The following is a 72,089-nucleotide window of genomic DNA, read 5'->3' as shown; positions in this document are numbered from 1 at the left end:
GGCTCGACGACCTCACGTAGAGGCTAGACGAGGTGCGACAACCAGCAGGAAGCCGCCCGCAAGGTGGTCACCCACTGAAAACCGGGGGCATCGCCACAGATGCCCTTCATAGGCTCGGCCGGCTAAGCGCCTTGTCCGCCTCCCAGGCCGACCTCTCAACGTCCAGCGGAAGCGGCCAAAGTGTGTCAGTTGCCGAGGACCCTCTAACCGCCAGCACCCTCCTCGACCAGACAACACCCTTCCACCAGGATGGACGCCTTCACTGCCGCCATCACCTCGGAACCTCTTCCGCCTCATTTCAAACCTCCTGCATTGGAGACTTACGGTGGCACCTCGGACCTAGATGAACACTTGGAGAGCTTCCAGGCACTCATACTCCAGTATGGGTACTCTGACGCATTGAAGTGCCAAGCTTTCCAAACGACCTTAAGGGGGGCAGCTCGATGATGGTTTGCCGGGCTCCCGCACTGTTCCATCAGCTCCTGGGACCAGTTCACTCATCTCTTCCTCACCCACTTCATCAGTAGCTAGCATCACCAGAAGAGCATCGTCTCAGTCATGGCCATCTGAAAGCGACATGGCGAGAGCCTACGGTCCTACATCGACCGTTTCAAGAAAGAAGAAATGGAGGTCTGCGACCTCGACCCCATGGCCTCCGTGCACACAACGATCCAAGGCCTCCTCCTCGGGTCGGCCCTTAAGAAGTTTGTCGCCAAAACGCCGCCCAAAACCAAAGAAGAATTTATGGAGAAGGCATAGAAGTATATCGCCACTGAAAAAGCCTTGACCGACGAACGCCCAGGTGGAGAGGCCAACATTGACATCGACGCCGATATCGACCATGGAGATCACCAATGACCGGACAACCATGACGACGACGATGGGAAGCTACTCAACGTTGTTGACATCGATCTCATCACCATGTCTCAACGGCCGTTGCCGTAGTCAGTCATCGTCATCACCTCGGCCTCGGTTGCATCCGCAGGCCAAACCATGTGACCACAAGAGCTCGACTTCGGCCGACTATGTAAAAACCTTTTTTGTAATAAAGCAAGTCTCTTTTACCTCGTCTCAAATCCTTAGCGCATATGTTCTCGTCTCGATCGAGTACCCTTATGCAGCATACAACCTTTACCAAGGTTACATGCTCGGACTGGATCTCGTTCCAAGGCACACTGCCCCTTGGGTGGCCACCGAAGGGGCAGCCCTCAATTTTTACCTTGGCCTCGGTGAGACCCTCCGAGCGAGCGATTTCTCTTCCAAGTTTGAGTGCTGGCATCGGCCCCCCACTTGAACAAACATGCTAAAGGAAACAACTCCAACACCCTGGCGGTCTCACCTCGGTAGATGCACCTCGGTGGATGCGCCCCAATGGCTTCACCTCGGCGGACGCACCCCGATGGTCTCACCTTGGCGGATGTGCCCCGAAAGCTTCGCATCGGCGGATGCACCCCAACGGTCTCACCTTGGTGATGCGCCTCAACGATCGCACCCCAATGGTCTCACCTCGGCAGATGCGCCCCAATGCCTTTGCCTCGGCGGACGCACCCCGACGGTCTCACCTCGGCAGATGCGCCCCGATAGATTTGCATCGGCGAACGCACCCTGACAGTCACACCTCGGCAGATGCGCCCTGATAGCTTCGCCTTGGCATACGCACCCTGAAATCATGACCAACACCTCCTCACCAGATGACTGCTCTCTTAGGCTTGGCCACAGCCTAGGCCCTCGCCATAGAAGGCCGCTCAGCGCCTCCCAGCAGGAACACTCTCTTCGGACGAAGCCGAGGTCCTAAGCGAAGACCTGCACCATGGCCTTGAGAGTGGGGGGCAAGTGATGTAGGCGCATTTGGTGGGCCTTTGGCACGTCAACACATGGTTGGGCTCGGAGCGAATCAGCACGTCAGATAAGGCAAGGGTCAGCGCCCAGCGCAGGACCAATGGCGCGACCACACGCAGCGAGCTCGGATGGCCACCTGCTCAGGGACAGATCACATCCTGACCGTCCGCAGTGTCCACCATCAGGCGACCTAAAGTATAAATAGGGCATCACTCCTCCAAGGTAAGGGATCTTTTTCTTTGGGATGACATTTTAGGATCTAGACCTAGAGCTTGCACTCTAGCTGCCCAGTTTCCAGGCGACCTCGTCCGAACCCTTCAGACCTCGTCCGCCCTCCCTACTATGCCCTACTAACTTGACCGTCGGAGTCCCCGCCTCGGGTCTTCACCCGGGGCCTCTAACGTTCCTTCCTTCGCAGGTTCTCAGCACTCCACGGAAGTGACATGTGGTAGCTAACAAACCAAAGGACATCACCAAATTTCTTAAGTTAGCAGATCAGTTCATCGGTACCGAGGAGGAGATAAATCAAAAGATCGACAACCCACCGCCAGAAAAGAGGAAGAGAGAGAATGAAGGAACGAGCAACGGTGGGCAGGAAAGGAAGAAAAGCAAGTCCCCGAGCAGGGGATGAAGCATGTCAAGAAGCCGGTCCCCCTCGCGAACTCGCAAGTCAGGTTGGCGCTCCAAGACCCCACCTGTGGAGAGAACGAGCTACACGCCTTTAAACACTAAGAGAGGAGAGATCTTACTGACTATTAAGGACTCCTCCTTCGTCAAATCGCCTCCTAGGCCAAAGGGAGACCCAGCAACAAGAAACCCAAATGTTTACTGCCATTTCCACCGGGATCATGGACACAGCATAGAGAATTGCAGGAATCTCCATGACAAGATCGAGAAACTTATCCGCCATGGATACCTGAAGAACTTCATCTTGCGAGAAGAGAGGGGACAAGTAGATCGGCAAGTAGATCGACAGGGAGTCCAGAGGAGTAGTGGCCCTAAGGTCAACGGGCAGAATGAGCAACCACCGTGACAGTTGCCAGAGGAAAGACCGATCCGCGGGGTAATTAACATGATCACCGACAGGTCCATCATCGTCGGATGTACATCAGCAGCTGGGAGGACCTCGGTCCGCGAGTTAGAGAATGAAGGGGAGAACCCACCAAAGCGACATCGGATCGAAGAACCGATATGCTTCACTGAGGATGATGCGTACGGGATCCAATACCCTCACGATGATGCCCTAGTGGTGAAGCTAAGAATTAATGATTTTGAGGTAAAGCGCATCTTGGTGGACTTAGGCAGCTCAGCAGATATACTCTTCAAGGAGACCTTCAACAAACTACAGTTACAGTAGAGCGACCTGAAACCGGCGGATACGCCTCTGATAGGGTTCAGCGGCGAGGAGGTCAAACCTCTTGGTCGAATTACAATACTTGTGGAAGTCGACACGTGGCCAAATATCGTAAGATTTGAGCACACGTTCCTGGTAGTCGCTACTCCCTCCCCCTACAACGCCATAGTAGGTCGGCCTATCACGCATGTTCTGCGTGCAATAGTATCCACTTACTATTTAGTGATGAAATTTCCAACCGATTATGGAGTGGGAGTAGTGCGAGGTGACCAACTCGAATCTCGCAAGTGCTACGTGGCTGCCTTGAAAGGGAAAGCAAAGCTAGTAGAAGATGTCAAGCTTGAGCGACCAATAGAGTATCCCGACGAATGAGCTTCCTCGAAAGAGGAGATGGTCCATAAACCAATCTCTACCACCGAACCAACCAAGACTCTCCAGATCGATGCCTCGATCAGCGAAATACTCTGAACTCAGCTAGTAAGTTTCTTACTTGAAAATTTAAATATTTTTGCTTGGTCCACGGTAGAAATGCCCGAAATTATAACTCACAAACTTAATACCGACCCTTTAGTCAGGCCAGTAAGGTAGAAGAAGCGCAACCTCACCCCGAAACGTTGGAGGGTAGTCGATGAAGAGGTTGGGAATCTCCTCGCGGCAGACTTCATCAGGGAAGTTCATTACCCGAGCAAGGTGGCTAACCCGGTTCTGGTGAAAAAAGCCAATGGAAAGTGGCGCATGTGCGTCGATTACACCGACTTAAACAGGGCCTGCTCGAAAGATTGCTTCCTGCAACCCAAGATCGACCGCCTACTGGACGCGACCTCTGGGCATGAGTTGCTGAGCTTCCTGGATGCCTATTCCGGTTACAACCAGATTAGGATGGATCCTGCTGACGAAGAGAAGACCACTTTCATAACTGAGCTCGGGTTATATTGTTACAAGGTCATGCCCTTCGGGTTGAAAAATGCTGGGGCAACATTCCAGCGCCTTGTAAATAAGATTTTTGAGCCATTAATCGGCAATAAAGTAGAATACTATGTTGATGACATGGTTATGAAGACCCAATTTTCAATTTTTTTGTTGAATGATTTAAAAGATGTTTTCCAAATTTTACGAAGATATAACATTAAGTTAAATCCAAATAAGTGCATCTTCGGAGTCACTTCGGGTAAATTTCTATGCTATATAGTCAACAGACGTGGCATCGAGGCCAACCCAAACAAAATAAAAGCAATTCTAGACATGAGACCACCCCGGAAAGTAAAAGAGGTTCAGAGGCTAACTGGCCGGATAGCCGCCCTGAGCCGCTTCATGTCCAAATCGGCAAACCGGTACCTACCCTTTTTTAAAGCCATAAAAAAGAGTAAGGACTTCGAATGGACTGAAGAATGCCAGCTCGCTTTTGACGAGCTGAAAAGATACTTAGGAACCACCCCAGTTTTAACTCGACTCGAAGAAGGGGATGTGTTAAAGCTATACCTCTCTGCGAGCGATGAAGTGGTTAGTTCGGTACTGATCAAAGAAGTAGATCGGGTCCAATGAACCATCTATTATGTTAGCAAAATTTTGTAGGATGCAGAAACTAGATATCCGGAGATCGAGAAATTAGCATCCGCACTAATCATAGCAGCCCGTACTTCCAGGCCCACACTATCGTCATTCTCACCAACAAACCCCTGAAGCGGATTCTGCTCAAGCCCGAGGTGTCTGAGAGATTAACAAAGTGGTCCATCGAGCTAAGTGAATATGATATCCCGGTATGAGCCTCGGCTAGCAATCAAAGCTCAAGTCTTGGCCCACGATGAAGGCAGATGCACTCGAGCTTGTCAAAAAGTGTGACAGGTGTCAGAGGCATGCCAACATTCACCATCAACCTGCTACTGATTTGAAATACCTCACTAGCCCATGGCCCTTCGCGCAATGGGGAATAGACATCCTTGGTTCTTTCCCGCCAGCAACAGGGCAGAGGAGGTTCTTGGTTGTAGCAGTAGATTACTTTACAAAGTGGGTGGAAGCCAAACCCTTGGTAACGATCACAACCCGCAACATACAAAATTTCTTCTAGAAAAGCATAGTATGTCGCTTCAGACTACCTCGAGTGCTGATATCCGACAATGGGAAGCAGAAGTGACTAACAGAGTGATATCAAGTGCTGATATTTGGACTACCTCGAGTGCCGAAATGGGGATTCAACAAAGTTTTACCTCGGTGGCACACCCCAGGTGAACGGGCAAGCAGAAGTGACTAACAGAGCGATACTTCACGGATTGAAAGCTCGCTTAGCCCGAGCCAAGGGATTGTGGGTGGACGAACTGCCCAGTGTCCTTTGAGCCTACTAAACTACTATTAAGACCGCGATGGGAGAGAAAACGATTGGAGGCTTATAATGAGAAAACGAACAATGACGAGCTCCATAACAACCTAGACCTGGTAGAGGAGGTACGAGACCTGGCTTACATTGTTATGGTCACACCATCCGGCAAGGCACCGCGGCGCCATCATAGGCAGCAGCACACACAGCAGGCCGCACAGCAGTGGGCACCGCCTGGCAGCACTGCACAGCAGCATGCACCGTCGATAGTGCACAGCACGCACCGCCAGGCAGCAGCGCGCACCACACGCACCGCATGGCAGCACGCACCATGCACACGCCCGGCACCGCACGGCAGCGGCACCATGGCGCGCAGCACGCACCGCCAGGCAGCAGCGCGCACCGCACGCACTGCACGCCAGCACGCACCGCGCACATACCCGGTACCGCACGGTAGCAGCACCATGAGGCGCGCGCACGGCAGCGGCACCCTGAGGCGCGCGTACGCACTGCGCGCACGCACCGCGCGGCAGCCAGTAGCAGCAGTAGAGCGGGGCCCACACGACAGCTCATAGGGGTGGGCCCATCCTTATCTGGACTCATCAAGCCAACTCGCCGCCAGCTTACCTTATCCTTATCTTATCCCTTATCCTTATCTAATCTCATCTTTATCTTATCTTAAGTAAGAGTGAGTTACCAATAGGAGTAGGTAATTAGGAGTTTGAGTTGAAATTGGAGTTTGAGTTTAATTAGGAATTTTCTTCTGTAATCTCCTATTTAAGGAGCTACGAATTGAAATAGAGCATTCAGTTTTCCAGTCAAGAAATGAGTGAGGAGAGTTTGGGTGGTCTCTTGGACAAACACCCTCTTAGGAGAGTTCGGGTGGTCTCTTGGACAAATCACCCATTCAGTTTCCGTAATCGGGTCTGCAAGCAAGGGAAGGCGCAAGGGGAAGCAGGGCTTTCGCACCGTGGACCGACCCGTGACGGGATCCTACGTGCGGGACCATAACAAATTGGTATCAAAGCCAAACGTCATGGGCGATATGGAGAAGTTGTCTTCCAAGGTCCACGAACTGGAACACCAACTTGTAGAAACCAGCATGGAGGTTCGTGAAGTCAGGGAAGACGTCCGGGAGATGCGACGCCTGCAGGAAGCATTCCTCTCCAATAAAGAAATGAGTCTGGAGGGAATCGCCAACACAAACAGACGTCGTCCGGACTGGGCAGAGGCATGCAGCGAACAACAGATCGCTGCCCCTACAGCTGTAGTTAATTCCAAGGATCAGCGCATGGAGGATGAAACTGTAAAGTCTCCTCTTTTGGCCAGGGACGATGACACGAACATTATAGTAGAACCTGCTGAATGCGCTCCTTTGACGAAGGCAGGTGGGCTTGGCAATGTTGCTGGGGCTTTACCGAAGGTCTTGGCTCAGCGTGGACATAAAGTTATGGTTGCGGCACCACCGTATGGTAACTATACAGAAATCCAAGAAATAGGAGTGCGCAAGAGATGTAAGGTGGAGGGGCAGGATATAGAGGTAATTTTCTTCCAAGCTTATATTGATGACATAGATTTTGTGTTCATGGACAGTCCTATGTTTTGTAATATTGAGGAAAGAATATATGGGGAAGGCCGAGAGGATATTTTAAAATGCATGGTCCTCTTTGGTAAGGCCGCTCTGGAGGTCCTCTACTGTAAGCATACCCGGTACAGCATTCTTATGATCCACAATAGTGCACAACGGGGTCGTGGTCCAGTACGTGATTTCTGTTATGTGGACCTTCCATAAAACTACTTCAAACTATATGACCCAGGAGGTAGGGAACACTTCAATGTCCTTGCGGCTGTCCTGAGTGCAGCAGAGCGTGTAGTCACTATAAGCCATGGCTATGCTTGGGAGCGGGAAACAAAAGAAGGTGGCTGGGATCGGCACCAAATAATCCAGCGTGACGCACGGAGAGACGGGGCAGTCCCTGTTGTTCATACTGTTGCTGGACTGAGAAATTGTGTGCAGTCATTGGATCCATTCGTAGAATCCCAAGCCATGTATCCAGAACACGAGCTTGAGGACAAGCTCGTAGTCCGGGAGGGGTGTAATGTTATGATCACACCATCCGGCAAGGCACCGCGGCGCCGTCATAGGCAGCAGCACACACAGCAGGCCGCACAGCAGTGGGCACCGCCTGGCAGCACTGCACAGCAGCATGCACCGTCGATAGTGCGTAGCACGCACCGCCAGGCAGCAGCGCGCACCACACGCACCGCATGGCAGCACGCACCATGCACACGCCCGGCACCGCACGGCAGCGGCACCATGGCGCGCAGCACGCACCGCTAGGCAGCAGTGCGCACCGCACGCACTGCACGCCAGCACGCACCGCGCACACACCCGATACCGCACGGTAGCAGCACCATGAGGCGCGCGCACGGTAGCGGCACCCTGAGGCGCTTACGCACTGCGCACACGCACCGCGCGACAGCCAGCAGCAGCAGTAGAGCGGGGCCCACACGACAGCTCATAGGGGTGGGCCCATCCTTATCTGGACTCATCAAGCCAACTCGCCGCCAGCTTACCTTATCCTTATCTTATCCCTTATCCTTATCTAATCTCATCTTTATCTTATCTTAAGTAAGAGTGAGTTACCAATAGGAGTAGGTAATTAGGAGTTTGAGTTTAATTAGGAATTTTCTTTTGTAATCTCCTATTTAAGGAGCTACGAATTGAAATAGAGCATTCAGTTTTCCAATCAAGAAAAGAGTGAGGAGAGTTTGGGTGGTCTCTTGGACAAACACCCTCTTAGGAGAGTTCGGGTGGTCTCTTGGACAAATCACCCATTCAGTTTCCGTAATCGGGTCTGCAAGCAAGGGAAGAAGCAAGGGGAAGCAGGGCTTTCGCACCGTGGACCGACCCGTGACGGGATCCTACGTGCGGGACCATAACATACATTTGGACCGCAGCTTACCAACAAAGAGTAGCTCGGTACTATAATGCCCGGGTCAGAAAATGACACTTCCGCATCGACGACCTGGTTCTTCGGAAGGTTATGGTACTTGAACCCGGCGTTGGCAAGCTCGGATTGAATTGGGAAGGTCCATACCAAGTAAAGCTGGTATTCGGGGAAGGCACATATGTGCTCGAGACTTTGGAAGGGAAGCATGTACCACGAGCATGGAATATCGATAACCTAAGAAGGTACTACTTATAAACTTGTAACTCAAAGGCAAAATTTCTTCAAGTCTATGTAACCACCGAATTGGTCGAAAAAGACGACTAACTGGAGAGAGGACTGTGATTCACTCCTAGAAGCCTAAGGGCTATGGCACTGAGCTGATAGAAAACCTCGAAACTACAACAAGTCCTAGTCACCTCTTCGGCATAGGCAGACAAGTCCTAGTCGCCTCTTCGGCATAGGCGGACAAGTCATAGTCGCCTCTTCGGCATAGACACACAATTCTTAGTCGCCTATGAGGCATAAACAGCTCGGGTGCAAACCCTACGGTGTCTAATTCATCTCGGCGTACAACAACGTAAGGTTAATTCCACATGGAGTCAAGCTCGTTAGCTCGGCACTTAGGGATAACCAACACTTAGGCAAATAAGTGACCCAGGCATAGAAAGACCGGGTATGTACCCTACAGTGTCTGATCGCCCTAGCATACAATGGCAATTAGATCAATCCTACTAGTGTTGAGCTCACAAGCTCGACAACAACCTATACTTAGAAAAACGTTCACTCCAAGATGGTTTAACTCACCAGCTCGGGAGCAACCCATACTTAGAAGAAAGTTCACTCCTATTTGGTTTAGTTCGCCAGCTCGGGAGTAATCTACACTTAGAAAAATTTGTACACAAAGATTGCAAAACACTTGTATTTCATTGATATGGAACTTCAAGTACACAAAAAAACTACTACAACCGAGCTCGGAGGCCCGGGATATACATTGTATGTAGGGGGTCCAATAAAAGAGGCACGACTAAGCATCAGATCTGCCAGAATCCCCTCCAACAGGTAGGTCGGTTTTCATCTGGTCCTCCTCCACGTCCTCTCGGCCTGCCTCCCCTGATGGCCTCGCCTTGAGAATTTCATCGTCACTTTCCCCTTCGGAGGAGTCAGGTTCCTCGTCAGCCTCCTTCACCATCTTAGGAGTGATGGTGGACATGGAAACATATCCAAAGTCGAGCTCGGGAAACTTTCGCCGCATCAGCCACTTGCAAAGGTGGAAGCCTGACTAGTACGAGTTAGATCCATACTTGACCTGGACTTCGTGAAATTCAGGGGACTCCTTGAACTACTCGACAACGTGATCTCTCTCTTGAACCCGTGCCTCCTGAATGGCGGTGTCGAAGATCTCGGTGCGCTCCTTGATCATTGCCTCGAGGTTCTCGTTCTCCCAAAGGAGAGCCTCCTTCTCCCCTTTGAGTTTCTTCTTCTCCTCTGTCAGTACAAGGATCAGCTCCTCCTGGCTCCGAGTTCCCTTCTTGGCTCGAAGAACCTCACCCCAAGCTAAATCTAGCTCGCGGTAAAGCTTCTGAGCATTTTCTTCTACCTCCTGGGCTCGCTTCAAATGGATCTCAGACTAGTAGACAAGTGAATGGATAGCGGAGTTCACCTAGCAATTAGAAAGTAGGCGTAAGTACCATTAACAGAAGAATAAGAAAGTAAACAAAGGGGCAGGTTACTCACCACCATATAGTAACTAGTCGTTCTTCCTCCAAGCTGACTCGTTGGCATGTCAGCCCATTCCGCGACTTCTATAGGAAACACGGCATCCTTGCACTTAAGAAGCCCGAGCCGCGGAGTCATTATGCTCTCCTTCGGGGGCTGAGGCTCAGGCACCGAAGTACCCTCAAGCTCATGAGGTGGGCCCCCCTCATCCTGGTCCTCGTCCAGGTCAACAACTGGAGGCTGGGGGTGAACCTCCTCCTTCGGAAGCTTGACCGAGATCAACTCTGGCGCAGCGACCTTGGGTTGGGCAAGAACCGAAGGACCAACCTCCTCCCGACGGGACCTCTTTGAGGCCTTTCTCTTCTTTCCCTTCTGAACACTCCGCAAAAGGTTAGCTGCATCAACACCCATCATAGCTTCTAAAAGAGAAAAGGAAAAAAGTTAGTTACGAACTGAAGTAAGTGTAAAAATAAAAAATGAAAAGCAATGTGTGTGCCGAGGTGGAGGCCTACCAGGAGGACTCAGCCCAGCTCGTACAAGCTTCTCCTCAACCAGGAAATCTTTCATTTCAAGGCCGAGGTCCCTCCAAGAATTAATGACTGCCCTAGCCTCAGCATCCAACCTCACCCCGGGGTCCTTGATCGCCACTCGCTAGTGAGTCGGGAATCCCTCAGTATTCCGAACAAAAAAGTACCTCATCTTCCAAGCCGGTACTTTGTTTGGGTTATCGAACAGAACTTTGAACCTAGGGCGAGGGGAAATATAGTAGCTCTGTTGGGTGTCCCCGCACAGTCAAGAAGAGTTCTTCTTGATGGAGCAGATCGAACTAGAAATGTCTAGGGTAAGAGGATGGTTATACTCATGGAAAAGTGAGACCATGCCAACAATGGTTCGGATGGAGTTCCGGTGTAACTGGTCAATGGTGATGTCGAAGAACTTAATGATCTCTATGATGAAAGGGTGGAGCGGGAAGCGCAACCCAGCTACGAGCTGCTCCTCAAAAACCGCGAGCTCGTGGTGACCGTGAACCCAAGGGTATTGACCCAAAGGAATATTGAAGGTAAGGGCATCGGGAAGATGGTAACGGGCTAACAAGGACAACAATCTGTCCGAGGTCATCGTGGAAGGGCTGAAGTCATCCGGATCCCGACCCCGAGAAGAAGATGGGACCCCCTCTCTAGAGGTCGATCGCTCTACCCGAGGTTCAGGTTCCTCGGGCCGAGATGGCCCGACGTCGGGTAAAGGTGTTTCTCCTAAAAGGTGTAAAGAGGAGTTCTCTAGCAAAGAGATGACCCCACCAGCGGGAGCCGAGGACCGCACCTCGGCACCCTCGGGCTCACTAGAATCGCTAAGTAACCTATCTATGCTAGCACTAGATATATTGGACAGGAAAAGGAAAGGGGAACAACTAATGAAAGAAGATGAACTCACCAAAAGGACGACAACGACCTCAGACACAAAGGGAAGAGTGGCTAGCTGAAGGACTCCAACGCGATCTCAGGAGAGCTCAATTACACAATTTATGGCGAAGATAATGGGCCCTTCGGCCCCCTATTTATAGTCCACCACATCCAGCAATCAATGGCTAAGACCTGTACGGTCCGACGTCTCCCATGAAAATCGGGTGTGCGCTACCCGAGGACGAAATCGGTTGAGTGCGCCCCTTGGCGTCCGTGGAATCTATAAATAGTGTGACGTCCATGCGTGCCCGAGACGTGACCTGGGTCATTTCGTGGTTGAGCCAGATGGTTGAACAAGCCCGACCAACGGTTCGCCCTCCAAATTGAGTAGACCTCGCGCCAAATCCACCTGGACTCTTCATGAACTCCCCGCACTAGGTTAGGACCCCTGACATGAGGAGTGGGGGGAAATTGATGAAGGGTGATTTGGCACGACCTAGCAAGAAGGGGACATGTAGGCGCAATCTGATCGAGGGGTGACAACTCAGTTAGGCAAGCCCAGTTCGCAACATTCGGAGTTCGGGTATTCAGCCACCTCAGCCCAAAAAACCACCTCGGTGTAGAGGCACCTTGACACCCAATCCAGCTCGGGACTAAAGAATCAAAGTGCCAGCTCGGAGCTAATGAGCCGAAATGCCACTTAACCAACTCCAAAGGCTTCCCCAACATATCCCGAATTTCTCGAGACCACGATGAGAACTCGTCCTAACTCCGCCTAAATCGGAAATAAAACGATAAACCTTATCAACATACTGCTTTCCTTCAAAAATGAAACAAACCTTATCTGCACAGCCCGGAGATCTTGAAGATCTTTCATATGGCCCATGACTACTCTAGTATATAAAGACATGAAACCTCAAGGCAAAGGTACGCGTGATTATTCTACTCACTAGCACTCAAGTTCTCAAGCATTCAGCTCGCATTTACAGCATAAAGTACTGACTTAAGCATCGGAGTGACCTTGCCGGGTTAGCTACCCCGGGTTCTCTGATCCACTATTTTGTAGAACGGTCCAGCTCGCCGCCCAATTGGTGTTCAAATCGCCTTCCGGCTAGGAGTAGCCAAATCGCGCACCATCAATTAGTCTCCAAATAAAGAACTTATATCTTGGGAGAATAGGAAGATGCTAGATTTTTCGCAACATAGGAAGATGCTTCAGGTTAGGGTCTAGAGTGTGGCCTTTTATGAGGTGTTGAACAACTGACCCCAAGGAGACGACTCTTTTCTTACCTAGGATCCAAAAGAAATGTTCATTTATTGGGAACCAAAAGACATGAGTGTAATTAATTAAATTTAGCCAGGATTCATCAAAATGATTTCTTAGGAAATTAGTATTCCACTATCCTTCGTTATCAATAGCATCAGCCAAGGAAAGTCTAGCCTACTCACAGGTGGGGGTGGGGGGGTCCCATGGGAGCCATAGCACTTAAGGGACCTAAGATCTAAGGGGTTCCCCACAAGGGAACATCTCGAGAGGCCTTGGCCCTACAAATGATCAGGGGGAAAATCTCAACTAGGGTCCTAGCCAAATTCTTTCAAAAAAGGAAGAGTTCTTCTTTATTTTTTGAGGAAATAGACTAGGGTCTTTTAGATACCTGCTTCTAAGCAATGTGACCCACAAGACATCTTTTTTGTTTATAAACGCACAAGCCAACTTCCATTGGAAAGCTTTATTGATTTCCTTAGCTTTTCTTAGGCCCAGACCTCCTAAAGATTTGGGGGTACACATTGTGTCCCAATTAACCCAATGGAAGGGTATGGAGTCCTTACCATGATTCCACCAAAAATATTTTTGAATTTTATCTAGCTTGTCATTGAAAATGTCAGGTAACCTAAAAATAGGCATCACATGATTCAGGACCGATTGCAAAATAGATTTAACAAGGACCAACTTCCCTGCTTGGGACAAAGTTGTTGCCTTCTAGTTATTCAGTTTAGAATTGAACTAGTCTAAGATAAAACTTACAGACTTGGCCTTATTTTTTTCAGGATTAGAGGGATTCCTGAATATTTGGCTTGACAATCTAAATCTCCCATTTTCAACTGTCTTTTGATTAGCTTAACCCCTTTATGACTAACACTTTTACTGAAGAAGATACCTGGCTTCCCACAATTTATTATCTTCCTTGACATTTGTTAAAAATTGTATCCAGTAGGTTTGTGGTTAGGTCTCTCTGATCCCTAACAAAAAGGAAAACATCATCAACAAAAAGGAGGTGGGAAATAGAAGGGGCTTCTCTATAGATTTTAACTCCTTTGATAAGCCCCTAGTTCTCTACCCTTTCCAAAAGCCTAGAGAGCCCTTCCATAGCAAGAATAAACAAGGGGAAAGAGGATCCCCTTGACTCAAGCCTCTCGTAGGTAGAATTCAACTTGAGTGTATGTTAACTGTTAGATTTGAGTGTAGGTTTTGAAAAGTTTAGGTACTGAAGTGTCACATTTAAAAGTTCAAGCCCTTAAAATGTCACTACCCCCAAAGTACAAGATACCTATTTGTAATTTATCTATACTTTTAAGGTCCACTTTAATTTCTAATATGAATAAAAGAGTAATATAATTTGGGTGGGCTCAAGTTGGGGGATTGTTAAAAATTCAATGGGCCGTGGCTCAAAAGCTTGATATGATGCAATGTAAGTATCCCCTAGTCCCTACTAAAGGGTAGGAATGGCAACAAGGTGGGGATGGGGCCGGATTTTGCATGCCCCATCCCCGCCCCGAACTCCATTGGGGGTAGAAATCCCAACTCCATCCCTATCCCCATGGGAAATGGGGATCCTCGAATTTGCTCCACCTGCTCCAATATTTTTTTTTATTTGAAAAAATTAAAAAAAATATATATTTTTTTTATCCCATACTCCACCCCCGCCCCAAACCCCATTGGGGTAAGAAATCCCAACTCCATCCCTATCCCCATACTTGAAAAATTATTATTATTATTTTTTTTTTCAAGCCTACCTAGAACTATATTACATTATGTAGTATAATATATAATATCATAATATAGGGTTTGACTATGATATTGGAAAGATATGATATCTGAAAATTTTTTGGCCAATCAACGGGTATCATAAAGTAGCCAAATAGGTGTTATTTATTAAAATTCATGGGTGGGTTTTGATTGGTCAAAACTCTTTCGACCTGCATTTTCCCATTTAATATATTCTCATATATACATATGTGATCAGGATCAGAAATGTGTGTGTAAAGTAATGTAATATAATTAGGAGTGCAAATGGATCAGGATCAGATCATGATCCAATCCGATCCCATTTTGTGAGATTTGAATCTTCTGATCAGATTGGATTGGACAATAAGATCCGATCAGAAATCATATCAAATTCGGGTCACCCCTATCCAATCTGACATATATGTTATTTATTTATTTATACATAACACATATATATGCTATTTATTTATAAATATATTATTTATGTTACATTTTTTTAATTTGTTATATTATTTATTTTTATAAAAACATGTATGATTTTTTGTTTTTCTTTATTTAAATTGTTGTATTTTATTTTGTCTTTTAATAATTTATTGATTTTTTAAAAAGTTAAATCAGGTTGGATTAGATCGGAATATTCGACTTCCTCATCAGATTTGAATTCAAATCCTTGTTTGTGAGATTCAATCGAATCTTCGGATCGGATTGGATTTAGATATACCATGATTTGAATCCAATCCAATCCGTTTGCATCCCTAAATATAATATAGTCAAGAAATACCATCCCCACCTAATCCTCGATCCCCAGAGTTTTGGGTTTTCCCAAAACCCACCCTGACCTTGATTAGTGGTAAAAAGACCATCCCAACCAAGGTTCAAAATATAGATACAAGTTGATACACTGGTAGGGGCGTATCGGCTTGTATCTTTGCTTGCCTTTTTCTAGTTTTTCTTTGAAATTGGTTTAGAGGGGTCGATTTAAGGCTCATCTACCCCCTAAATTAGGCCAGACCCCGAAACACCCCCTATAAAGGCGTATCGAGAAGCCACTGATACATATCAAAATTTTGAACCTTGACCCCAACCGGGGAAGAGTGAGGCGGGGCCACACGAGGTTGCAATTCAGACTTAAACTAGATATAAATTTTGTGTTTGGTTCAGTTTTGCATTTGTTTGTTTGTAATTATGATATACACTTTCACATGATGCAAAATTTATACTTTTTGTCATATTTTCACTCAATAGCAATATAAATTTTGCATCTAAAAAAGTAATGCAAAATTTGAATCACCTTCCTCCTATCTCATTTTTCTTTCATATAAAGTGGGGATCACATCATTTAGGCTGCTAATGTAACGGTTTTTGGTTACATACCAATTTTTTTGGCTAAGTGCCTCGTCAGCTCGTCTGCTCCCTAGTGGCTTGTGACTCAGGGGCTGAAGTGGAGCTCCCTAGCGTAGCGCAACCCAGCTGCTCCCTACTGGCGATGATTTGCTCATCTTTGTAGGCAGCGGGAGTTGAGGGACCTGCGAGAACTAAATCAGAGAACCCGGGGGTGTTTACCCGGCGAGGTCACTCCGATGGCTAAGTCAACACTTAGTGGCGAGCTGCTTTGCTGTCAAGAGGCTGCACTTGGTTGTCATGAGGTGTCAGGTGTCACAATGTCATTGGAAGGCCAAATCCGTCCTCATCATTTGCCCCTCATTCCCGAGCTGAAAGTAACTCGGCGAAGGGAGTAGATTTCTCCTTTTGGCCCAGAATTCGAGGAGCTCGTAAGCGTTGATTCAATTCCTTAGGCTTTGGGAGCAACTCGCAGTCCACTCCTGAACTTTGTCCATGCCGAAGAGGCGACTGGGTCTTATGCAGTATCGTGGCCCTTAGGCTTTGGGAGCGACTCATAGTCCACTCCTGAACTTTGCCCATGCCAAAGAGGCAACTGGGTCTTGAGTTGTATTGTGGCCCTTAGGCTTTGGGAGCGACTCATAGTCCACTCCTGAACTTTGCCCATGCCGAAGAGGCAATTGGGTCTTGAGCAAAAATGTGGCCCTTACTCTTTGGGAGCAACTCATAGTCCACTCCTGAACTTTGCCCATGCTGAAGAAGCAACTAGGTCTTAAGTGCCCAAGCCAAGGAGGCGACTGGGACTTGGTTGCCCATGCCGAAGAGGCGATTGGGTCTTAAGTGATGAGGAAGTCTTTTATCAGTTCGTCAGTTCGTGCTTGGGCCAGGCCGCCAGGTCGGCGCCCGTGCCAGGTCGTGCCAGGTCGGCACATGTGCCAGGCTGCCAGGCCGCGCCAGGCAGCCAGGTGGGCACCTTAGAGCAATGAAGCAAGAGCTTCAGTTTCTAAAAAGGTGAGGACTTAGCTTTCTGGGAGAAGAGGACTTAGTTTTTTGTAGGATGAAAACTTAGCTTTTTGTAGCGTGTTCCCACAAACGACGCCAATTGATGTAACGGTTTCTGGTCACGTACTAAGTTTTTTGGCTAAGTGCCTCATCAGCTCGTCTGCTCCCCAATGGCCTGTGACTCAGGGGCTGAAGTGGAGCTCCCTAGCATAGCGCAACCCAGTTGCTCCCTGCTGGCGATGACCTGCTCACCTTTGTAGGCGGCGGGAGCTGAGGGACCTACGAGAACTAAATCAGAGAACCCGGTTACCCGGCGAGGTCACTCCGATGGCTAAGTCAGCACTTACTAGCGAGCTGAAAATGATATAAGAGAATGAGAGAGCTAGAGAGCAGGGATTACCTCTCCCCTCACCCCTGGGGGGTGAGGCCTTTATATACTATAGTCCTCGCGGGTTTGGTGGAGCAGTTCCTGGATTCCCGTTGTGACGGGACCTGCTTTCGTGTTAGGTGGGGATAAAGCTACTAACTGGTAAGGCTACCCATCTCTGCCTGAATCGGGGAGTGGGTAAGCTAATATAGTTGTTACAAGTCACAATCCCGTATAACGCAGGGTACGGTGGTTAGTTCCTCAGGGTTGTCAAGTTGGCGCGTGGGTCAGGCCGCCAGGTCACGCTTGGGCCAGGCTACCAGATCGCGCATGTGCCCGGCCGCCAGCTCGCGCCAAGGCCAGGCTGCCAACTCGTGTCAAGGCTAGGTTGCGCCAGGGTCAGGCCACCTGGTCGTGCCTGTGCCGGGCCGCGCCTATGCCAGGCCATGCACGTGCTAGGCCACGCTTGTGCCAGGCTATGCCTAGTGGGACACCATCAACTTTGCAAAGGCAAGTTGTTGCCAAAGTGGTCCCGGGTGTCACCTAGTTGTTCTGAGGTGCTAGGCTACATGAGGGTGAGCTGCATGTGGCGAGTTGCATATGGCGAGCTGCCTGTGGTGAGCTGCCTAGCTATCAAGAGGCTGCACTTAGTTGTCATGAGGTGCCAGGTGTCACAATGTCATTGGAGGGTCAAATCTGCCCTCATCAGCTACATTTGATTGCGGTGTAATTTTATTTGCACTAGTGCAAATGAAAAGAATGCAAATTCTGATTTAATTTTATTTTGGGTTTTAATTTATTCTGCTTCAAGTCTTATTCTATCTCATTTGTACTGTAATCAAACATTATAATGAGGTAAAATTTGAAATAAAAATAAATCAGAATTTACACTCAAATCATTTGCACCACTAATGTGTTGCATCGGTACAAATAAATTTATGCTGCAACTAAACGCAGCCTTAGCATCTTACCTTACTCCCAAACAAATAGCCCTGGCTAATCCCAGTGTTGTGTTACTCAATTGGCCTCTTATAGAAGATTTGGATGCAGCACCAAATACACAAATACCAAAATAAATAAACAAACAAAACAAGGTCAAACAAAAGTCTAGTTGCACAGAAACTGCAACTAGACACAACCCATTTGCATTTAGCCACTTACCAATTTGAACCTTTAAGGTTATATTTGGTTTGATGGAAAACGTAGGGAAAGGAAGGGAAAAATAGGAAAATTTATATACTGTTTGTAAAGGTTTACCTACCTTTCCCTTCTTCTTCCTGCATTTTCCTTCAAACCAAACATAACCTAAGAGACAAATAAAAAAGAAAACAGTTCTCAGGAGTTTCCCAATAAACTGCATTTGTTTTCGTGTGCAATAAAATGTTGTGAAGTTGCATTTTTTGAAATCGAAAGTGGTTTGCATTTGTTTTCTCCATTTTAATCTTTACATATAACCAAACACAGCCTTAAAAGAAGTCGATGCTATTGCTCCAGAAAAAAGTGACACATCAGCGCCATGTAAAAAAAAATGGTGTTCTAGGAAATGCATGTTTGTTTGGAACCATACAGTGCTCCAAGCCACGTCTTGGAAATTGAGAAGACATGGTTTGGAGCAACACCGTATTTGACATTTTCTCGTATTGTAGTTCATTGCTGCCAACAAGGACGTGATGTGGCAATGACGTGGACTTCCTATGATGGATATCAGTGCTAAAAACAAAAATGGAGCACTGGTACCAAATAAAAAGTGTTGTTGTTGCTCCAAAAAACATCATACTTAGCAATAGAAAAAAAAGACATTATTTTCAGAAAATGATGCTTCTAGCCCACACATCACCAAACGGTTTTGGTGATGTATCTATAGCATTGATGCCAAACATATACTTAAGATCAATGTTTTTGAACCGTCGTTGACCCGGATGGTCAGACCATTCGGCCCAAAAACCATCTGGACAACCGGTTTCGTTTCACCCCTAACCCGTTATTGGGTCAAAACCCGTTGACTTTGTCAAAAAACCGCTGACCTAGGCGGTCGAACCATCAACTTGTTTGACCCAGCCAGCGGTTCACAATATAAAATTACAAAGAGGAGAATTCAGATCTAAGATCCAGTCCGAGACACGAACTCATATATGGGATCTAGCACAAAGAGAAGAAGAAGAAGAAGAAGAAGAAGACTTTCTTCTATAAGTGTTTTAGAGAAATCGATCTCAGATCTGAGATCCGAGAACTCAGATATCAGGTCTGAGATCCAAGAACTCAGATCTCAGATCTGCATCTTTTGCTGCAGCCTCACTGTCGCCATCGCCGCTATCGTCGCAGGTGAGCATCCAATCATCCTCTTCTTCCTTATTCTTCCCTCCTTCTCTCCTTTCTTCTTCTTTCTTTTTTTCTTTCTCAGTCGATAACAGTTCTCCTTTCTCCTTCTGCTCTGGCTTTCTCAGCCGACAACATATTTCTTCTTTTTTTATGAGGTTTGCATATTAGGGCAAATCTCATATAAACATTTGCCCTAAATATGCAAATCGTGTGAACCGTTCAACCCGGACGGTTGAACCGCTGATCTGAAAATCAGTAGCTAAAACGGTTCGTTTCCGGGTCGATTTTTAAAACCTTGCTTAAGATAGTTGTCCTCCGTTCGAATTCACATCGGTTCAGTGTCGTTGCAACTTGCAAGCTATTTCTTATTATCTTCGAAGTTCCAACCTTCAAATAGAGAAACACTAGTGAGAAAAGTGAAAAGACGAATCGCGGGTGGAGTGATTGCTGGTGAGGACCGGACATCGACGGACGACGGCGGGAGGGAGTATGGCAACAACACTGTGGAAGCAGCTGCTTCTCAACGCCATCGATTCCAATGCAAACCTAAAACACTCTTCCTTCTTTCAACTCGTATGGTTTCCTTCTTCCCCCAATGTTTTCTCTCTCTCTCTTTTCTTTCCACTTTCTATATGAATTATTGAAGCACCTTCACTTCAATTTTTTAGGCAACTGTTGGATCTAATGGCAGACCTGCTAATCGTACTGTTGTTTTTAGGTCTCTCTCTCTCTCTCTCCAGGGGCTTGGAATTTCTCATATTTTTATCTAATTTCGATTGTTGTTGATGTTTCAGAGGATTCGAAGAAGGCTCCGATAAAATCCAAATCAACACTGATTGCCGAAGTCGCAAGGTCCTCCTTTTTAATCATAACTCCATTGTTTCTATTCGTTTTCTTTTTTCATTCTTTTATAGTGACTTATCAACTATAATACATAATTCTTTGTTTTTCCTCTAAGAGGAGATACAAATATGGGTGTTGAAATTGGTTATCAATTTACAGGAGTTTATTTTGTGGCTTGAAAACTGCAGATTGATGATATTAGGCACTGCCCTTTTTCGGAGGTAAAGATTTCTGAGTATGTGAAATTTGCGGCTGAATAATTTATGTTCTTGAGCAGAAGTTAGCATGCCCAAACCAGGGTTTATTATTCTTACCCGGAAAAAACTTGGCTTTATCATTTGATTGATGTTCAAGTTGTGTTATTTGTAGATATGTTGGTATTTTACCAGCTCTTGGGAGCAGTTTCGATTCAACGGAAGGATCGAAATCATTGATGGATCCAATTTTGATCCTGACAAGGTTCAGGTAATGATAATATTAGAGTTATTAGTACACGTGGCACACAAGTTGTTGAGTTAGTTACACAGGTGGACTCTGGACTCTGTTAACAACTGTTGCTCTGTATTTATAAATATCAATAAAGTGTTTTCTCCGGCGTCTTTTCTCCTTCACTTGGCTCCCGATTTACATGGTATCAGAGCGGCAGGTGCTCACTCGAGTTCCCTTCCTGGTTCTTGATTCGAGTTGTCTTCCGTCAACGGCAAGAATGGCCATGAATGGAAGCGAAAACACTGTGTTCATCGTCACTGATCAGATCTCCTCCTTCGTTGATTAGAATTCACAGTTCTATCTTCATCCTTCTGACAGCCTTGGTACAGTGCTCGTTTCTTGTTTTCTGAATGGAGACAAATATATGACTTGGAGAAGAGATATGACTAATGCTCTCACTGCTAAGAACAAGATTGGCTTCGTGAATGGAATGATTCAGAAGCCAATCCGGCGAAGCAGGCAGAGTTGCTTGCCTAGTTGAAGTGTAATTCCATGGTGGTGTCATGGGTCTTCAATGCTTTAGCCAAAGACCTCCATGAAAACGTAGCCTATGCTGAAAACACCCAAGAAATGTGGAAAGATTTGGAGAAAAGGTTTTTACAAGGAAACGCACCAAGAATTTTTCATCTCAAGTGAGAACTCATGCTACTTAGGCAAGAAAGAAATTCTTCTTGTATCTATTTACTTCTCAAAACTCAAGGCAATTTGGGATGAATTGTTAGGCTACATTCCTGGACCATCATGTACCTATGGACTCTGTACTTGTGGAGTTCAAAAAGATTTTGTTACAAAACGGAAAAGAGATAAAGTGTATTAATTCTTGCTCGGTCTGAATGAGAAATTTAACAACATCAGATCGAGCATTTTAAGTATGGACCCTCTGTCGAGCATTAGTAAGACTTGTGCACTTGTATCACAAGAAGAAAGACATCAATCTTTAATTGCTCAACATGGTCCAATTGCAAAAGCCGTTGCTTTTCATGTGGCAGGTAGGGGTGAGAAAAAAAAACCGAAAAACTGAACCGATCGAAACCGAGCCAAAAAATTAGTTAACTGAATCAGTCGGTTTGGTGTTTTTAAAAAACCGAAGGTACCGGTTCGGTTTCGGTTAACCAATATAGAAAATTGGTGGTTAATCGAATTGACCAGTATCTATATTTTTTATATATACTTATGTATATTATATATATATTTTATATATTATAAATTAATAAATATGCATTATATATAAATATATATTTATAATATATTATAGATTATTTATTATTTAAAATATAATATTTTGTATATATTTATAATTTTTTATTATATATTTATATATTTTTTATAATATATATTGTAAAAATAAAAAACCGAAAAACCGATGAACCAAACCGACGGTTAACCGAAACGGTCAACCGGTTAACCGATTGGTTTCGGTTCGGTTCCGGTTACTAGTTTTCCAAAAACTGGTAGTATCGATTCGGTTCGGTTCCAAGGTTCGCTGTGAGCACTACAAGAAATAGGGCCACTGTAAGGATCACTGCTTTGAATTGTTTGGTTATCCGTCGAATTGGGGAACTCGATCAAAGTCCTCACCCAAGAACGACACTGGCAATCAAGAAAAATCTGCTGTTGGCACAAGCTCAGTCCAAGCAACTTCTTCGATTTCTAGCTTATCCAAAGAGCAGTATCAACAGTTATGAAGCACCATCAACAATCTATCTGATCTATTGAACAATGATAAACACACTTTCTCATCCAACCTTGCAGGTAAGGTTACTGCCTCTTCTTGGCTTTTGGATAGTGGAGCCTTAAATTATATGGTTCCCACTAATTCTGAATTTGCTACTGCATCTATTACATTGGCATCAACACTGAAACCGGTTCAGTTGCCAAATGGAGCATTGTTGTCGGTTCAGTCACAAAGTGACATAACATTGTCTTTGGGTCTGGTATTAAAGGATGTATTGTTCATTCCGGGGTTTTAGTGCAACCTTATATCTGTTGGTAAACTTACCAAAGACTTGAATTGTATTGTGTTGTTCTTTCCTACTTTCTGTGCTTTTCAAGTCCTAACATCCAAGAAGTTGATTGGTGTGGGCTTGGTGTATGATGGACTGTATCACTTCGTTTCCCTTCCACCATCCTTCTCTTTGCATAGTACCCGTACTCATGATCCACATGTGTGGCATTCAAGGTCGGACCATGTTTCTTATGAGAAACTTGCTTTGATTCCTGAATTGCATATTACTATACCTAATAATGATTGTTGTGACATGTATTTTCGAGTAAAACAAACACGTCTTTCCTTTCCCATTAGTCATACCAGATCTGATACACAGCTTACACTCATACATTGTGATATTTGGGGAGGTTATCTCACCCCGTCCCATTCTGGAGCTCATTACTTCTTAACAATTGTAGATGATTGTACTCGAGCTACATGGGTGTATTTGTTGCAATATAAATCAGATACTTGTTCTTTTCTTGTAATGTTTTGTGAAATGGTCAAAACATAGTTCAGTGCTCAAGTTAAGTATATATGTTCAGACAATGGGTCCGAATTTCTTTCTGGACCTGTTCAAGATTACTTAACAGCACATGGGATCTTGCATCAAACATCTTGTGTAGACACCCCTCAACAAAATGGGGTCGTTGAGCGCAAGCACCGACATTTACTTGAGATAGCAAGGGCTTTACGGTTCCAAGCCCACCTACCAATCGAATTCTAAGGAGAATGTGTTTTGATAGTAGCTTACATCATTAATCACTAACTCCAATCCTTGCTGAAAAATCGCCATATGAACTTTTCCACAAGCTTCCTTCATATAGTCATTTTCGTACATTTGGTTGCCTCTGTTATGCAAGCACATCCTGACGCGGGCATGATAAATTTAATGCTCGTGCCACTAGATGTGTGTTTGTTAGATATCCTAATGGTCAAAAGTAATACAAATTATATGATTTGACTACTAGGCGGATATTTGTGTCTAGAGATGTAATTTTCTTTGAACACAAATAACCTTTTGTTAATCACAACATGCCTTTGGATCCATCTACCACCAGTTATACCTTTACCAGTCATTGATGACATGGTGGCTGATGCAATTCCTAATCAAATGCCTAGAACTAAACCAGTTTGTGACAGTTTACAACCCTCTATTAGTTCAGAATTACCTGAACACACTAGTGGAATGGACATTATCATTTCATCAACTCTTGAACCTGTTGTTCCTATCCCATCAACCTCACATAACCATCACCCACTTCGCTCCAAGAGGCCTCCCTCACACATTCCTGATTGCATTTGTCTAACACTTTAGCCCCAAACTGACCCATGCAGCACTCACTACCCAATTTCCAATTTTCTAACTATGGGCTCAATCCCCTTTACACAACCTGAACCTTCTTGTTATGATGAAGCCAACAAACATGACAATTGGAAGCAAGCTATTGTCAGCTGAACTAGTTGCACTTGAGCGCACTCATACCTGAACATTGACTGACTTACCACCCGGAAAGACTCCCATTGGGTGCCATTGGGTCTACAAAGTCAAGTTTAAGCCCGATGGTACTGTTGAGCGTTACAAAGACCTCTTAGTAGCAAAAGGCTACACGCAAACTGAAGGCATTGATTATACAGAGACATGCCCCAGTTGCTAAGCTCGTAACAATACACTGCCTTTTGGCTCTAGTTGTAGCCAGGAATTAGGAACTCCATCAGATGGATGTAGACAATGCTTTCCTCCATGGCACTCTTCATGAAGAAATCTACATGGTTCCTCCACTTGGACTTCTACCTCCTAAGGATCAGTGTGTGTGTTGTTTGAATAGATCCATTTATTGCCTCAAGCAAGCTTCACACAATTGGTTTGAGACTCTAGCTCATGCTCTTCATCAACGGGGTTTTCAACAATCAATTGCTGATAATACCCTTTTTACCTCAGTTCAATCAGGCAGCTTTCTCATTGTACTTGCATATGTTGATGGCTCGGTGATTGCCGAAAATGACCCAACTCATATTTCTGCTCTCAAGGATTACCTCCGACAGTGCTTTCCAACGTCTTGTGTGCTGTCTTCTCTATCTCACTATCACAAGACCAGAAATCACTTATTCATTTCATATCCTAAGTCAGTTTATGAGTGATCCTAGACAACAACATTTAGATGCTGCAATGCATGTACTTTGGTATTTAAAGGCTACACTTGAGCAAGAATACTTCTTCCAACTGATTGTGTTCTCCAATTGCGAACTTATTGTGACTCAAATTGGGTTGGTTGCTCAACCACTCGGAAATCCACCACTGGCTATTTCACAACTCTGGTTCACTCCCCTTTGTCATGGAAGAGTAAGAAGCAAGCAATTGTGGCACGCTCTTCTGCTGAAGCCGAGTATCGTGCGATGGCAACCGCCACTAGTGAACCGTTGTGGCTAAGACAACTCTTCTTTGATCTCGGTTTCTCTCATCCACAACCCATGAACTTATACTATAACAACAAGGCAACACTTCTCATAGCTGCTAATCCTGTGTTTCATGAGCATACCAAACATATTGAAATAGATTGCCACTTCATACGAGAGCACCTTCAGTCTAAAGCTATTACTATTGCTCATCTTCCCACATCAGCTCAACCTGTAGATATTTTCACCAAAGCTGTTGGATGAGATAGGTTTACTTCTTTATTACCCAAGTTGGGCATTTTTAATCCTTATGCTTCAACTTGAAAGGGGGGGGGGGTATTAGAGTTATTAGTACACGTGGCACACAAGTTGTTATTGAGTTAGTTACACAGCTAGACTCTGTTAACAGATGTTGCTCTATATTTATAAATATCAATAAAGTGTTTTTCTCCGGCGTCTTTTCTCCTTCACTTGTCTCCCGATTTACAGATAACTTCACTTCTCAACACACAATGTTCCATAAGATTCGCTAGCTTGGTTCCCCCACTCACAAGGGCTGGAGTGCTGGATGCTTACCGGGCCTTAAACAAGAGATGTTTTTAGCATTTGATATCTGCAACCAGAAGCATCCTCATACGTCTTAGATGCAAAATCTTTATTGGGATTACAAGAAACAATACATCCCAATCTTTATTGGGATTTATTCTCAGATTTTACTGTGGATGATATTTTAAGAAATTGGAGGACTGTTGCATCCTCGTCATCTGCAAAAAAAGAAGGCAGTAAGGAGTTGGGATCCTCCTGAATCTGGTTTCCTCAAGTTAAACTTTGATGGGAGCAGTTTTGGCAACCCGGGCATGGATGGAATTGGTGGGGTTATAAGAGATGACACAGGGGGTGTAGTGGGGCTCTTTTCCGGCCCTATTGGGTGGGGGGACTCCATTACAGCTGAACTAAAAGCAATGGTCTTCAGAATGCAAAAAGCCATGGAAATAGGTGTGAGAATGTTGGTTGTTGAAGGCAACTCCAAAGTTATTATAAGCTGACTAAAACAGGATCAAAAGACTCCATGGATATTTAGAAATGAGATCAAGAAAATTAAGCACATCACAAAGGACATCCAGTTAATAGTTCAGTGGACTCCAAGAGTAGCAAATGGGTTCGTGGATCAGCTAGCAAAGCAAGGGGCTAACAGGGAACAATGTTTCTGGGCTCTATTGTAAGATTGTAAGGCAAATATAGGGTGGAATGTTATTGTACATTAGGGTAGCCGAGGCTACCCAATCTCTGTACTAATTCTCATATCTTTTCATTAATAAAATTACTTTCACTGATAAAAAGAAAAAACAATACATCCACCCAAATTCAATATTAAAGTATTGACTGTCTCCAAAATTCAAATGCAGAGGATCCAGAAAGTCATGAGATGTAAAGTAACTAACATGCTAAGGCACGAGATGCAAAGTAATTTGGGCAGTAGCATCATCATTACCATCCTAATATGTGACAGCTGATGAGCCAGAGCTGTCATACCAAGTGGGTTAAATCCATGCTGATGTGTGGATAAAAAAAATTCGACATCACAAAAAAGTTTAGAATATTATAATACATACTCGAAAGATAGTGTGGATTTTGAAGTGGATTGTTCCCTGAGGTCACAAGCATTTATGGTCATGCTACTCTGGATATCTACAGCTTTTTACTGATCTTATGTTCTTATCAAATAATGCAGTTGCTGTTGGTAGAACAAATATATGGCCAAAATGGAATGGAACATTCAACACAAGATTGTTACAAACTTACAAAAGCATAACATTCAGAATGAATATACTGTAATAACCCAATCCTTAAATTGGTATTATGATTCTTTGGTACCTCATATGGCTACATAAGTGTTATTGGACCCTGGTTAGATATGGTTTAGTTGTACTTGAAACTTTAAATTGAAAATAAAAGTGTCACTTGTTTATGAAATGTTCACTGCACCAAAATAATGGGGTAGGGCATGTTTAACTTAGATCAAAAACTAGGATTGCAGCAACCGATAGGAATTCTAATGCTTCAGTTAGAACAATCAGACCAGGAACCTGAAAATGGTAGAAATCAGCTCGGTAGGGCCAGATTGCCAAATTGAAATAGCCCATTTTCATCTTTATCCATTTCAATTATGAGCGTCCTCATACAATCTTGGTAGCACTGTGACTGGGTATTGAGCATGTTCTCTCTATTTCCTACCAGAATAGTCAAGCTATCAACCAGTCAACTGACTAGGCTTTGAGGACCCTTGCATCCTACTAGTTGTGCATAATATTTGTCTGATATGGTCAATTAGAAACTAAGACCAAGTCATTAAGCCATTGCTTAATTGACTCAACAACCTCTACAATCCTATTTATAACAAACATATACAAGGCACGTTAGTAAAGGACCATCGTTCATGTGACAGAGGGAAAACAAGGATAGGCAGGTGAACCACTTACCTACCTTCATGTTCTCCGTTAGAAGATTCTACAAAACCTCAAACAATATTTATAATTATCAGTGTAAAGCAGGGCTGGGGGGTATGGTGCTGCTCGAGCAGTTTTTTGTAAATCCCTGTGTACAGCTTCTTGTCATACATGGTTTTCTTCTTTAATGAATTTATACTTTACCTGTTTCAAAAAAAATTATAATTATCAGGGGGATAAAACTCTCAAATCTCAGGTGTCTCAGTGTCTTCTCAGTGTGTCTGGTTGTCAGCATCTCTCTGCAGGCCACGCATTTGAATCTGGAGCAGAAGTTGGGCAGCAACAACTAAGATACATGTGACCACACCATCTGAAGGGACTTATCTCTATGACCTTCCTAGCCATCATTGTTCTCACATTGTGCATTTATAAAAGTGACTCCATTGATGCCTTCAGTGTTTCAACTTTCAAGCACCAAGTCCACATCTTCTTGTTCAACTTTCTTGTGCCCCATTTCTTCATCCCTAGCAGCAAAGACCCTGCCACTATCCCTCAAACCTGACTGCGTTCATTTGCCAGTTCCTTCTCCAGCTCTGTATCCTCTCTCAGCACTCAATTGATCCAACCTCTTCAACTGGTCCTGCATTAGATCCTCCACCAAGTTAGAGTGCTTTCTTGAAGGAGTTCAGCCAAGTCAAGGGTAGTATTTCTGGCATGTCATTTGATCTACATTGTGAAAATGAAGGGAAGAATGGATGGGGGGATGGAAGTGAGTCTTCCATTCCTCTTGGTTGCACTTCCATCATGTGAATGTCACTTTTGACTTAAACAATGTGGCACTTAGTGATTGGCCTTATATGTGTTTTATGATGTAGAGGATCCTGAATTCTGGAGAAGAATCTCCCATTACCTATACAAAGGGATCACTTTGGACAAGCTGACCAGTCAATTCATCTGGTTACAACTTGGGCACTAACTAGTCAATGTATGCAATGTGGAGGTGGAGTCTGGGGCATCTTTTCCTCCATTGCAAGTTTAGCTCTGCAGTTTGGAGCTACTTCTTGAAAGCTCTGAATCTGAGTTGGTGCATGCCAGTATCAGTTAAAGCTCTGTTGGAGGAGTGGCAGCCATATCCCATATGGGCTATCCAAGAAAGGGAAACTTTGCTGGGCTTCCAGCCCTCTGGCAGTTCTTTGGACTGTGTGGTCAGAAAGGAACAAATGGATTTTTGAAAACAAAACTACTTCTGAAGCCGAGGTCATTAATTCAGCTATAGATGCTATTAGGAGTTGGAATGTCAATACATTCTGATTTCAAAGACATTACTTCTGATTATACTTTTTTGAGGGTGGCCTTTTTTTGAGGTCCTTTTTTGTACAGCTACTCATTGTACATACGACCTTATATTAATACAATCATACTTTAACTTTTCTCAAAAAAATGTTTGCCTAAGGAGGAGGCCAAAGCAACCAGGTACCCACCTTGAGTATATTGCCTGCTACAAGGAATTGTATCAAGTCCTATGATGATTATGAACCTAATCTTAGTAGCTATACCATGTATTCAACTTGTGTTTTGAAAGGTCTGGTCTGGGTCAGGGTAGACCTGTCATGAACCAATAAATAAATGTGTAGAACCTGTTCCAAACCAGACCCTAGAACTGACCCAATTATTAATCTAAATTATTGGGTTTGACCCAATAAGACCCAATTATAATTGGCAGTTCTACTCCTACATTTAACCTGTAATTAGACAACAAAACTTACTCATTTGTTAAAGTGACACATTTGAACATGATAATACGATAATATTAGAAGTATACCATGAGATAGACAGGTATTAGACTCGGAGTTTCTTTGGAGATCAGTTACTGGCTATTGTTGACATCATACCTGGATCTAGATATATTCCTTACACTTTTCGTGGAAGGCATACCTCAATATGTGAAATCTTCTTAGACCAGACACCTTACATGCCTTTGGATACTGATGATCTTTTTTCATGCTGTCAAATGCATCATGCAGAAGAGAGAGAAAGCTTGGTTTGCTAGTTCTCTGAGATCAAGAGCACAGTACTTGGGGCCTAGCCCTGGTCTTCCATGTATAAATGAAGAATCATCAAAGGAATCTTCCATAGACCCAACTAAAGGCCCAGTTGATGCATTTTGCCTCCTGTTATTGGACCCAGAGCAGGTTTGACAGTTTTTCATGTTTTTTTATGCAGACAGTTTTTAATTTATTCTATTCTTCATAATGTATGTCTTTATGGAGTAATATTCTTTGATCATTTTATTTTCCATATGTGTAACTTCAGGATTCATATCATGTGCAGATTGACTACTTGAATTTGAAGAGTAACAAGAGGCTGATATTCAGATCTGAACAAAGTGATGAGAGAGGGAAGTGTTGGTTGACTGAGGAAATTAATCCATGAACATTGCTTTGATCCAAAAAAAAAAAGTGGGTACGATGAGGTAATTTTTCAGTTCTCTTAATTCCCCCCCTCCCCCCCCCCCCCAAAAAAAAAGAGAAGAAAATATATTACACATGAAGATGCCTTCTGTATCCTATGTCATAAAGAGTATGGAGAGGTGCAATCCATTGGATTCAATGGCATATACAAATTACAAGCTGTAACCTTTCCTTTTCATGTCATACTCATAACTTGTTCAATCTTGGTAGCAACTAGTAACCCTTTAACCATGTTACCACCCTAGTTTCGATGGTTGCCACCTACCATTTATTCATTCCTCAGAGATATCCTATACAGAAATGGCAGACCAAATTTTGTGGATCATTGGCCATTCAAATAGAGATAGAAGATTGATGCTTGTCCAGTTAAGAGTAATCCAGTGTGCAGTGTTTTCCTTTTGATGGGAGAGATCAATTTGCCATTCATGATTCCTGGAACTTAGCTCAACTCAGCTTTAACACGAGCATCTGTTGTCTGTAGCTGAACTTGAAGAGGGTAATGATCTTGGGGCATGGCTTGAAGAAGTTGTCATAAGCTACTTCTCTAAGGTGTATTGGTAGTGGCTGATCATCTAGGTTTTTCTCATAATATTGGTAGTAATAAAATATCACTTAAACATCTCAGTTGTTCATCTATGAAGACTTCAGATCCATGAAGTGTTTGAATTCCATTGATGTTGTAATTTTCAGATCTAATGTTCTTTCCTTTTTCCTTCCATTGGGGCAATTGCTTGGTGCAATGGTAAAAGCTTAGGCTGACAAGCCCGAGAACACAGATTAGAGTCTGAGCGGTCACCTTGTGCAAGGTTAGTTATGTATCCAATCTCCCCCTACCTGATCTCCTAGGACCTGGGATAGTCGGTGTTTATCGACAAATTGGAGATCGGATAATAACCATACTTTTTGAACCACAAATTGGAATCCTTTTCCTTGGTATGAGGTCAGGAGACCGAGTATATTATGTGCATCAGAAATTGGTATATTTCTTGTGTTGTTCCTTTAATTAGCATAAGATATTGTAAACTGAAGTACAAATAAATATATTACAAATAGGGTATCCTGTACTTTGGGATAGTGACAAATAGGTACCCTGAACTTTCAATTGCAACACTTGAGTATCTTGAAATTTTAAAAATAGACAGTCAGGTAACGGAACGTCTCTCCATGATGATGTTCTCATATAGATGGTAAATAACATATTCAAATTTCTCGAATTTTTCAATGATGATATTCTCTGGTCATGATTTTACTCTGTATAATGATCTAAAAAATACACAAAGAATATATTTGACATTATGTAATATTTAACTGATGGAATACTAACGAATGGACCCCAAGTGTCTATTTTCAAGAGTTCAGGATACCCAAGTGTTACAATTGAATGTTCAGTTATCTATCTGTCACTACCCCAAATTACAGAGTACCCATCTGTAATTTACCCATAAAAAATGGTGGATCCTTTTTAAATACACTAATTGTTAATGATAATAGCATTTCATCACGTTTTGTTACAAATTCATGAGTTGATTATGGTAACTCGGTTCTTTGACCTTTGTTCACCTGTTCTTGATTAAGGAATGTTAACGAGTCAAATATGTACAATGAACAACTTTTCAACTTCCCGAAAAGGTATGGCACCCACCTAACAGATTGGTAACCAATCAGCAATCAATCGGTATAGTTCATTTAAAATTTTAAATTCATTTGAGGTTTCGATTGGTTAAAGTGTAAGTGTTTTACTTTTAGTCAGTTGCGGTACCTTTTCGACACCATAAAAGGTTGCCTTGATCCTCTATCTGATGACACTGCATTTGTAAGATATAAATAACGTAATAAAATTAAAAGGAATATGTCTGGTATGCCATTACATTATACCACACCCATTTGGTTTTATTCACAAAATTTCCTTTCCTTTTTCTTTACTTTTTTTTTTTTCTTTTCCTCTTTTTCCAAGTAACCAAGGGACGCATATTAAACACTTGCGAAAAAGAATATTGGTTCTGGTTTCTGAAATCACAACTGTGGCTTGTCATCCCACCACCATGCATCCTTCCGGCATTCAGCACTTCTAGCATTTAGGCAAGTCTGTTGGAGGAGGCGGAAGGGACTCTGTCTCGCCATTCCCATTCTTCACTATAAAAGCCATGGATAAGCCCCAAGAAGCATGTATCTCTAGGTGACAATGCAGGAACCAAACCCCTGCAGCATGCAACGACTCAAGTCAAACGAACAAATTAAGTCTTTCAATTGCAAATCAAAGTTCTCTGGTGGTTAAAAAGAAAAAGAAAAAACATAATTAAGATGATCACCATACCTGGATTGTCTGCAACAAATCGAATTGCAGCCCATCCAGCCACAGGTACACCAATGGTGTTCATGTAAGGTGGGTCAACCAAGTTAAGCTTTGCAGTGCGAGGGTTGTAGTTGCCACTTCCATAGCCCACTACGTAAAAGCTATAGCCATGAAGATGAATTGGGTGGTTCTCAGTGCTGACAGTCCCAGTATCCTGTAAGATAAGTTGCACCCTGGACCCATATTTAAGCACCCTAGTCCTAGTCCCACTTGATGACTGAGTGTCAATAGGGATATTGTTTGGGGCCCCATTCACAAAGTCATACATCTTCAGGGGCACACCAGGGAAATCCTCAGTGAAGTGGCCGTTCATCTTGTTGTAATAAGCCTGCAGAAGTGAAACCTTAGGCATGATAAAACTGATATTGTTGATGGAAGCTGCCAAGACCCCACCGTTGGCTGCTTGACAGTTTTGCTTGGGGTTTGAGGAATGACACTTCTGGACGTTTAGCCCGATGGTGAAGAAAAGGTTTGTGTCAATCTGTAGAGGAACGTTGACGGGTTTCAGGCTCCTGAGACCATCCATGACCGTCTTAACAGCAAGGTTATCGTTGTAACAAGGAAGCTGAGCGGTTAAGGCGAAGCTGGAGAGTGAAGCACCAGTGTATTGGAAGAAGGCTACCGCCGGCACTTTCTGAAACTGAACTTTCCTGGCCGACATGTAGGCACCCATGGCCATGGAGTATTTGCCGATGGGCTGATCGGCTTTAACAAGCACGTTGATCGTCTGGCCGGGTGCGATCATCAGGCGGTCGACGGTGAAGGGCTTCGTGTACTCGGCATCAGCTTCCACGATGGTTAACTTGTGGTTAGCAATGGCGAAGAAGTGCTCCACGTTTAGGGCTGCATTAATAATCCTCAGCAAGTACCTCTTCCCTGGGATTACGTCCATCTTATACACATCTGAAATTGAAAAGGATAAGGTAATCACCAATTAATATTACGATAACATGGAAAAATAATATAATTTCCACTCCACCCTAATTAAACGCCATGGTCTTATTCTTTGAAATGACAAATGGCCCGATACCAGATTTAAAACAAAAACGCGGAAAGAATTTAAAGCGAAAACAATAATAATAATAATCAAGTGGGTTGTCCATCTCGCTCTTAATAGTCATAATGGAGTGTTAAAAAAAGAAGAAAATAAACGGTAGAAATGATGGGTGTCCCCTTAGGAAGTTCGTAAATTAATTCTCTTTACCATTTGCAGAGCATTTGTAGTTGGGACCAGGGTATCCATTGATGAGATAAGCATCTGTCGGTGGAGGCACTCCACCGCTTGCTAGAACATCCCGCTCGAGTTGTAAGACATCCTTGAGCCAATATTCGCCTGACATCATCAGAAAATGTTTAGTTAGTTCAGTTAATGTTTGATCAAAGTGATTATTGGCAGCAGGTAATCTAATTGATGGACTTGACGTACCCAAGATGATAATTTGTTCTCCGTCAGGATGTTTAAAAGGATAAGGGACTCCTCTCTTGGGATAGACGACAATGGCACCATAGACTGTCCCCCGGAGCCAAGAGACGTGAGCATGCCAAAGGAATGTACCCTTCTGTTGCACCAGAGTGAACTGATAGGTGAAAGACTGCCCACCTTGGATGGGGCACTGAGTAATGTAAGAGGGCCCATCAAACCAGCACGAGAGCTTCTGCCGGACACCATGCCTGAAAATGCTCCACATTGATAACCATTAATGAGGTTCTGAATAAGGGTCTACACTGGTGCAATAATGTAATTAAGCTTACTCGATCTGCTTACCAATGGATGGTAGTGTTGAAGGGTGTCTCGTTGGTAACTTTGACAATCACTTTATCACCTTCTTGGGCGTATACTACTGGTCCTGGAAACATCCCATTTATTGTAACGATGTCTTTGCTCGTACACAATTTGGTGATTCTCTTGGTTTGGACCTAACATTGATCACCAAAACCGGCATTAATTAACAGTATTCGATACATTTAGAGTGTGTGTGTGTGAGAGAGAGAGAGAGAGAGAAAGAGAGAGACCTTGAAATCATAGAACTTTGTAGATCCTCCCAGTTCCACTGCAGGCCACTGTTTTGCTGTGACATGAACGATGCAGGCATAGTATACGAACCAAAGGAGAAATGGAGAGAGGAAATTCGCCATCTCGATCTCTTTGAAAGGTTGGGGGAGTTGGATGAGATCGAGTTCGAGGTTAGAGACTCAGAATGGGTGGGAAAGGACCATTTTAATAAGAGGAGAGAAGTGTTGTTTTCGAGTTTTAGGATGAGCCAGAACCCCCCCCCCCCCCCCAAAAAAAAAAATAAAAATAAAAAAATAAGAAGGCAGGGGCTGGGTTTGCCCGGGCAGTATTGTCTATTGTGTGATAATGTGTGTCAGCTTTCATGATTAATCTAACATGGATTCCCCTTGGTGATAATAAGTTGTTGGGGCGTGATTACTCAAGATGATCAATGTGGGGAAGGTTGAGCTCTCTCTCCTTTTCCCCCCTTCAAATGGAGAGTCATAACTTATAACCCTTCAACACTTACACAGCATGAAATCATATCTTTTGACCAAGACTTAGACCCACCTGCTCTCTAATAAGCTTCCCCCCATGCCTCCCCACGACAAAGCTAGCTAAGCTGCAGTTATGTACCCTGACTTGAAAGAGACATGTAGCAGTAATTATAAGAAGAAAGAGGTGAATCCCACGTCTTTTTGAGTGTTCTATGGAAGCTCTCGAAGGAAACCTAGCGTTAACACTCACAGAGAAATTAAAAACACTAGTACAGAACATAGACATAGACAGCATAAAAGATAACCAGGAGAAAGGTCTATCGATCTCTGCTTTGCTTTGCTTTGCTTTGCTTTCCTTTCCTTAGACACACTCTTCAACTCAATCATAAGAAGGTCGGTGCACGCCTTTCCAGCCCCACCCTTTTCTTTTTTCTAGGAAAAAAAAAGCCTTAAAATCAGCTTCAAACATTACATAGTAACAAATTCTTCTGGGTAAGGATGCTGGTAATCTCAAATTTTACTACTGTTAATTCCGCTACGCGTGCTACCAGCTAATTAGCCACGTGGACAAAAGATACTGCTACTAGGTAGAACCAATAAAACTTCAAAGTGCATGCGAGAGAGTTCAACTTCTTTTTTGCTATTAAATGGTGAGATCGAGACTCTGGGTTGTTTCTTATTTGATAGCCGAGAAGGCTTTCTCTAACTCTACCACTTCACCAAACCGGACTGACACGATCCGTCGCCGTTCTAAGAAACACCCTTAACAAGACAAGAAGTTGGAAATCGATGATGGAGCATGATATGATAGAGTTGGCTCAGTTTCAGTAGTTGCACACATGGTTGAATTTGAGCAGCCTGCATATTTCCAACCATTGGATGATGGACCCACTATGGAGTCATGATACCACATGAGCTGGATGGCTAAATTATGATGACCACCGCGACGATAGCATCAGGGCCCAGCATCCTTGGAGTAACCGTAAAGTTGTGTATCGTACCTTTGTAGTTGCTCAGCCGTCAAGGATCTTTATGCAGTTGCAGTGCAGCCCAAAAGAAAGAGAGCTAGCCGGATCACTACTGATAACCCAAAATGAAGATCAAAACATGCAAAATAAGTTGTTTTTGTCTTTTAATTAAACATTTTCTTCTTCTTCTTGATTATTAGTCATGAATCATGAATAGGGAGTGCCCCTTTATCAAATATTAATGGGTTTTCCCTCTCTGTAAATGTTTTCGTGGAAATTAATTAATATAGCTTCACATCTAGGTTTTATATATCTAGCGCCTAAATCCTACCAAGTCTTTTGAGTTACCCATTCAAAGTGAACAAGATATAATAAACAGTGCTCGATCAGTTCACAGAGAATGGACAAAAGAAGAGAAAGCTACTGTCAATGTCGAGAGATTGGTCTGGCTGCTGCTGTACATGCATGCTCAGTTTCCGTATTTGGGAAAAGGGTTCAACTCTATAATTCCATTTAATTGGTAAGGGTGTACTTTTGCATATTCCTAGCTCTAGCTATGCCAACCTTCCTTCCTGCAATTGGATCACCCAAGTCCAATAATCCGATTAAAGAGGCCTTCTCAGTTTTTTATTTTTTCTTCTGTTTTCAGGGTACGAGGGCTCTCCAATCTCCATGACAACGAGTCGGAGAGTCGCATGTTATTCCCTATTGTATATACATTTCATCTTAGAACCCGGCCGATTAACAAAAAATATGAACGATGATAGTCAGGGAAAATTAAGCATTTTAATTGAAAGTAGCAGATGATCTCTAAGCAATATTGTCATCTAGCTATCAGATGGATCAGGAAAGATGATAAAACCGACAACCGAAACCGTTTTTTGTTTTTGTATTTTTTTTTTTTTTTCGCTTGGTTTTTGTGTGTTCTGTTTTTTCATGGGGCTACACAATCGAAACCGGATTCCTCACAGAATGGTCCTCGATGCACAGCTGCAACTGGTGTGAGGTGAGTGTGAGTGGGTGCAAGGACCATTCTGTCAGGATGAAATCCGGATTCTATTGGGGTTTCAGATTTCCTCACCATTCAGAGAATGATCCTCAGAACGGCATCTCTTTCTTGTATGTTTTTTTTCACGAGGAAATGTTTCCAATACATTGCTGAAAGTGCAGTTAGGTGGGTGTAAGGACAAGAAATCTGGATTCCAGAATATGGTCCTCGCACACATATCATACTTGTATTGTTTTCATTCCATTGGAGTTCGGAAATCCAAATTCTGCACAACAGGGCAAGGGTAGCCCATCCCCCATCCCCTTCAGGCCTAGACCCTCTACCCCAATGTAAGGGTAATCCAAAATCAATTTAGATGAATTGGATGGACCAATAAGACATATTGGATTGGATTAATCTAGCCCAAAATATTTATTAGATTGGATTGGATCTGATCCATCCGTAATAAATTTATATTGGACTCGGTTTGGTTAAGCCAATATCTGGTCCATTGATATAAGATAAAAATATAGGCGTCAATGGACTGAATTTGGATTGAAACCAATCTAAATCAAAACGAATTTGAACAAATTTGATGGTCCAAACATTTAATTAGACCAGTCCAAAATATTTATTGGATTGGATTGGACCTGGTCCATTTATAATGGACTCACATTGGACTGGATTGGATTGAACCAAATCCAGTTCAATTGACACCCCTACCCCAATGGAGTGGTAGCAAGATTTGAATTGGGATTAGCTGAACGTTTTAGCTGTTCAGCGGGCTGTGGAACCAATGATGAGGTTCCACACCAATAATAAATTCATGGGCCCCATAACCTTATCATTGGTTCCACAGCTCACTGAACAGCTAAAGCGTTCAGCTAAACCTTGCTCGCGAGATTTGATCCCAAGTTAACAATTGAGCCACCATTAGTTAGACTGCCTGGGTCTTAGAAGTGTTGATTTGGTTAAACAAACTTAACCCATATCTGCCCCAAAATGGGGCAGGTTTTGTAAATTCTAGACTCTACCCACCTCCCTAACCTCACAACCCGTATCTGCCCCAAAGTCCACAGCGAGTTGGATTTTGAGAATCAAAACCCTTCCTCTTACATGAAAATGCAAAACCATCCCCACATTCAAGGGTAAGGTGGATTGTAATTTTCTATTATTTTTATTATATATAAGCAATAAATAAATAAAATAACTCAAACAAATAACAAAATTTTCAATTATTTGATTAAGCCATATAAAAAAACACAAACTACTAATTATTCTTTACATAAAAATCAAAATATTATTAAACTCAACACCTAATATATAAAATTTATATGCTTTTTATTAACCTAATACTACTCTACCTGTATCCATACAGATTGTAGAATCTTAAACCTGTCCTTCAAACAAAAAAAAAAAAACCTCCCCGTTAGGATGAGTAGGGGCAGATACCCACCGGATAGAGTAGAAATTACCGTCCCTAAAAATAAATGTATTAAACTATTAATAATAAATATAAATTCTAGAAAAAAGAATCTATGCGGCTGTAAGGACATAATACTGGAAGGTAAACTGTGAACTGTTTGAGAGCTACCTGCACTTGATGAAACGCTAACATGGATGTGGGATTAAAAAAAAGTCATTGCCATGCTCCCATGTCCCAACTCCCAAACAGCCAAAGTTTAGTGCAACGTTTGCTTTAAGTTTATTTTGACGAAAAGTAACTTTAAAAGATCATCTGTAACAATTTTCTAATTTTTATTATGCTTAAAATTTTTTAATTGGACCAAATTGAGTGGTCGAACAGGACAGTAACCACTCAACCCGTGATCCAGTAACAAAAAACGGTTTTCCGTCAATTGGACCAAATTGACGAAAAGTAACCACTCAACAAGCTGTCAATTCCCTCTTTTTTTCATTGATAAATTAATAAATAAATAAGTCCAAAACATGACAATCATACGACTGTCTAATGTCATGAGACTCATGACTCGAACAAAAGAACTGACCAAAATATCAACATCAATTAGCTTCAGAACAATAAACTATCTGTACTTGGCTTTTACATCACATTTCCACACATTGAACAGCCATCAACAGAGAACATTACACCTAGAAGGGCCACAGATCACCCCAAAGAGACCTACGAGCCTGTCGATGTAGGGTAGGATTCTTACTCTGTGTGATGACCACACGCTCAAAGGACCCCTCTGAGCCATCACGTTTGGTCGATCGACAGACATCCATTGCCACTTGTCTGCCCCTCCGAACAGGAGTGAAAATAATCCGGCCCCAACCACTCCCTAGATCAGCATGAGCTGCTTCCTCTTCTTCTTCATGCTCATCTATCGCATCAGTCTCTGTAATATCTGAGTCATAAGAAACTGGGTCTTCTTCGTATGGAATATCCTCATCCTCTGACTCGAATTGGTACTCTGTCATGACATGAATAGTATGCAGGGTTAGCATGCATCCATACTTCATTCACTCATTTTGACAATCCAAAGAGAGAGAGAGAGAGAGAGAGAGAGAGAGAGAGAGAGAGAGCTTTGATAACCTGAAGAGTGAAGAGAAGTCTAGCAATTGACATAAAACAGGCACATACCAAAGTCAATCTCAAGATCTTCAGGATTACGTTTAGCGTGTTGTTCCTTTAAAGTATCAAATTTCATGCCATCAAGTGGCCAAGGCTCCCTGTTACAAAATGATCAACCGAAACCAAAATATAAATAGAGTCAGCTTTCAACAGCCAAGCTTTGTTTTTTGGATCAGCAACAGAAAAATCTTTTATTAATTAGAAGAAAGATTTACAATAATATGAGTAGCCTCAGCTACCCTATGAACAGCCAAGCTTTTTTCTCCTCTTTCCCCTTTTTATGACTAAGCAAAGAAGACATTGATACTTCAGCTAAAAAGTTAATGGAATTTTACATCGATATAATACTTGTTATAATCATCTTTCTTTTTTATTTTTAAATATGCTCAAGTAGGATAACCTAATCAATCTCTATATATGTTTTGTTAATGTCTATGGTAGTGATCCATGTTATGATCATGGACTGACAACCGGAGCATATCCTTGGATCAACGGTAGTTGATGAACAAGCATGGTCTGAGGAGCTAATATCAATTTATAAATTAGGAAGAAATCAACAGGTTATGTTGAGCTACAACAATTGGCAGGTCCTTAATTAAGTAAAAAGTAAAACAGGGGAAAAGAAACTTGAATAACACTCAAGTCTAAAATACAGTCATGCATGAAATAAGTTGGCCAAGATGACTCATTGAAGTCCCTGAGCAGGGACATCATTCTTCCAGTTCCGGTGTATCACATGACCAACTCAGCTAAAGAAGGAAAATACATCTGTTTTAAACCTAAGCAACAAGAAAAAAATCACTCTTACCAAAGGGATGATAAAAATGTGAAGATAAATTGTTGTTTTCAGGCATCCAGATAAATGGAAGCCAGTTTTTGATCGTTCAGGGCATGCTTGACATGCAAGGTGGCAACTGGTTGGTTGATCAGGTCTGTGGCTGGTTGTAGCAGAAACTTGGGATCGAATTCTGCCTGCACCAGGGTGGAGGTTATGGGTTTGAGGATCAGTCTAGCCCCCATTGTTTGGCCCCATAGAGCAAAAAACAGACATGCTTGACATATTAAGTAGTAATTATATTTCTGAACAAGGCTGATTTGCAATATCTGCATTATGTATCCGTGTCAAACTACCAACCTTTATACAAGGAGATAAAAATTCTGACCATTTTCCTTTTTCACCAGATATATCATTAGTATTAGAAAGCTGGGAACATGATTGAGGAAACAATTCTCCATCTAGACATAAGTTGGAACTTCCACAACCAGATTCCACCTTATATTTCTTGAATATTAAGGCAATGCCTTGTATTCTCATGCAATCAATTAGCCATTTGGCATACTAGGCATGTATATCTCTCAGTGAATCATGTTATAGTACAGGATACACTAATACACGAATTTTATTGAAAGAGATGAAGACATTCAATTCTAGGTTAAGTCCAAAATTACTTACTGTGGCCGTTGTCCTCGTCTTAAAGCAACAAAACAATTTCTCATCTTCAAAGCCACGCAAAGGTTCACCCTTGGACTGCTGGACATCAAACATAGACAAGAGAGAAGGTAATTAGATTGATTGTTTTTCTTATATCTAGAGGAGGAAGGTAAAAATGATACTATCACAAGGTTTATTCCATGTACTGAAAACAGATAGAAAATAGATAAAACAAATTAAGGTAAACCAACATGCAATTTGCAAATTGAAACTCTCAACTCAATCACGGTCAAATCAATTTTCAATTACCTATTTTAGAGTTAGACTAGTCTCTTTGTTTTTTTTTAAAAAAGGTGATAAAATATGTCATTAAACTCCCGCCCGTTATCAAGCTTTGCTCTAAGCTGGACAGGTTCCTACTTTCAAATGATCTGGAAGAACATTGAGGGAATCTGAACTCTAGAGAACTCCCGAGAGTGACTTCTGATAACTAGCCTATTGTACTTTGTAAGGAGGAGGTGCAAAATGCGGGTCCAGCTCCATTTAGATTCAAGAATATGTGGTTAGAGCACCTGGGGTTCATTAAGAAAGTTGAAGAGTGGTGGGTAGAGAGCAATCCAGCAGTTGTGTGGTATGGGATGAGGTTTCACAAGAAGCTCCAATATCTGAAAGGGAGAATAAATGAATGGAATCTACTGGAATTTGGGAGATTGGAGGAAAGAAAAAAGAATGTGATCACATAGATTGAGGACTTGGACAGAAAAGAAGGGAGAGAAGGCCTAACTGAAGAGGATAAAGAACAAAGATGGAGATTGCGGAAACAGTTAGAAGATTATATTTTTCAGGAGGAAATAAGCTGGAGGCAGAAGTCAAGATGCAAGTGGTTAGAAGAGGGGGACAGGAACACTAAGTTCTTTCATGCTTTGGCTTGTGGTAGAAGGAGGAAAAATTTTATTACTAGATTGGAGATTGAAGGGGAAACAGTCACAAGTCAGAGAGAAATTGCGGAAGCATTTGCAAGTCATTTTAGGAATATATATAGAAGGCCATTGAATAATAGGGTATGGTTGGAAGGTTTGGAATGGCCAACACTGAAGAGAGAATATAGGGTTGGTTGGAGAAGAAATTTGAGTTGGAAGAAATAAAAGAGGTGGTATTTTCAATGGATAGATCAAAGGCACCGGGCCCATATGGTTTTATGATGGCTTTCTACCAGGATTGTTGGGAGATTCTAAAGGAGGATATATTGTTGGTATTCAATGGAGTGATTAACCCTGGGCTAAATTCCACATTCATTGCTTTAGTTCCCAAGAAAAGTGATGCAAGCCATCCAAAGGACTACAGGCCGAACAGTCTAGTTAACAACCTCTATAAGATCATCACTAAGGTGTTGTCAATTAGAATCAGAAAGGTGCTACCAACATTTCGAACAATCAAGGAGCTTTTGTGAGGGGGAGACAAATAACAGATCAGATACTTGTAGCAAATGAGAGTTTAGAGGACTACAAGAGATCCAGGAGAAGAGGTGTGATCTGCAAACTAGATCTGGAAAAGGCTTATAATTTGGTTGATTGGTCTTTCTTATTAGAGGTGATGATTAACTTTGGGTTTGGAGACATCTGGTGCAAATGGGAGATGGGATGCATTAGGGATTGTCATTATTCCATCTTGGTGAACGGACAGTGGTGGACTATTTCCCAGCTTTGAGGGGGATTAGACAAGGAGACCCCCTATCCCTCTTCTTGTTTACATTGGTAGCTGAAGTATTGGGGGGATTGATATCCAAAGCAGATTCCAGGGAGCTCATAAGAGGGTGGAGAGTTGGAAGGGATAATGTACCACTTACACATCTACAATTTGCAGATGATACGATTTTGTTTTGTGAAGGAGGGGATATCAATTGGATTAAAAATTTGAAACTCACTATACAACTCTTTGAACATATGTCAAATCTTAGGGTGAACTTTGAAAAAAGTTGTATAGTTGGAGCCAATATGGGGGAAGGGGAGATTGGTGAGTATGCAGATATTTTGGGATGTGTAGTGTCTAATTGGCCATTAAACTACCTGGGCTTACCTCTGGGGGATAATCCACAAAGAGGTGATTTCTAGGCCCCTGTTGTGGAGAGATTCGAAAAGAGACTTGCCAACTGGAAGAGAAACTATTTGTCTCTTGGAGGGAGAATCACCTTAATCAGGTCTACTTTGGCTAACCTTCCTGTATATTTTTTATCAGTTTTTAGGATACAGGTTAAGGTGGCTAATAGGTTGGAAAAGCAAATGAGGGGTTTTCTGTAGGAGCCAGGGGAGGAGAAGAGGGACCATAGGGTCAAGTGGGAGGTGGTCTGTAGAGGTAAAGAGGGAGGGTTAGGAATTGATAATATTAGGACTAGAAATCTAGCATTACTAGGGAAATAGTTATGGAAATTCTCATTGGAGAAAGAAAGGTTGTGGGTTAAGGTGGTGGGAAGTATACATGCACTGGCAGATAATGGATGGGATTCAAGACTTCTAGCAAGGACTAGAAGAGCTTCCCCTTGGAGAGCTATTCAAGCCATCTTGCCTTTATTCTCTCCATGGATCAGGTATTATTTGCATTCTAGTAACCTTATCAAATTCTGGGAACATGTTTGGGTTGGGGATTCCCGTTTGAAAGATCAATTTCCAGGCCTTTTTTTTATCAATAACCACAGAATTCATTAATGATGGAAAAAAGTTACAGGGAAGAGGAGCTAAAAAACTCCCCAGAAAAGAAAAACATCTGACTTAAACACACAGAAACTTACAACTAAGCCCAAAACCCAGAATTTCTAAAATCTCCTTGCCTAGCTAATCCATCAGCAAAAGAATTAGCATTTCTTTTAACCAAAGTACATTGGACTTCCATATCCTTAATCAGCCATTTGAATTTTCTTTTCTCATTGTTGTAGCTCCACATCTTGGAAGTGTCTTCTTTTAACCAATCCACAACAACCGCAGAATCTCCTTCTATAATCAGTTTCTTAGCATTAATTTCTTTGGCCCTTTGCGCCCCTTCCAACGCTACTAATACCTCAGCCCTCAAGGAGTCTCCCACTCCAATTGGGCTAGAAAACAAAGCTATTACATGACCTCTCTCATCTCTTAGAACCCCCCCAATACCCGAAGGCCCTGGATTCCCCATGCTATTGCCATCAAAATTTAATTTGATAAAACCAAGAGGTGAAGGGTTCCAATTGAGATTCAAAGCCTTCTTTTTTTTTTTATCAATAACACCATCTTCATTAAATTAAAAGAAAAGAGGGAATATGGATACAAAAGGAGAGATAAAATAACTTAGCTCCCCAACAACAGAAAACAAAGGGAATGCAAAGAAGAAAGATTAAAAACTAGCCCAAAAAACACTCCCTATTCACTCCTTGCTTGGCCAACCCATCTGCAAATGAGTTGGCACTCCTCTTCACCCAACTGTACTGAATCTCAATGTCCCTACCCAGCCATAAGAACTGTTTTTTTTTTCATTGTTAGAGTTCCACAAAACACTGTCCTCTGTAACTAACCACCACCTTCGAATCACCTTCCAGGATCAAACGACTAATATTTAATTCCTTTGCTCTTTGAATTCCTTCAAGCGCTACAAGGATCTCAACCCTAAGAGAGTCACCTTCTCCAATAGGGCCAGAGAATAAAGCAGTAACAATCCCTTGCTCATTCCTGAAGACTCCTCCAATCCCAAAGGGCCCTGGATTCCTTACACTGTTGCCATCAAAATTCAGCTTTATAAAGCCCGAGGGGGGAGGGGACCAAAACGGACAAAGAGTCCTCTTGCATCTAGCAATGGAAGCAATCTCTTTCCAATTTCTTAGCAAGTCATCCACAGGAAAATCTGAAAACAACTCCATAGATTTTAGCCAGTGGACAGCCCTTAAAAGAATTCGATCTAACAATTCTTCCAATGTTCTTGTTGGAAAAAATGCGTGAGTTTCTTTCTTCCCACAATGACCAGCATACCGCTGCCCTAATACACCTCCACATAGTCTTCCCTCGCTTCCTAAGCCAACTGAAAAAAGAAGGAGAAAACAAACCTTGGGCAGTCTCCGGAGGATACCAAAAACACCCAAAACGGGAGAAAACCCACTCCCAAACAGTTTTAGCAGCCTTACAAGAGACCATGAGGTGGTAGCCAGATTCCCCATCAGCTTTACAAAGAGCACATCTATTAGGAAGTAAACAATAGTTGGGTCTCTTTCTCAGAAGTAAGTCTAAAGTGTTGATTCTTTCCAAGAAAATTTCCCAACAAAAAAAAAACAACCCGAGGAGGAATAGGCCTGCTCCAAACTTCCTTAACTGGAAAGGACCACCCAAAGGGGATAGGAGGCTGAGTTAAGGTTTCAAAGAAAGAAGCACAAGAAAAGGTATCAGAGCTAGAAAGGGTCCAAAATCTGGTGTCTTCCTTAGTAGGGTTTAGGAAGACAATCTCAAGGGAGGCTAGCAAAGTTACCAAGCTATCCATGTCTGTATCCCTAATTGCCCTACGCAAGCCAAGGTTCCATCCAAAGCCAGAAGTGGAGGCTGAAGGGACCAAGAAAGAAGATATGGGTTCATTTTTCAAGTTTGATAGAGCATACAAGGAAGGAACTGGTCCTTCAAAGGAGAATCCCCGACCCAAAGTTGTTCCCAGAATTTTATTCGGTTACCAGAGTTTAGACCATACCTGATCCAAGGGGAGAAAACTGGAAGCAGATTGTGAATGGATTTCCAAGGAGAAGCAGCTGAAGCCCTTGCCAAGATTCCAGAATCCCAGTCATTGTCTTCCAGCCCATGAATGCTAGCCACAATCTTAGTCCACAATTTATCCCTTTCCAATGAAAACCTCCACAACCACTTCCCCAGTAGAGCCATATTCCTTTTCTTGAAATTACCAATCCCAAGACCTCCTAGTTTTTTACACCTAGTGACCACCTCCCAACTCACCCTATGATCTCTCTTCTCCTCTCCAGGCTCCCAGAGAAAGTTCCTTATTAATTTTTCCAAAAGATTTGAAACCTTTGAGGGGATCTTAAACAATGACAGATAGTAGACAGGTAGGTTAGCTAGGGTAGACCTAATGAGAGTGACTCTCCCACCTAAAGAAAGATAATTTCTCTTCCAGGCCGCCAGCCTCTTCTCAAACCTCTCCACTACCAGAGCCCAAAAGCTAACGCTCTTAGGATTATCTCCTAAAGGGAGGCCCAAATATGTCAGGGGCCAGTCCGAAGTTGCACAACCTAGCTCACCTGCAAATTCCCTTAGGTCCCTTTCGTTCACATTCACTCCCGCTACACAACTCTTATCAAAATTTACCTTGAGGTTAGATATCTGCTCAAAGAGTTGTATTGTCAACTTTAGATTCCGGATCCAATTGAAGTTCCCTCCTTCACAGAAAAGGATAATATCATCTGCATTTTGTAGAAGAGTTAAGGGAACCTCCTCCCTTCCTACTCTCCACCCTCTTATCAAATTCCTCGAGTCTGCTCTATGGATCAATCTCCCAAGCACATCAACAATCAGGGTGAAAAGAAATGGGGAAAGAGGATCTCCTTGTCTTAGACCTCTCAACGCAGGAAAGAAGTCAACCATAGTCCCGTTCACCAGGATAGAATAATGACAAGTCCTAACACAGCCCTAGATTCACTTACACCACCTGTCTCCAAAACCAAAACTCCTCAACACCTTCATCAAGAAAGACCAATCAACCAAGTCATAAGCCTTCTCCAAATCCAATTTGCAAACCACTCCCTTCTTCTTTGACTTCCTAAAGCTCTCCAAGCTCTCATTTGCAATGAGAATCTGATCGGTGATCTGTCTTCCCTCCACAAAAGCACCTTGGTTGGGTGCAATAATAGAGGGGAGCACCTTCTTTATCCTGAGAGACAACACCTTTGCAATGATTTTGTACAAGCTAGTCACCAGACTAATAGGTCTAAAATCCTTTGGTTGAAAAGCATCTTTCTTCTTTGAGACTAAAACAATGAAAGTTGAGTTCAAGCCCGGGTTTATTACACCCCTCCTGTGGAACTCCTCAAAAACTGATCTAAGATCATTCTCCAAAATATCCCAACAATCCTAGTAAAAGACCATTGTGAACCCATCTGGACCCGAAGCTTTTGTCCTATCCATTGAGAATATTGCTCCCTTTACCTCCTCCATATCAAACCCTTTTTCTAACCACTCTCTCTTCTCTGCACTTAGAGTCGGCCTATCCAAATTAGAGATGAAATTCTTCTTTCTCCTCCCATTTGCCACTAAATGGAAAAACCTTGTGTTTCTGTCTCCCTCCTTTAGCCACTTACACCTGGATTTTTGCCTCCAACTGGTTTCCTCCTTAACCAAGATGTCCTCCATTTGCCTCCTCAAAACCCATCTCAACTTCCTTTCTTCCTCTCCAAAGAAACCTCTCTCTTCCTTCAGGTCCAAATCCTCGATTTGCTCCACCAGAACTTGTTTTCTCTCTTCTAATCTTCCAAACTCCAGCCTATTCCACTCCTTTAATTGTGATTTTAAGTATTGGAGTTTCTTGTGGAACCTCATTCCCTCCCAATCAACTACCGGATTAGCTTGCTCCCACCACTCTCTAATCTTCTCAATGAAACCTGGATGAGTCAACCACATGTTTTCAAACTTGAAAGGGGTAGGCCCAACTCCTCTTAATTCCTCCTTGACCAACACTATAGGCCAATGGTCTGAAGTAATTCTTGGGAGAGCCCTAGAGGTAATATTGCCCCAATGTCTCCCTTCGAATTCAAAGCCTTCTTCCTTGAGACCGAGCTAGCAACTTCTTTCCACTTTCTTAGTAAATCATTTGTTGAAAAATCTGTGAACTCATTCATTGTCTTCAGCCAATGTATTACCCTTATATGAATCAACTCTACCATATTTTCCAAGCTTCTCTCATTTTCCGAGAAGATCCTTGCATTTCTTTCCCCCCATAATATCCAACAAACAACAGCTCTCATGCATCTCCACATAATTCTTGATCTTTTAGTTGAGCATTCAATAGAAGAAGAGGAAAACAAGCTTTGTAGACTAGTTGGATATGTCCACCTGCACCCAAATAAAGAAGCAAACCAATCCCAAATATTTTTTGCCAAAACACAAGATATTAATAAGTGGTACCCAGACTCACTAGCAGCTTTGCATAAAACACACCAATGTGGAGATAAACAGCTATTGGGCCTTTTTCTTTGAAGTAGATCACCTGTGTTGATTCTTTTAAGGAAAACTTCCCAACAGAAGCTCCCAACCTTCGGAGGTAGAGGTTTACACCACACTTCCTTGACAGGAAATGACAATCCAATAGGAATTTCTAGATGTATCAGGGCTTTAAAGAAGGATGCACAAGTAAAGGATCCGAAGGGAGACAAAGTCTAGATCCTACTATTTGTCTTTGTAGGCTCTAGAAAAATCCCATCAAGAATGGACAAAAGAGTTGAAATATTATCCAGTTCTGTGTCCCTGAGTGCTCTTCTCAAACCCAAGTTCCATGCAAACCCGGAATTTGAATTTGAGGAAACGAGGAAACTGGTAATTGGTTCATTTTTTAGGGTGGAGATTGCAAATAAAGCCGGAAATTGATCTTTCAAAGGGGTCTCCCCAACCCAAACATGTTCCCAGAACTTTATGAGATTACCCGAGTGCAAATCATACCCGATCCAAGGAGAGAAAAGAGGCAAAATATCTTGGATGCATTTCCATGGTGATGCTCTTGTAGCCATAGCCAGAATCCTAGAGTCTCAACCATTCTCTGCAAGCCCATGAATACTACAAATTATCTTAGTCAAACCTCCACAGCCATTTCCTTAGCAAAGCCAAATTCCTCTTCCTTATATTCCCAATGCCTAGCCCTTCATCCTACTTACTCCTACACACCATCTCCCATCTAACCCTATGATCTTTTTTTTCCTCCCCTGGCTCCCACAGGAAGTCCCTTATTAATTTTTCCAATTTGCTAGCCACCCCTACAGGCACCTTAAAGACTGAAAGGTAATAAATGGGCAAATTAGCTAGGATAGACCTGTTAAGGCGATTCTTCCTCCAAGAGATAGGTAGTTTTTCTTCCAAGAAGCAAGTCTCTTTTCAAACCTCTCCACTACTGGAATCCAAAAGCTTCTTTTTTAAGGATTATCTCCTAGAGGAAGACCAAGATAAATCAAAGGCCAACTCAATACTCCACAACCCAAAATATTTGCACACTCAAGGATCTCACTTTCCCCCATATTCACACCTACAACACAACTAAATTCCAGGCCTTTTTGCTATTTCTTCCCTCAAGAATGAACCAGTCTCATCCTTCCTTGTTCGTTCCATTTCACCTTTTAGGTTTGGTTGGAATTTAAGTTTGAGAAGAGGTGTTAGGGACACAGAATTCGCCTGTACTATAGGCTTACTATCTATCCTTGAAGGGGTATTCATTGAGCCTTCTAAAACAAATAGCAGAATCTAGACACTCACTCCCTCGAGTTCCTACACCTGTGCCTCCTTTTTCAAAGCATTGTTACCCTCTCATCCTGTTGGTTCTTCTTTCCCTGTTAAAGAAGTGTGGTGTTGACCTATACTTCCTAAGCTTGGGAGGTTTTGTTGGAAAGCCTTCCTAGGAAGAGTTAATACAGGGAATCTACTCCAAAGGAAAAAACCCAACAGCTACTTGTCTCCTCACTGGTGTGTTCTCTATAAGTCCGATGGTGAGTCTGGGTACCATTTACTAATATCTTGCCAGTTCGTTAAAGCTATTTGGGTATGGTTTACTTCTCTGTTTGGATGCAGGTTGATCCCCCCTTTGAATGTTCCAAGCTTGTTTTCTTCCATGCCTAATTGGCCAACTAAAAGGGCTAAAATCATGTGGAGGTGTGGTAGAGCTGCAATTTGTTGGATAGTGTGGGAGGAGAGGAATTTAAGGATTTTCTCAAATAGAGAGAGAAGTGGAAGAAATCATGGAGATCATCCACATTAGGATGATGCAATGGTTGAAAACATTGGAACTGTTCAAAGTGTTCTCAGTTGATGAGTTGTTAAGGAATTGGAGGGAGATTGCAGATTCAGGCTTAAGTAGAAAGATCTTAAAAGCTTGCTGGACTCCTCCACCTCTTGGATTCACCAAACTGAACTTTGATGGCAGCGGCATAGGCAACCCAGGGCCTTCCAAAATTGGGGGTGTGGTAAGGGGTGAAACAGGGAACTTGTTAGCCATGTACTCTGGGCTGATTGGGGTGGGAGACTCATTGAGGGCTGAGATTTTAGGAGCTATTGAAGGGATACAAAGGTTAAAGGAAATGAATATCAAAAAGGTGATTATAGAAGGTGATTCTGAAATTGTGGTGAAATGGCTAAAAAAGGACAGTGCTGTGATGTGGAAATACAGCAATGAAAAGAGGAAGTATAAGTGGCTAACCAAGGACATGGAAATTCAATGTACATGGATAAAGAGAAGTGCAAATGCATTGGTTGATGGTCTAGCTAGGCAAGGGGTAAATAGAGACACATTATTTTGGGCTGTTTTGTAATCACTGCATGGTCAGAAAGTTTCTTGGGTAGCTGGAGTTAAAGACTTTTTAGCTCCCTCCCTTTGTAATCCTGATTTTATATCATTAATAAAATTTCACTGTTACTGATCAAAAAAAAATCTGAAGAAAAGGGAGAGGTTCCCTAGATACAGCCACAATATCATAAATACTCGTTTAGTAAATCATGGATCTCACATTTTTCTCTCTTTTTTTTTAATCTTTTCCTTTTAATTTTAACTGGTTAAAATAATTCATTAATCCATTAAGCTGGAACCAAATAATATGTATAAAAATCAGACAAAATGGACTTGAGCTACAAACTTGCCTAATTATATTAGAGCTTTTGTGAACTTAGACAAGAAAGTTCTAACAATGTTTATAACCATCTTGGGGGGTTCTAGAACAGGCTTTTAACATTCATAGTTTCACCAATGGTCATAGCTTTATCTAGACTCGGCTCTTATGTATGGATCAGATACAAAGACCCCAAATCCCAAAATACCAGCATCACTAGAATAGGTTAGAGAAGCTTAGCAACAGAACAAACAATGACCCCAGTATTATAATAGCTGCTGCAAGTTGAGGCCATTATGCAAGACACCTATAAAAACTAATGATGAAGCACTTTTCCAGGCCAAAGTTTGAAACAAGAACTCACCTTGCATATTTACCATAGGATAGTTCTAAACAAGATCTCACCTTATATGCACGTTGTGAAGATGTCCTCTCTAAACGCTGAACAAAATGACAATATTTGCTGCTATTCTCCAATGGACAAGGTCCATCATGTGGGCACTGCAATTGGAACACTGTTAAAACAAGGCAGCTCACCAAAGGCATAACTAAAAGTATAAATAAATAAACAAGAAGAAAACATTAAGATAATGTTGATATGAAACTCACAGGAGCTACTACAAATGCACCACTTTTGAGACCCACCAAGTCCTTTGAAGCCTCATTACATGCATCATCAGATTTGTGGCATTTCTTATGAGCCATAAACAAATAATTAATACATCAGATAAAAGATCCTTGTGAAGCATAACAATTCAAGTTACAGGAGCAGGTTGCAAAAAGTTTAGCAGTCCTATCACATATTTAGATTAATCCTAAACAATGATTGTACCCTAAGAATAATTAGAGGGGAATAATCAACTTACCCTCTTTGTCATCCATAAGATATGAGATCGCATTTGAGATATGATGTTAAATCCATGTGGTGTTCCTGGTCAATCAAGACCTAGCCAAGATTTGGCACTTATTAAAGAAAACAAGTAAACAAGGAAATATCATCCAATGCAAAAGTTTAACAATAATCCACCATTACTAATAGTAAGTCATCTCATCCAAAAGGAACGTAGACCAACTTCTAAAATATTTGTACAATGTTTATTCCTCCGCAGTCCACATTCCTTCCACACCAGGTATCACGTCAACAAAATCTTACACATGCTTCCAAAGTTCAAAGAGTTAAATTACATGTACCATGGACATGTAAGGAATATGGGTGATCTTTCAAACAAGTTATAATTAAAGATTTTTTTATTGGAAACGGTAACTTTCATTAAGGATATCAATTAATTATATACACTGTCAACCACTCAAACAATGAGTTTTGACCCCAAAACAACTTCAAGAGTTACGGTACAGCCCAAAAAAAGTTTTCCCTGAAGGTCCCCTGCTTTGCCACTGCCACAGAGTTGGCTGACCTCTTTACTCATTTGAAAGCTACTCCAGCTTCCCTTGCCAAGCATATCATTTCCCTTATTTGCTGTCTAACATTCCATACCCCCACCATCATTGTTTGCAGCCACCCTATTAACAGTTTAGAATCCCCCAACTCTCAAAGAGTCTCCCACTCCTATGGGGACGTATAGCGTCACCATTCTGCCCTCCCCATCCCTGAAGACTCCCCCAACTCCGGAGGGTCCCGGATTACCCGTGGAGCTTCCATCGGAGTTTAATTTTACCCTTTGTTTGCAAAGTCTGAATACTTTATTTGCAAAATTCTGTCATTTAAAATGTTATTTAGTAATCAAAAGCAATAATATGCTTATGCAAAATATTATCAATATTTTCATAATATCTTCCTTTCTATGAAGTTGGAAAATTAAGGATGGCCTCCATTTCAAAGCAAGGAATTTCAAAGTCCTTAAATTTAGCTAGCAGTGCATGGGTAGAGATATTCACTTCGAGCACCTAAACAAGATGAAAACGTAGCAATAGAATTTTTTCAACCCCCACACCAGTTCTAAAAAGAAATTAGATCCTTTATTGTGCTTTGGGACGCAAAGAAGCATTGCACTTGAAGATTATATAACAATGTAAGTTCAGACAATAAAATGCAATAAAAATAAACAATCCAGGTGGAGCAGCGTAAGGACACATCATATACTTGGATAGTTGGATAGCATGGTACAGAAAAAGTGAAACAATAAAATAAATATTAATTAATTCAGGGCTTGAAATACTTTTAAGCTTGAAGATTATACCAGCACATCTCATGTAAGATCCCAAAGTTGGCGAACCATAGTAATTCTGTCCTTCAGCGATGGCACCTCCCCAAGCACATAGGACTTCAGCAAAATCAAGAAAAAAGGGAAGGATGCAAGATTTTATTGGTTGTAAAGAAAAGGTAATAGTGAATTGAAATTTAAAACCACCTATGAACCAAAATTTATTTTTAATATAAAAACATAACAGAATTTGTAGCAAAAAAAGAGCACAATTTAGAAACAAACCAGAAAATAGCCTCCCTTTCTCCAATACAATCAGAAGCTCCACAGCATCTCTAACGTAGTCCAAAATGAATCCCCAAATTCATTTCTTTGAATGTTAGCAATCTCCGAATGAACTTTGACATAATTCATGATCACTATTCCAATCATTGAGCATAATTCTTCTCAACTTTCCCTAGAATCTTCAAAATTCTTCTGATCATGTCCTTCCAAATGTGCCAACAACAACAAATGGCATATGGAACACAACTCCAGAAAAAACTTTGCTTTCTTGCTACCTTGAATGGAAAGTTTGATGCAGCTCAAATATGAAGAGATAATGTAAGAAAAAATTGCTCAAAGAAATAGGAAAAGGAAGAAGAGAATTGGGTAGAACTTTATTAATCAGAAATGGATTACAATATGAGACAACAAGATTGGGGACTCACTCACCCAAAGAGAGGACTCTCTCAACTCTCAAAGAAAACTCTAGGCTTCTCCAAACAAAGGAAAGAACTTGATGCCTCTAGCTTGAGATTACAAAACTTTATATAGAGAATAAAACTAGCTGTTGGAACATTAAATGAGAAGCTAGTTGTTGGAGAATTAAATGCAAAACTAGTTGTTAGAGCATTGAATGAGAAACTAGCTGTTAGAAGTTGTTGGAGCTTTTAATGAACTAGCTGTTAGAAATCTACTAACAATTAGGCATATGATTCTATGCTTCTTGGAGCATGATTGTGGACTGCATCAAGGTTATATTGAAAAAATCTTGTTGGATTATCTAGGCTGCCAACCTCTAATATTAAAGAATGAGAACAAGAAGCTCCAAAGAAATTTGGAAAGCTAAGTGAATTTCTAAATTCAAAGAGGGAACAACAGTTGCAGAGATCATGGTATTTAGGTTTTATTTTTCCATTTTTTTGGAATTCAGAGTAGTATTTACGCCTTTAAGGCAAAATAAGTTACTTTATTTCATAATCAGCAACAACATTCAAGAGATTTTTTTCTGTTTTGATTGGTACAATCAAAAAGCGTCATTAATAAGTGAAAAACTATAGGAATCCCACTTCATATCAGTGCAGGGTCTTTCCTAATGTAAATGACTTCAAAGTAATTCCCCAACCAAGTAATTTTTATGAAGATATTCTTGATGAATTACAAAGTGTTGAAACAGAGACACCTGAGTTGGGTCATAGAGATCAGTCACATACATATGATCAACTATAAAGCCTAGAATGACCGTTGGCATTACCCGATGTTGGTACAAGTTATCTGGGGTCAAGATTTTACAATTGAACCAAACAAGCCCCTTAACTACAATGAGAGAAAACTATTCAGAAATCCATGGCTAAAAAACATGTTTAAGCAATAGTGTAATGATTAAACCATCACCAACAAGTCATAACTAGTCTTTCAAAAAAAGACTAAACAAAAGGCTAATACTTCCCTGACATTCAGTTAGAAGGTTTGTATTTATGAAATCACTGTCACCACATCATGTTCTTTATAATGAATGCACTTTTTATCTTCTTATTGATTGAAACAAAATCCAACATACAGCAACCACAAGGTCATGCTCTCTATCAGACTTCTCAAGATTTTGAGTTAGTGCTTGAATGCTGTCATAGCTGTGAATAAGGGGCAAGTCCTTCAGATCTGTGCAAACACCAACATAAATGTATTAGAATTTCATTTAAACCAGCTCACATGATCACAAGTTCATGACAATGCCTGCAGAAAGTTGGATAGTATCCAAATAAATCACTGAAAGGAAAAATGAGATTAGTTAGTTGTCAAGGAGATGCCTATGCAACAAAAATCACAAGGCAGGTGCCTCATTACATTAGAATGTATGTTGTACATTCTATTGAAACTTATATATTAAATAATTAAATACTTATATTACATTATAATGCTATTTTGGAAAATGTTGAAACTAAGGCTGCGTTTGGAAAGGAGGTAAATACAAATTTGCAGTGTAAATTAGCATTCTACCGGTTTTGAAAAATGCAAACTGGTTTGCTTTTGTATGTTTGATTTACGATCTTCACGTTTGGCAGCAAGATGCAAAACAATCGGTGTGATTTTGCTGGCATTTGGAAACTTACACCGATATAAAAAAGCGTTAGACTGTTATCATACCAAATTTTAAGACCTTTTGACTATTAAATAGCAACTCTTACAACCTGCCCGTTAGAAGACCTCCAACCTACCCAGTAGCCTGCTTGCATCTGTTGTAAAACCAGATACCGGTAGTGGAGAGAGGTTGGGACAAAAGAAAAAGAGATTGGTAGCTTTAGATGATATGGCTTTATGCTCAAAGAGATTGCTGGACTGAAATCCTACTAATAAGTTTGTACTAGATTGGTAGATGTACATAATAAGCAAATAAATGCAAATTAATGGAGGAGACTATAGTTTAGATTCCACCAAAAAAAGAAGAAATTGTCAATTTGCATGCATTATGAACAACATGCTAGAAAGAAGTAAGATAATGATTGTTCTCACAACAATATAATAGACATTAATAAACATCATACCATTGCTAAGACCCAACAAAAAAGATTAAACTAAAGCTGATTACTATACTTGTTCCATATAATAGAAAGAAATCAAGGTGGCCCCACCCATTCACCATGATTATTTTTCTTTCTTGGATCATCCAGAATGAATATGTTGGGGATGTGGACAATAATTAACTCATCTGTTGACTTTATCTCTATGGAGCAACAGTATGAGAACATCCCCTGTCCTCAACAAAAAAGGGTATTTTGCTATTTGAATATATATATAGCATGTAGACAATTGAAGATAATAGAAGTTAAATATTTAAGATGTAATTAGAGAATGCAAGCATGAGATCTATGATAGATACATCTCAAAAGTTAAATAAAAGACGATGACAAAGAGCTAGCTAGATTTGATTAGTTTAAACCTATGCTACTAGAGTCATTCCCAATAGATTTTGTTGGACTCTTTTCTCCCCCTATTCCCACCAACACACAAGGTACTTAATGTATCAAGGTGGTAGCCTTGAATTCAGGTGGACCAACAATACATGACATTTCAACTAACACCTCCTATATATTGGAAATAACCGTACCTTCCTTTTAAGTAGCTCTCTTTGTTTCTGTCTATCTTTTATTTCTTCAAGAGTGATTTAAAGTTGGAAATCATTCACAAGATAGTTTACAGCTCCAAGAAAATACTATAAGTCATGGATTCCAGATTAGGCTCTTCTTGTAGGAATACCAAATACAAGCAGCACATATAGAGAGGTATCTTAAAGTGAGATACATGAATTAAAACACACACACACACACACACACACACACAGAATGCTAATAAAATAGGGCATTCTCACAAAGTCAGATTTGCATTTGTCAACATTCATAATGAGGTATCAAGGGATAACCATCTTAATACAAAGGTGTATTATGGATTCTAGTTTTTGTATTTCAACTTTTCAATTCAGCCATCATTTCCCAACTAGGCCAGAGTAATTCTCCAAAGATGAAAATAGCCAAAGATTGGGAAGTTTAACATGGTCCTGATGGCCAAGTGCCTCCAAAACTCACTTGCCACTTAGTGGATGGAACTCATATATTAATAATAGCTTATGTAAATCACACAGTGAAGTTCCTTTCAAATGGATGAAATTCATCAACATATGAAATCACTAACAGTACAGTTCATGGAATGATTTGGCTGGAAAACATATGAAAAGTTCTATCTATGTATGGTGACAAGATTTAGTGGTGTGAGTGGGTGGCTAGAGAACATATGAAAAGTTATATCTGCATTGTAGTTTCCTATCCCTCATATACATCTTTTAGCATTTACTCCATAGGTACTGTTAGAAGTTCCACTTAGAAATTAGTTCTTGCTAGTTTCTAGCTGAAGTTCTGTGCTTTAAGTGGTAAGAAGTTCCGGTACTCATCAAAATGACCCACTCATACACCAATAACCTTCCGGTTACTAACTAAATATTTTCATCATTGAATCCTATTGGAAGGCCTTAAGTGGGTTATCTCTTCAACTCCTAAACATGTCAAAAAATGGTTGGTCCATGATTGTCTCAGTGCTCCTTGCTTTTTTATTAATTGGATATGAATTATATCTGGCCAGTCTCAAGGTATGGAAAAAATTAAGTCAATTCATCTACCAAAACAAACTTCAGTTGCCTTTGTTCAATCAGTGTCCACAAGATCCATGATTTCTCTAATTTGCCAAGAGTTATAATTGGTCACCAGTTAACAGTTGCCTTCTGAACTCTAAACCATGTATCCTTCAAGGTTCAGTCTCTATCTAATAGGCAGACACCATGACTAGTTGTGACTTGTGAGAAAAACAACCTCCATATTCTTTTGACTCCAGACAGTTCAAGCCTAACCAAAATGCAGCTCGTTTAGAACCCAAAAGAAAATTCCAATAAATTGTTTGTTTTCTATATAACATGATGAATCAATAACCAATACAGATGTTGCAATCTGAGTTATTGACCCCACTTGAATCCCCATTTCTGTGAAATAACCCACCAGCAGGAGTATATATATATATATATATATATATATATATGGAACCCAGACTGGTCTCTGGTTTCCCTAATTTTTGATTGGTTCAACCCAATCTAAATAATTCTAGGCTGCATGATCTAGTTTTAGAATCTTCATATACAAATCCAATGGATGGATTGGTATCCCTTCCTCCCCTCCCTTGAAAAAAATCTCAAACATTTCCATTTGGAAGGATCTCATATGAAATCTTTGACATTTTTCTAGTTGGTTTCTTCTGCTCAATCCAAACAACCATCCAAAAACTTTAATCTATTTATTTTCTTATTTCCACTTTCTCCCCTCTCTCCTCTTGTATGTGGCATTCAACTAGTTCTCAGTAAAGAAAATGGTCATGCAATTCTAGATGGACCATCAACAGTAGAAGCCACCAAGAACAACTCAATGTGTTAAATATGGCAAAAGCAACCCCCCTGAAAAATATGGGAGTTTAATTCATTACTTTTTGTTTGCTAAAGAAAATCAAATTCAAGCTTTTATGGCAAGACCATCCTATTACATCCCCAAAGAAATATATTTAAATTTGCCTATGGAATATACCAGTACCAATAAGAATATACAATCAATGAACATCAACAACCATAGACAAATGCATCAACATTTGAATGGAACAACCCAACTTTCAGCAATCACCTAGTAGCCATTCACTGAAACTTGCTGAAGAATACTATACCATAAAAAGCAAGTCAAAGATATCAAAAAAGATGGGAAGATAAACTAAAAACAAAGCAACAAGAATATGTCATTTAGACTTCTCTTAAAATCAAATTGCAACAACAATTGAATGAGTTTGTAACAGTTTGTAGCAGTTGTATATATCGATTTATAAGATCTGGCTAACAATTAATAAATACCGAATACCAATGCTAACACAATACATGATAAATGCAATAAAATTTTACCACGACTATTGATTTCCTATTGTGCCACATGTAAGTATTAACAAAAAAACAATACATATTGATACTCTGAACTTTTGGGTTAACATTGGATTGGATTGTTGTAGGATCAAATTGTTAATAAACTAATCCAATCCAACAAATAAAGGTTTATCTAGAGTGGTCCAATTCAATCTGATAAGCATAATGGATTATCAAAATCCAATTTAATTGGATGGGATCCGATCCATTGGCATACCGCCATGTATTAAGGGGCATTAACCAATGTAAATGGTTTTGCTTAAACCTGATACAAAATCTAAGACTATGGCTGCATTTGGTTATAGTACAAATTCCATTTGCACTGGTGTAAGTAAATGCATGTGAATGCAAAAGAGTTGAGAGTAAATTCTAATTTACTTTTACTTCAGATTTGACTTCTCTTATTTGTACGTGAAAGTAAAATGAAGTGGCATTCGCTTTAGATGAAAGAGAATGGAGGAAGGAGGGTTATTTGTCTAGGCATAAGGTAGGATGCAAGATAATACAAGTAAACTGAAATCGAATTCATGATAAATCCTTATAGTTTCTTGTCTCAAAATAAAATAGAAACTATTTTCATAGAAGCAGTGCATCCCAATCAAAAAAACTAAAATTTCTGCATGATATATCTGATAGAACATCTTATAACTACAACTCGTCAAACCACTTAAAATCTTACGGTATGAACTGTCATAAAAATATTTATCATCTTTGCAACTACCCTTCCATCTAATAAAGGCAACTGAAATGATGAGTTAACCCACCATCTCCTACCTAAAGAGCCGTTTTGGTCGGACTCCTCAAATCTTAGAAGCTACTATGGATGAGGGTTAATAGTTGTTTCAGTGTGACTCTTCAGATCTCAGAAGCTGCTATGGATGAGGGTAAAATATCCAGTTCGGACTCCTCAGATCTCAGAAGGAAGCTGGTGTGGACGTTTCAGACTCCTTAGATCTGAAATCTGAGAATGGGAAATGGGAAAATAGCCTTTACTCAGAGCACCATGTCAGTAGATGAAGGTAAATTCATGCCGGTGGACGAAGGTAAACTCGTTGCCTATTTCCCTCAATAGAAGAAAAGAGTAAGTTTTTACTTCGAAAAAATCGATGCAGTTTTCCACTCTCATATCGATGTAAACTCCAGGATGTTTGCAAATTTACATCGATAATAGAGGTGTTTTTACATTGTTTCCAAACGCATGGAAGTGTGGACTGGAATGAAATAATGCACTGAACCGGTATTTACCTCCTTTCCAAACGCAGCCTAATGGATCTAAAATACCATCACTTCCATGTTTTGAGAGGAATTTTTTTTTAACAGAAATGAAATTTAACGTTATGAATAAGTAAGTCCTCAAATAACAAATGACAATCAGTCATCAGTGATTCAGAATACTTTAAAATTTCAGAAAAAAATTAAACAATAGTCAAGAAGAAGTTCATAAATAATCATAACAATCAACATGATTCAATCAGAAAATGGTTCATTGTTCATTAAGTAACACTTTGTACTTTGTACTCAATCCAATATATGGGATATAAGGTCCTCAGAACATCAATATCTAGTTCTTAGGGAAATGTTTAAGAAGAATGTCATAGTGAATAAACAAGTGTTGTTACTTAATATGACAGCTTGTTCCTAAACAAGTTTCTAAGGATTTTCATCAGAAGAGAACCATGCAAGCAACCAGAAAAGGTATGTTGCTTTGAAACACCCACAAGTAATTTATACTTCTTTGTCATTTTCTCCCATTAATTATTGATCCTTCATGTAGTAACTCTATTGCAAATCCACTAACCTCAAACTTGACTTTTCAAAGAACTCAAAACTCTAACAAAAAAATTCCAAAAAATAATAGAAATAAAAGAAGACAAAGATTTATGTAGTTCAGCCTTGCGCCTAGATAACAGGAGAAATAAACCCAATTTTCACTATGAAAGAAAATCGAGAACAACACAAGCCTGCTGAAGTTTTTTTTCCCAAAACCCAAACCCTTGTACACTAGTACACCCATTTTCACTTACCTCTCTCTAAAACCTGAACAAAAAAGATGCCAAGACTAAAACCGGTCTCGACATGTAAAACCCTCCCATACCTTGTAGAATAAACCCTCATACAAGATAAACTAATTTTCTTTGTCAGTTCCCTGAAGAAATCCTATTTCAGTCAAATAGGGAACCCACCTTTGGAAAGCCGACCAAAAGCAACATAATACATCTTTCTCTATGAAAGTCAACTTATGCACCATGTTTGGATGACACAAAAAATAAGAGATGACTCAATTAACTTGCTCTCTAGTACTTATGGTGCATATAGACACCCAGAAATGGTATAATCTTTCTTAGGCAACACACCAACCTTGTGATCAAGAATGGCATCTTTTTGGAAGCTAGAAATGTACTGCTACACAAGATAAACAAATATAGGCATTCCATGCCATAACTGCCAAATTATCATATGAAGGAGCTTCTTATTCATCACAAAAACTGTAGAGAACACTGATGTGGTCCCCACGGCTGTGGTCCCCACGGTGTTCGTATGACAGCACATGTAATCTTTGTTAGTTATGTCAGTGTTAGTCGGTAGTTATTTTAGACAGCTTGTTATTTCAGTTTATTATTGTTTTATTTGCCATGTAAGCATTAAGGGCAATTCTGCCCTTTCCTACAATTAGTGAACATAACATATAAATAATGAGAGAGTGGCAGCGGAAGATTCATACGATCTATCCCTCCTTTTCAAAACCCTTGTGTACTTCTGCTTTCTTCTTCTTCTTCTTCTCCCTCTTTCCTTCTACTTTTGTCAATCTGAAATCCTTTTGGAATCCAAGACTGACTGTAGTCTTGATCGACTACTTGGTATCAGAGCCTATCTAGGGTTTCTCATGTGTGTCTAGTCCAGCCGACCACATGAGAACTGTCTAGGACTGGAAGCTTACAAAGGACTGTTCGTTGGCTGATTCTTAGAGGTTACCAGAAAGGTTTAGCAGCTGTCCGAAGGCTTGTAGAGTGTTTTGGTAATCAAGAAGAATCAGAGAAGGTTAGGGTTCAGGCCACGATTGAAGGTAGCGATCAGAGTTTTCTGGGTAAGTTTTTATTTTTCCCTTGAGATTGTTGTCAGTCAAGATAGGTTGGACCTATCTGGGAGGAGCGGCCAAACTCTCCTTTATTTTCTCAGAGGCGATCAGTTTTTTTAGGGTTTGTCATTAACCCTACGGCCAGACTTGACTGTGAATCCTTTGGAAGGTGCGGCTGAGCACTGTTTATGTTCTCACAAAGGTTTTCCTAACCCTACGATTAAAACCCTAATTCTGCTCAGCATTACAGGTTGTTTTCTAAGTGGTTTCTAGACCTGTTTCGGCTTCTGAGCCTGTTTTGGGGGTGAGAACTGTTATCGGACTGATTAGATTCTGACTGCCAATTGGTTTCAGATCAGATCTGAACTGATTTCATACAGATTTCTGACTGTAATCAGTTATTTAAGCATTGTTTTCTATTGCAGTAGCCCTAATAGTTCTTAATTACTGATTCTTAACCAAGAATGGAGTTCAAAAATCAGGGGGAAGGTGTCTTTAGGAACAGTAGTTCTGGTAATATGTCTGAGACTATGTTTCAGATTACAACTGTGAGATTTGACAGATCCAATTACTTGGAATGGGCCCAATCGGCCATGATGGCTATTGGGGGAAGGGGAAAACTTAGCTACCTATTGGGAGATGTGAAAGAACCTTCCAAGGAGGACCCAATGTATACCAAGTGGGTTCAAGAGAACTACTTGGTTATGACATGGCTGTGCAACTCACATATCAGCCGAAATTACTTGTGGGCAAAGACAACCAAGGAGATATGGGATGTCATGAAAGAGACCTACTCCCAACCCCTTAATGTTGCTAGAGCCTATGAACTGAAGTGTGAGGTAAATAACCTCAAACAAGGAGAGAAACCAGTCTCTGTTTATTTCTCTACCTTGAAATCTCTGTGGCATGAAATTGACCATCTGGAGACTTGAGTGGGAAAATCCAAAAGATGCACAGACCCATAAAAAGCAAGTCGAGACCAATAGGGTGTTTGAATTTCTGGCTGGCCTGAATTCTAATTATGACATTGTGAGACAGCAAATACTGACAAGAGACAGTGTGACCTTATCTCAAGCCTACTCCCTGGTGCATAGTGAAGAGACTAGAAGAAAGGTTATGATGCAGCATCAATCCTTCCCCCCAGCCCTAGCAGCAGTTAAACCTAAGTTTGGGGGTGATACAGAAAGGGACATGAAGAAGGAAGATAAACGGGATCTAGTATGTAAACATTGTAAGAAACCCAAGCATACAAAAGATACATGTTGGAAGTTGCACCCTCATTTAGTCCCAGCAAAACTAAGGAATAAAAGGGGTAATGCTCATATGGCTGTGAATACCGATTCTGCATCCTCATCGGGCACAAAAGGCACGCCCCTAGATACCTTAGCTGCTATTCAGGCTGCCCTAATACAGTTGGAAAATGAGGTTGGGAATTCAGCTCAGTCATCTCAATCACCATCAGCCCCTGCCACATCAGCATTTGTTCATTCAGGTACTCGGGCCTTAGCTTACCATGCTTCAGCTCCAGGTAACATTGAACATTGTTGGGTAATAGACTCAGGTGCATCTGACCAAATGACTAGCTTGCCATCACTGTTCACTACTTATCATTTATCTTCTGGTAGAGATAAAGTATCCATTGTTGATGGCTCCCTTGTTCCCATTTCTGGCAAGGGTGACATCAAGTTATCTGATACTATCTCCTTATCCTCAGTCTTGCATGTTCCTAAACTTGATACTAATTTGCTTTCAGTCAGTAATATTACAAAACACCAGAACTGTTCAATAACATTTTTCCCTGACCGATGTGTTTTTCAGGACTTGGAGACGAGGAAGGTGATTGGGACTGGCCGTGAGATGAATGGGATCTATCTTCTTGGAGAGAGTTCACATTGGAAAGAGCCTATGGATAAGAAGTCTTTTGTCTCTCAGTCTATGAGTCCGGTTATGCTCTGGCATAATCGGTTAGGTCATTTATCTTTTCGGTCTTTGAAGAGTTTGTTTCCTACTTTGTTTGAGTCTGTTAAGATGTCAAATTTGAGATGTGAGAGTTGTGAGCTTGCCAAACATTGTAGAACATCTAATTCCTTGAGTAATAAAAGAAGTAGTAATTCTTTTGATATTGTGCACACCGATGTTTGGGGCCCGTATCACATCCCTTCTATGGGGGGGTACAGATATTTTCTATTGTTTGTTCATAACTATACCCATTTTTCTTGGGTCTACCTTATGCATTCTCGAGATGAGGTTCCCGCTCTGACCCAAAACTTTCATCAGATAATTTTAACCCAGTTTGGGGTCAAAATCAAAATCCTCAGAAATGATAATGCAAAAGAATACTTTGCCAAGCCACTGACCTCTTATCTACTCGATCATGGGGTTATTCACCAGAGCACTTGTCCTCATACACCACAGCAGAATGGGGTTGCCGAGAGGAAGAATAGGCACATTTTGGAGGTGGCTAGAAGCATTATGTTTACCCCCAATGTGCCTATCCGTTTCTGGGGTGATGCTATCCTCACGGCAGTGTATCTCATTAATCGGGTTCCCTCACGGGTTATTGACATAAAGCCTCCGTTTACCCTTCTATACCCAGACGAGGAGTTGTTTACTGTTCATCTTAAAACCTTTGGTTGCACCTGCTTTGTTCAGATTCTTGGACCTCATCATTCCAAATTTGACCATAAGGCCTCCAAATGCATTTTTCTCGGTTATGCACAATCTCAAAAGGGTTATTGCTGCTATGATCCTGTTTTGGGAAGGATATTTGTTTCGATGGATGTCACCTTCTTTGAGGAGGTACCCTATTATCCTAGGGCTTCTCCTCAGGGGGAGAGTAATGAGAATTTGGGTCTTTTTCCTCAAGGGGAGCGCAGTGAGAGTGGGGTTAACTCATCTGAGGTTCCTTTACCCATTCCATTGAGTGATGAGAGTTGTCAGAGGGATCAGGAGTTGAAAGTCTATCACAGGCGATGGAGGCAGGTTGATTTCGGTCATCATAGTCCAGGCCAGTCCCAGTTCCTTCTGCGGATCCAGATCCAGGTACTACAGTCTATCAAGTCCAGGACCCACTGAGATACCTTCCACTGTTGCTACTTCCCTTCCTTCGGATGACCTTGACCTCCCTATTGCGGTCCGTAAAGGGAAACGGCGTTGCACCACATCCACAACTCACTGCATTTCCCAATTTCTATCCTATGATCGTCTGTCTCCTTCTTACAGGTCCTTTCTTACTTCCATTGCTGATATTCCTATCCCTAGAACAGTGCAAGAAGCTTTATCAGTTCCTAAGTGGAAAGATGCAATGAAAGTTGAAATGGATGCCCTTTTGAAAAATAATACTTGGGAGCTAGTTAACCTACCCAAAGGAAAGAAACCGGTTGGATGTAGATGGGTATTTACTGTGAAACATAATGTTGATGGCTCCATTGAAAAGTACAAAGCCCGGTTGGTTGCAAAAGGATTTACTCAGACTTATGGTATAGACTACTTTGAGACTTTTGCCCCAATAGCCAAGATGACCACTATTCGAGTTCTATTAGCCCTTGCAGCAAGTTACTCTTGGCCCTTGTTCCAGATGGACGTTAAAAATGTCTTTCTGAATGGAGACTTACAGGAAGAAGTCTACATGCAGTTGCCTCCTGGATTTTATGATGCAGAGATAGGTAAGAAGGTTTGCCGACTGAATAAGGCATTGTATGGACTAAAGCAGTCCCCTAGAACTTGGTTTGATAGATCCAAACTAGCCCTTGGAAAATTCGGCTATGTACAGGCCCAGTCAGATCATACATTGTTCGTTAAAAGAGTGAACTCTTCCTTGACCTTGCTTGCTGTATATGTGGATGATATTGTAGTGACAGGGAATAATAATAGTGAGATTGAGTCCCTCAAACAGCTCCTTCATCAAGAGTTTGAGGTGAAAGATCTTGGTGCATTGCGATATTTTTTGGGTATTGATGTTGCTAGATCTAAACAAGGGATCTTTATTTCTCAAAGGAAGTATGTTCTAGATCTGTTGGCGGAAAGTAGAAATTTAGGTGTCAAGCCTACAGATACACCCATTGAACAGAATCACAAGATCAGTGCAGAGGGTGGAGAGCCTCTTGAAGACAAAGTTATGTTCCATCGGTTGGTTGGAAAACTCCTATATCTCTGTCTCACACGGCCAGACATCAGTTATCAGTCAGTGTTGTTAGTCAATACATGCATTCCCCTAGAATTACTCATCTTCTTATAGTTGAGAGAATATTAGCATACTTGAAGAGATGTCCAAGTAGAGGTATACTATTCAAGAATAATAATCACATGAAGGTGAAGGTCTATACAGATGCTGATTGGGCTGGGAGTGTTGATGACAGGAGGTCTACATCTGGATATTGTGCCCTTGTAGGAAGTAACCTTGTCTCTTGGAGGAGTAAGAAACAAAGTGTTGTTTCTCGCTCTAGTGCCGAAGCTGAATACAGATCAATGGCTAATGGAGTGGCTGAAATCACTACTTGAAGAATTGGGTATTGATTATGAGAAGCCCTTGATGCTGTATTGCAATAATCAAGCAACTATTAATATAGCTCACAATCCGGTGCAGCATGACAGAACTAAACATATCGAAGTTGATCGACATTTTGTCAGATAAAGGGTCTCATCACAAGAAGTGTGTCTCCCGTATATCACCTCTAACATGCAGCTCGCAGATCTTCTCACCAAGGTTGTTCCAAGGAAAAAGTTAGAGGCAGACCTATGCAAGTTGGGAATGACAAATATCTATTCCCAACTTGAGGGGGAGTGTAGAGAACACTGATGTGGGCCCCACGGATGTGGTCCCCTCGGTGTTCGTATGACAGCACATGTAATCTTTGTTAGTTATGTCAGTGTTAGTTGGTAATTATTTTAGACAACTTGTTATTTCAGTTTATTATTGTTTTATTTGCCATGTAAGCATTAAGGGCAATTTTGCCCTTTCCTACAATTAGTGAACATAACATATAAATATTGAGAGAGTGGCGGCGGCAGATTCATTCGATTTGTCCCTCCTTTTCAAAACCCTTGCGTACTTCTACTTTCTTCTTCTTCTTCTCCCTCTTTCCTTCTACTTTTCTCAATCTGAAATCCTTTGGAATCCAAGACTGACTGTAGTCTTGATCGACTACTAAAGCAATGAAGCATCTATACAATGATGAAGTATTGCATTTTTTTATACTTCTTTGCTGTCATATTGCCTAACCCATTACATTATCATAATCTGTTCTCATTTTCATACTTCTTTTCTAAGATTTCCTTATCCTATTTCACATCACTATTATGACAACATGTAATGTCATTAGTTACCTTGTAAAAGGCTCTGACCAGCACGTTGCATAGATTTGGACGGCTCTACTAAATTAATTCTCTCCAAAGAACGAGGCCAGATTTCTCGCAATGCCCTACACCATTCTTTAATTAATCAAAAGGAAAAAAATGGAACTTGAAAACTACCAGAAAATGTTGAACTCATATTGATATCGCGAAGAATCATTAGAAAATAATCGAACCAGCTTCTCACCACAGAACCGAACCAGTACCAGAGCCAAAATCCAATACTCTAGCTGGAGAAAATCCCGGTAATCTTCTACGAACCTACAACAGCACCATTTGAACTTACAAGAAGTGAATTTGAATTCAAAACATTAACGAAGAAATAATTGTTTGTATTGTATTTTATTTCTTCATTTTACCTCTCTGAGAACTCTGTGACAGGCAGAGTATAGGCGGGCATCCGAGAAGCAACATAAGCTACAGTCTCGTCGTCTCTGTACTTGAGACCAATGTCACCGTAAGAAGTCTTGATCTTCCATCGTTTTTAGCGCTCCATGGACTTGAGAGGGCCTTCAACGAGTTCCTTTGAAGTGGAGGTGGCGAGCTGGAGATTAACGTCCTTGATTTCACTGAATGACTCAGACAAACTCAATACCTTTCTCTTCATATGGGGTTTCTCTTGTTCTGGGTCGAATTCGAATTCGAAATAACAACAGAATTGAAAATTATAAGAAAAAAAGAGAAAGAGAAAGAGAAAGAGAAAGAGAAAGAAAAAGAAAAAAAAAATAGGAATCAAATAACTAAACGAAAAATGATAGAAACAAGGAGAAAGCCTCAATGGGATGGAAAAGACGAAAGGCCTCTAAGGATCTTTTTGATGGCCCTGCGAAGTCGAACAGGAACGATATGTTTCCGCTCTGATTGCTTTGCTGCGGATCGAAGAGTTTCGGGTGTGAAAACCTTATGAGCTGCTTCAGGGATCAAAGCCGCCATTTTCAAATAGTTCGGGATATCTACAGTAGGGGACTCGCCGGAACTGGGGGGTTTAGTGGTAGGGCTTTTGGAACGGAAGTAAGAAGTAATGACAGGAATTGACCATCACTTACAACCGATTGAAAACTTATTACTAATAAAAATATTTTTAAATAAAATTGATAAGTTAAGCTAAAGCTGAGAGAAAATTCCAATGTCCTCGTTTTCAGATGGAAACAGAGGTTAAGATGCCTATCATGGCGGAAAATAGAGTGACCGATGTAGGCGAAGTAATCAGGATTAACACTGCCGGCACATACGAGGTCATAGAGGATGATGCGGTAGTGATGAGAAAAATAGGGTAGTATGCACTGCCAAGCTGATTGATCGGTGCCAAAGCCGTAGGCGAGGACGAAAATCTTGTCGCCGATACCGGCGACCCTGACATTGAGGGCTTCTAAGAGAGTGTTTTTGTTGAACGGGACCCTCTATCACTACGATTCTACGAGAAGCACTCCAGAGTTAGCCTCTTCTTCTTCTTCCCCATCTCCCTCTCTACGGCGCTCCTCCTCTTCCGAGTTAGGCTTCTTCCCCTCTTCTCTTCCTTCCTCTGCGGCAGAAGAAACAATTAGAGTTTAATCCCCTTCCGTCACGATCAGTTACAGTTAGGGAGCCTAGGTACAGGATTTGTCTCTCTCCCCCAAAGAAGACAACGAAGAGTAGTCTCCCTCTGGTGAATGATTTCTCCAGTTTATTGAATGGACGAATATTAATTAATCGAGGGGGGTTTCGCACGATCTTACGCTTCTGCTTATCAAAAAGGAGAAAAACCTTTCTCCATTCAACAAAGATTGCCCGCCGGAGTGAAAGAAGAAGAATTATTGCTTCTTTCTTATTTAATCCCTTTTCGATTTTTTTTTTTTTTCTTTTGTTTAATGGTAATAGAGTTATGGAAGAGGGAATTCACCGTGCCAATCGGTTCCCCTTCTCTTACTTTTGATGTATCATGAAATGGTTGGAATCGAAGGAAAAATCCCTTCGAGTCCAAACGCACCGAATCCGAACTGCAATTCAATACTGAATGGCGTGTCAAAATATTGATGGACTCGAAGAAAAAATCCCTTCGAGTCCAAACGCACTGAATCCGAACTGAGTGCCCGACCAGTAAATCAGTATTGTGGGTCGGCACGACACGGATTGAAGGCGGCCCGTGCTTGGGCAGCATGGTCCCCTCCGACTCCCAGGTCAAGGCCTGGGACAGTCCGTGGCCTGGTTCCCAGCCGTGCTGGGTCGAGCTATGTCGGGCCAGATGAACCGGGCCCAAATCAGGCCTACTTTTTTTCTTTTCCAATTTTCATAAATTAAGAAAAAATAGAAACAAAATAAAAAATAAATATAGTAGCATAAAATTAATATGAAATGTTTATTTCATTTCAAATTTAATGTGTACAAAAAAAAATACATTGAAAAAATAATACAATGGAGTTGAATTAATAAAATGATAAAATTAAAAATAAAAATTACAATTGGATTGGATTATTGGGAAATATTACAAATAACTCTCAAAATAAAATTGAAAATAAAAATTACAAAAATATAAAAATATGGATTCAACACTTTTTCAAGTTCCATGTCCATCATCCACATTTGGTGAACTATCAGTTGAGGTGTAATGTCATCCTTTGTCTTATAGCCTATTTTTTGCATCTAGTCAATGTAGATGCACATCTCCAAAAATTGATCATTCAAGTTGTTCTCCTCCGCTTCCCTATCTCAAGTGAGATGCTATGTCTTTAAACAAATAGCTAGTGCCACATTTTTTTTTTTTTTTGCAAGCTGTTCTTTTTCCCTTTCTAGGGGGATTTCATCAATCCCAAACACTTCACTATTCCCTATCTTACTAAAGTGAGAGACTTGACATTATTGGATTTTGGTGAGGGCGGATTTGGCCCTCTAGTGACATCATAAAACATGGCATCTCAGAGCAACTGGATGACACCCCAACACCACCTAGGCGATGACTTGCGTTAGCCAAAGTGGTAGAGTTCGACCTGGCAACCTGCCTCCGTCGACCTGGTGGAAATCTAGCCGACGACCTCATCCACAACTCAGGGCGGCTTGCAGCACCTCATCCAGGGCCAACCTGTGGTACCACGTCTGTATAGTCAAAGTGACCTTGTTGAGGAGCGGCCTCCCTCGAATGCTTGTCGACCTAATTGAGGTCTAAGTGGCGACTTGCGAGACGTGCTCGCCGACCAATTCTGCCTACATATCTCATCAATCCCGGGTTTCTCGAATCCAACATTTTCTGTTGGGTTGGTGATGGAAAGGAGGCTTTTCCCGAGTTTTCCAAAAGTTCAGGGGAGGTCTTTATTAAATTGAAACTTGAGGGGAGGTTTTTATGATTGTTAGAAACCTCAGGAGAGGTTTTTGTATTTTACCCTAAATAATAACATAAAATCAAAAATAAAAAAAGAAGATAAGGAAAAAACTAAAAATAAATAAATAAAAGGATCAAGAGTCCAAAAAGTAAAAAATAAAAGAATAGATCAAAAAAATTTTAAACAAAAAAAAAGAAAAGGTAAACACAACAAAAAGTAAAAAAACTAAATTAAAATTTGAAATACAAAAGGGGTAGTAAGGTTTAGTTAAGCACAAATATACAAAAAATGAAAATGAAAAAAAAAAATAAAATCCAAAAAATTAAAGAAGAGAAAGATAAAAGAAAAGAAAAAAGTAAAAACGAAAAAAAATCTAAAAAAAATCAAATAATAAAAGTAAAAAATAAAAAATATAATGATAAATCCAACAAATCAAAAGAGGGAAAAATAAAAGGGGAAGTTTTAAAAGAGAAAAAATAAAAAAGAGGTCAAAACAAAAAAAAAAAGAAAGAAAAAAACTAAAATTAAAAAAAATCCAAAATTCAAAAAGGGGAAAATCCTAAATACAAAAACATAAAAGAGGGAAATTCAAAATAAAAAAGAGGAAAGTCATGAGAAAAGAAAAATTCAAAATAAAAAAAAGAAGATAAAAAATAAAAAGGAAAATACAAAAAAAGGAAAATCTAAAGTCCAAAATAATAGTGATAATAAATAAAAAATGGAAAATCAAAAAGAAAAAAGAAAAAAAGGGGAAAACATAAAAAAAGAAAAAACCTAAATTTAAAAAACAAGGGAAATCTCAAATGAAAAGGGAGCAGAAGAAAAATCCAAAAAGATAAAGATGGAAAATTCAAAAACCCCAAAAAAAAGGACGGGAAAAGGAAAATCCAAAATAAAAAATAAAAAATGCAAGAAAACTAAGAAAAAAATCCAATATATAAAAATGGGAAAGTCTAAAATCCAAAAAATAAAAAAAATGAGAAAGTAAAATCCAAAAAAAGAGGAAAAAGTCAAAATACCCAAAAAAGGGAATCTAAAATTCAGAAAAGTGGGAGTCCAAAATTCAAAAGAAGAGAAAAATACAAAATACAAAAAAAGGTAAAATCTAAAATGCAAAAAAAAGAGCAAAAAAAAAACCAAAATTCAAAAAAAAAAGAGAAGTGGAAGAAGAATCCAAAATATCAAAAAAAGAGAAAAAGATACAAAAATATAAAATCAAATAAAAAAGAAAATTCCAAAATCAATAAAAATAAATAAAGAAAACAAAATACAAAAAACAGGTAAATGCAAAAATGGCAATATATAAAATAAAAAAATGGGAAAATACAAAATCAAAAAGAAAGAAAAGGAAGAATATCCAAAAGAAAAAAAGAGAAAAACCAAATTCAAAAAAAAAGATAAAAAATCCAATGTGCAAAAAAAAAAAGAAGAAAAATCCAAAAATTCAAAAAAAGTGAGAAAAAAAGAAAAAAATAATAATACAAAAAGGAAAATCCAAAATAAGAAATAAAAATAAAAAATCCAAACTAAAATGGGAAAGTTCAAAATCTAGATGTAGACGCCCCA

General features: G+C 41.1%; 2 protein-coding genes and 1 pseudogene across 5 annotated transcripts; 1 reads left to right on the top strand and 2 right to left on the bottom strand.

Annotated features, from left to right (window-relative positions):
- The first annotated feature begins 19,950 nt into the window (after positions 1 to 19,950).
- LOC104604731 (Pyridoxamine 5'-phosphate oxidase family protein) lies at positions 19,951 to 30,940 on the top strand. 3 transcript variants are annotated; one of them, XM_088896140.1, is made up of 8 exons: positions 19,951 to 20,183; positions 20,279 to 20,328; positions 20,405 to 20,462; positions 20,642 to 20,674; positions 20,823 to 20,918; positions 29,798 to 29,965; positions 30,105 to 30,246; positions 30,726 to 30,940. In XM_088896140.1, exons 1-7 carry the CDS (start codon positions 20,100 to 20,102, stop codon positions 30,204 to 30,206), a joined length of 591 nt encoding a protein of 196 aa, XP_088752266.1. In that variant the 5' UTR covers positions 19,951 to 20,099; the 3' UTR covers positions 30,207 to 30,246; positions 30,726 to 30,940. The 3 variants fall into 3 exon arrangements, with proteins under 3 accessions (XP_088752266.1, XP_010267523.1, XP_088752267.1); XM_010269221.3 differs by having other exon boundaries at positions 30,105 to 30,940; XM_088896141.1 differs by lacking the exon at positions 20,823 to 20,918 and having other exon boundaries at positions 30,105 to 30,940.
- A 1,114-nt stretch (positions 30,941 to 32,054) lies between these two features.
- Positions 32,055 to 35,509, bottom strand: LAC6 (laccase 6). Its single transcript, XM_010269223.3, has 6 exons — positions 34,611 to 35,509; positions 34,363 to 34,514; positions 34,024 to 34,268; positions 33,802 to 33,930; positions 32,559 to 33,500; positions 32,055 to 32,443 (listed from the first exon to the last, which is right to left on the bottom strand). Exons 1-6 carry the CDS (start codon positions 34,731 to 34,733, stop codon positions 32,313 to 32,315), a joined length of 1,722 nt encoding a protein of 573 aa, XP_010267525.1. The 5' UTR covers positions 34,734 to 35,509; the 3' UTR covers positions 32,055 to 32,312.
- A 3,539-nt stretch (positions 35,510 to 39,048) lies between these two features.
- On the bottom strand, positions 39,049 to 68,311 carry LOC104604734 (rsm22-cox11 tandem fusion protein 2, mitochondrial-like; annotated as a pseudogene). The gene is made up of 12 exons (XR_016081048.1): positions 68,031 to 68,311; positions 67,590 to 67,854; positions 67,418 to 67,491; positions 67,204 to 67,298; positions 54,867 to 54,964; positions 53,068 to 53,164; positions 51,749 to 51,828; positions 51,492 to 51,575; positions 51,288 to 51,383; positions 41,093 to 41,170; positions 39,649 to 39,737; positions 39,049 to 39,478 (listed from the first exon to the last, which is right to left on the bottom strand). The product of XR_016081048.1 is annotated as a rsm22-cox11 tandem fusion protein 2, mitochondrial-like (transcript).
- Positions 68,312 to 72,089: the final 3,778 nt, after the last annotated feature.

This window comes from Nelumbo nucifera, chromosome 1, assembly GCF_055504915.1.
Source record: "Nelumbo nucifera cultivar China Antique chromosome 1, China Antique-T2T, whole genome shotgun sequence".
NCBI classification, from domain to species: domain Eukaryota; kingdom Viridiplantae; phylum Streptophyta; class Magnoliopsida; order Proteales; family Nelumbonaceae; genus Nelumbo; species Nelumbo nucifera.
Note: the sequence above shows the minus strand (reverse complement) of the source record. Positions and strands in the feature narration are given on the sequence as shown.

Excerpts from the sequence above, each read along its gene's own strand:
- LOC104604731 (XM_088896140.1), top strand. The coding sequence starts at position 20,100 with ATGGCAACAACACTGTGGAAGCAGCTGCTTCTCAACGCCATCGATTCC. Across the intron at positions 20,919-29,797 it reads TTGATCCTGACAAGGTTCAG|AAGAGAGAGAAAGCTTGGTT; the intron begins GTAATGATAATA and ends TGCATCATGCAG. Across the intron at positions 29,966-30,104 it reads TGTTATTGGACCCAGAGCAG|ATTGACTACTTGAATTTGAA; the intron begins GTTTGACAGTTT and ends TATCATGTGCAG.
- LAC6 (XM_010269223.3), bottom strand. The coding sequence starts at position 34,733 with ATGGCGAATTTCCTCTCTCCATTTCTCCTTTGGTTCGTATACTATGCC. Across the intron at positions 34,515-34,610 it reads CAAAGTTCTATGATTTCAAG|GTCCAAACCAAGAGAATCAC; the intron begins GTCTCTCTCTTT and ends GATCAATGTTAG. Across the intron at positions 32,444-32,558 it reads ATTTGTTGCAGACAATCCAG|GGGTTTGGTTCCTGCATTGT; the intron begins GTATGGTGATCA and ends TGCATGCTGCAG.